Source organism: Thermobia domestica, chromosome 1 (genome assembly GCF_964235325.1).
Source record: "Thermobia domestica chromosome 1, izTheDome1.hap1.1, whole genome shotgun sequence".
NCBI classification, from domain to species: Eukaryota; Metazoa; Arthropoda; class Insecta; order Zygentoma; family Lepismatidae; genus Thermobia; species Thermobia domestica.
The window spans coordinates 123,088,478-123,160,566 of NC_137454.1; the positions used below are offsets into that span (position 1 = coordinate 123,088,478).

The 72,089-nt window shown below is 34.0% G+C and overlaps 1 protein-coding gene across 2 annotated transcripts; it reads right to left on the reverse strand.

The window, feature by feature from the left end:
• Nucleotides 1-13,347: 13,347 nt before the first annotated feature.
• LOC145666569 (uncharacterized) lies at nucleotides 13,348-56,692 on the reverse strand. Of its 2 annotated transcripts, none has more exons than XM_081733923.1 (27): nucleotides 56,568-56,692; nucleotides 46,451-46,541; nucleotides 42,699-42,865; nucleotides 37,574-37,734; nucleotides 36,543-36,702; nucleotides 35,270-35,486; nucleotides 34,542-34,765; nucleotides 34,142-34,244; nucleotides 33,049-33,176; nucleotides 31,048-31,176; nucleotides 29,817-29,990; nucleotides 29,216-29,381; nucleotides 28,447-28,562; nucleotides 26,494-26,619; nucleotides 25,531-25,735; nucleotides 24,368-24,557; nucleotides 23,065-23,248; nucleotides 21,683-21,878; nucleotides 21,099-21,331; nucleotides 20,200-20,358; nucleotides 19,747-19,875; nucleotides 19,389-19,519; nucleotides 17,290-17,386; nucleotides 15,946-16,107; nucleotides 15,449-15,545; nucleotides 14,735-14,842; nucleotides 13,348-13,776 (listed from the first exon to the last, which is right to left on the reverse strand). In XM_081733923.1, exons 2-27 carry the CDS (start codon nucleotides 46,497-46,499, stop codon nucleotides 13,709-13,711), a joined length of 3,879 nt encoding a protein of 1,292 aa, XP_081590049.1. In that variant the 5' UTR covers nucleotides 46,500-46,541; nucleotides 56,568-56,692; the 3' UTR covers nucleotides 13,348-13,708. The 2 variants fall into 2 exon arrangements, with proteins under 2 accessions (XP_081590049.1, XP_081590059.1); XM_081733933.1 differs by lacking the exon at nucleotides 56,568-56,692 and adding an exon at nucleotides 51,393-51,479.
• Nucleotides 56,693-72,089: the final 15,397 nt, after the last annotated feature.

The following is a 72,089-nucleotide window of genomic DNA, read 5'->3' on the forward strand; positions in this document are numbered from 1 at the left end:
ATGCCTTACCTCAATACACATAAATATGATATGACATCTCTAATAAATAAGGGATTTATTAATTCAGTAAATCTACTGACAATAACTATGTATATAGCTCCTCCATGGCTAAGCAATTAGCGTTCGCGCCTTTCACCTGGGAGACCCGGGTTCGATTCCCGGAGAGAGCTCATGTGATTTGGATTCCACGTTAATCAGTAGGTCCCGTCTCGGTAATTATTTAGTAATGGAGGGCCAACACTAACGAAGACAAAAAACAACAACATGCCTACTAGGGATTGACGAGATTCTACACCTGAATAGGGCTATTGTTTGTTAATTACTTTATTGCTTTGTGTAAATTTTTGTCAGTGGGGCCGGACAGGTCCCTGCGGGAGGAAGATTTATTACCTGGGCAATAGAAGGGGTTGAGGTGGTCCCGGAAAGTGGAATATCCTTTTTTCCTGTTTGAAACATGATCGTACACGATTCTTTAATCGAAATTTTAAAAATTATGATTAAATTAAAATTAAAATTTGTTTCAGATTATTAGAAATCCGCTATAAGCCTTGAAACGCGATTCCTAGCTCCCTCAAGCTTTTCCCCCTTAATTTGATCGAAAAATATTTTTAAAATTATGATCCTACTAAAATAGCTCGTAACTAATCGAACACAATGTCTTTTCCCGTCTCTTTTCCATAGGAAACTCAAGCTTATGTAATAGTTAATATACCAGAGCATACTCCTTGTAAAAATGTTCCGAAATATTTTTTAAAAAGTATGATTATATTAAATATAATCAATATGATTACAACATTGAAGGACCCTCTGAAACATTACCCTTCAAGCTCGCGCATTATTCATGAATTTCCTATGTTCAGCAATGATTTTTAATGGATTGCTTTTTGGTTCATTTTACTACGTAGTCCTGAGACAAGCTACGCTATGAACTCAGAAAAAATCCAATGAAACTTATAAGAAGTGCTACGCGATGATTCTAAAAATAATTTGACTGTTAAAATGTGAACTTTGAATTTTTTCTGAAAGATGAACACTATATATCTTTTGCCGTCTTCTTTCCTATCTTTTAAACTTCGTTTGCTGTGCAAACTCCGAGTAACTATGTTTTGAAAATACTAAAATGTTTAGACAGGAACATGATATGTAGGAAAGGAATGAATATTTATTTAATTATTTTTCATCTTTTTCGTTGTGACTGCAAGTTGTGAAAAACTTCCTTCTGCAGAAACGAAGATACATCTATCCGCCGTTCAGCTCGGCTTTCTCCCAACTGAAAGGTTTTCTTTCCAATCCTTCACTGCCTCCGCTACAGAAACCAACGCTGGTATCTGATTGGTATGGCAAATACTGTATAGCCAAAACTCAACCAAGGGAGATGGTCATCTGTCAATCACTTTCCCCTTAATGCTCACAGTTTCTTTAGTTGTGAGTGGACAGGTAAATCTCACCCTCTCCCCTCTTTTCCGCTGCGTGACGAACTGCATTTCTTGTTGCAAATGGATGAATGCATTTTTTCCACTATTTGACCATGTTTCTGTCTGCCGAATTGGTCCCCTTTGCTTTTCTCATGCCAATAACTTGGATAAATGCTTGGGTTCTTTGCACCTTCCTTCCGAGGCGACCAATTGGCGCTCATTGAACAGTGTTTCAGACCGCTTCTTCTTTACTGATTGTTTTATTTGCCATAGGTTATTGGTCTTTGTGTATTCAGATGCATGATTTTGTTTTCGGCAAAAATCCATTTATTGAGATATACTTCGAAATGAAGGCAATAAATTTAGAGTATAAAAATGACAACGATTTTCACTTTTCATTGAAATGTATGGGTTATTAAATTTAAATAAGTCGCTGTATACTAAAAGAAAATTGGGAGTAACACTCCTCCTTAACGAATTTTCTAGTCCATTGTACTTATCAGCTTGGATGTTTCGTGAGCCGACATATACAGTATTATGAACAGCGACAAAATGTCTCTGGTTAACAGACTTGGATGCTAAGATTCCAGACATGCTGGAACTTAGCAAATAAATCTGGCAACCAGAGTTTTTAAGCACACTGTAAAACTGTCTAATAAATGGTTAATACTTTGAAGAAATTAAAATTTAATGAGCATCTGCCACCATAAGTATTTTGCGAAACTTTCTGTGAAAGTATAGAAAAGAAAGAAAATTGATTATTTCTGAATGTATTCTTTGAACTGGTCATTATAGATCCGATAAAATGTCTGGAAACGAAATATCCCTTCTTTCCCTCTTTGTAAACTGAGAGAATTGAACCCAAGCGGCATTTAGAGAAGGACAAACGAAAATTCATTTACCTTATTTCTCTTCCCCCCTATGTCCTTAATACGTATATTATATATAAATGCGGTGCACATCCATTTTTTCTATAACTAACTTTACTCTTGCGAGGCGATTAACTGGTGGCTATCTTTAGTAGTGTATAAGAACTTGTGTGTGAGTTTTTCAGCGTGTCTCTCGTGTGATTTTGAGTGTTCATCAAAAGAAGATATTAAATCCAAGAAAGTTTTTACAATCTTATTATTATTATTATCATTATTATTATTATTATTATTATTATTATTATTATTATTATTATTGCTTTGATCTATTTGTGTTGAGTGGAGGGAACCGTAGGAAATTTACAAACATTTTATTTCTCTACCACAAACTTGTTTTCACAAGGATCGAAGCGGGAACCTTCTAGAAAATTGAGACACATTGTCTTTATTATGAAAATAATTAACACAGTGTGCAGTGTGAAACGAAATATGAACTACCAAACGTCATAGATATGTACTCTGCCACTGAGCCACTATGTTTTTAAACCGGGGGAAACTACCCCTGAACCAGCGCCGCACGAACGAGAGATTTTTGAAAAGATTAGTTGAGAGTGTTACCGGGCACCCCCGGAATGCCCCCTGAATTTTGTTAATATTTATTTGTTCATGAATTGTTTCATCTCTAACCAAATCATTGTTTGAACACTATGTCTTAGTCTCGTCTCGTCTCACATAGGCAATCCAAAACTCCATATTGTTTGAACACTACGTTTTGTATCGACAAGTCAATGGACAAGAAAGAATGAGGCTTTTCATTTATAATAGACAGCATATGTTTATAAATAGCCTGATATTTACGTTTAATTTTCATGCACTCTTCACAATCGTTAATTTAATTCTTAATTTAGGACCGGAGTGACTTTCAGTAAAAAAATTACTAATTAGTGAATATACTTGCAAATATCCATAATGACCAAAGTCATCGTTGATAAGCCTTCAATATATGAGGCACCAGAGATGGCGGTATGCATATTTTCTTTCTATCTTTGTATTTAAGGTCGTCAATTAAGATTACATCATTTGTCATATGATATATTGACCTCCAAGTACGAGAATAATCACAACACGTAGGGCAAGATGTTAAGTGTATTAAGATTTTCGAATATTCCTCGTAATTTCGCTGATGTTTCTTTAATTCTTTCAAAGATATTTTAGCCATTTCGTCTTAAGAAATTTTGAATGAATTTACTGATAGAATTTGTTGCTCTGAATTTGGAAATAACTCTGACAATGTATCTATAATACCGTTATGGACACCTTTAACATTCTGCACTTCAAAATCAAACTAATTCTAATGACCATCCCAACAAACAATTATTGTATCCCTGTACTCTTTTGAGATGTTATAACGAATTATATGTTAGCATTATAAAATGACGAACAATGACGTATGGTGCGAATTTCTTTAGTGCAAAACAAACAGCAAGCAATTCCATCTCTGTTATTGTATACTCTTTTTCTGCACTTTTTATCGTACGGCTAACACATGGATCACGACAGGTTGATCTACTGAAGGATTGGACTGCCAAAATATGTCACAAATTACCTTTAAAGTGTCACTATTGAAATCGGGATGGTTCAACTGGATGTTTTCTATAATACAGGCTTTTAATTGATGGAAGCTTCCTTCTTGTGCTTCTCCCCATTGCTATGGTATCCCCTTTTTCATAATGTGAAATAAATGCTGGACAATTTCTGCAAATCTTGGTACTGATCTTCGGAATCAATTGAATAAGCCAAAGAATTTACTTGTCTCTTTGAGATTATCTGGAAACGGTAAATATTTGATAGCCTAAATCTTTGATTCACTGAAACACATCTCTTGTGAATTTATATGATAGTCAAAAAATTCTACGGATTTCCTAAAAAACTGATTTTTCTAAATTAACTGGAAGATTAGCATCTTCTAACCGTTCCAGAACTGTATCCAACTTTTTAGATTATCTTCAGGTGTTTTTCAAATAAATAATATATCGTCAACATAAGAACATTAGAATGTAGATTCTGTCCTAATACGAGATTTAAACAACCTGCTAGAGTAGTGCTACCACTACTCAAAATAAAGGGCTACTCGATTGTACTCATACAATTGACCTTCAAATGTAAAAGCTGTATAAGGCCTAGAACTTTCTTCCAACAGTATCTGATTGTACGATAAAACTAGATCGAGATTTCCAAATATAGCATTGCCTTTTAAAGTACTAAGGATCTCATCAACATGAGGGTATCTAACTTGTTGTAGTTGTATGAGCTTATTTAATTTTCTCAGATCGAATACGATTCTCAGTTGTTTCCGATCTTTTTTCGGAACGACATGAATTGGATTTAAATGAATATTTTGTGAAGGACGAATAATATCATTTCGCAACATTTTATTAATCTGTCTCCTCACTTCAACTCGAAATTTGTATTTATACGGCTTTGTGACAATCGGCTGTTGTGTATCCAACTTAATTGCATATGTGAAATGTTTACCCGGGAACTTTCCTAAACAACTTCGAATGCTTATATATAATATCCTTAAGTTCTGATACATATTTTCCATTTTCGTCACCAAAAGAATCAACTACTTCCTTTATCTTCAAACGAAGAATTTCGGTTATTAACACTTACACTTTCATTTTTAGATTGCATAACATCAGTTTTATAATTGGGTTGATTTTTCACATGCAATTTAATGTTGTCAAGAAAAGGTTGCTATTGTGAAGCAAAGTTATCAGTTGCAGAGAACAAATCTAGAATGTTATCGCTGAAGGTATGAATAGAAAATGCTTTATTTTTGAAATCGGATAAGGCGCGTAAGAATGTAAGGAAGTCTATGCCAATGAGGGTATTTTCATTTAGTTCACTCAAAACTGAAATATCATAATTTTGTAGCGACATCCCAACTTGTGTCATTCCCATAACTCTTTTCTTATGCTTACCTTTATTGTCGATTAAAAATAAGTTCTACCTTTTGCAATTTGGGATTTGAAATGTCTTTATAAGACTCCGCCAGAAAAAATATGATGTAAGGGACACATTTGCTCCTGTACCAATAAGTGCTTTGAAGGGGATGACATTTACTTTAATACGTGTTCGGGCTGTACAATAAGTTTTCAAGTAAACAAAATATCATTGGGTACATAATTAGCAATTTATGTTATCATCCGACCTCCAAAAACAATTACATACAGTAATATACTGATAACAATCAGTGCTATTAAAAACCGGGATGGTTCCACTGTCAGTATCAGTTATTTAATCCTGAGAAGAATCATTATGATACATTGAAGTATTAATCTTATAATTTTGTAGTTCATTTACGAATGCAATTTCGTTTGCTGATGCACTTTCATTTCGTACATCAGATCACACTCCACAGCGCAATCTCGTGCAGTATTACAAGGAAAATTCGACTCATTATTTCTTGTCTGCTACCGTAAAAATTCCTGCCATCTATCCCACTTCGATTATTAGCAAACATATTACGATTAACTGTATTATAGCCTATTGACAGTACTTATTATTCCTATACCGATGCTGAAAGGAATGTAATTATTTGCATCGTTTCTAGTTGTATCACCGTTGTGTCTGGAATTACGATTCTGAAATTGGTGCATTTCTTCCAATTTCCGCCATCCTTTGATGGGTGTTAATCAATCTGTGGTTACGTAATAACATTAAAACTATTTTGAAAAATCTCACTATTCTTGAAATTAAACAAATTTTCCTGGAGTGGATACCACTATTAATATATATTACAACAGTCCATATAAGTGTTCATGTATTTCAATTATTACGTATATTAGCAACAGTTACAATGAAACATACACCAATCTCTACTTCTAAAACACTATATTTGATGAGAAATTACTTATTTTACATCACAGTTCAAAATCAGACATCTAACTGTAATGATCCTCTCAATTATATATAAAACATCTCCTTGACAACCGTTTACATCACTATAGCAATATACAAACAGAAATATATACAAACAAACGCGAGGCAGTTCTCGTTGTGAAAATAAGGAATGGAGGTAGCTTACGACCATTGTCTGTAAATCCCATTATTATAGTGAAGCATGTTTATTCCCAGTCGTGTGCAACCTTTGAAGCGTCTTTTCTGCTACCATCGTGTTGCGTGGCATATCGAAAAAACGGCATCTGATTGGTGCTTCTAATCTGTGATGGGAGATAAGATTTAGATCGTCGAATTCGGATAAACACATTTATGAAAGTCTATCAATTTATCTCTGTAATCATACCAATCTCTGACAGAGACATGTTCTTCGCCGGATTACCAGATCATTGCAGAGCAAAAATCTTGCTAATCACCCTCGACTTACTTTGGATTCTATGTGTGGAATATCTCTCGTTCTTGGGATTTTGTGTGCTTTTGCTTGCAGCATTTTACTTGCAATTGCACATCACATACATAAGAAAGAAGTTCCTTTTCCACCTCTGAAAAATTCCACGCCTTGGTCCTCTGAATGCACGCCTGCTTACACTAGTGTCTTCTTGCCGATGTTTCGCATTTCTACAGTCCCTGATTAACATTTCATTCACACCCAATTCTCTGTCTCCAGCTCTATTACAGTTCTTTTCTGCATATTCAATCACTTTCAGTTTATCACTTTCAGTATAACTTTTGTTGTTTCTGAACTCTCCCATTTTTCTCCGAGCAAAAGTACGCAAGAAATAATTTTAGAAAACCGAAGTTTCCGCTTTCATAGTCGCGGACTAATACTAATAGCCAGGCCACGCTCTCGTCCAACTACCGTAATAATGGAAAATCAATGAATTGAAAATCGCGTAGCAACGAAGGTGGTTTGTGTCGCTTTGGCCCCAGAGGCTGTCTTCCAGCCAGGAAGTGATTTTTGGAACCACAACCAGATGTTTGAAACCCTCGAGGCAATACGATGGGATACCAAAGCAGACGAGGGAGTTGTAAACAGGTGCCCTACAGGGAAGAGTCACTTGGAAGGAGGCGCGCAGAATGGAGGGTAGAAATAGGTTGCCTGATCTCTGTTGACAGATAGCTCACCGTGTTACTTGCCAGTAAACACGAAAAGTTCTTTTACTCGGACTCGCGCAAGATAAGCTATTTCGAAGAAAGTCTCGTTCACAAACACAAAAATCACATAAACTGTGACTTTTATGCGGGGAATTTTTTGACGAATATTTTTACTCAAACTTAAGGTACGACTACTATGTGAGGGCGACAATTAAGCGAATAAACATGGTATCCAAATTGTAGATCAAATGAGCTAAAATAATAATATTTCCTAATGACAGCTATCGTAGAGTCAGCGTGTGAATTAGAACATCCAGTTATTTTGTTAATTTCCAAATAATTAACTACTGACCTTTGGATCAGTTTGGAGTCGTTACTCAAAACTGACGGTTATCTTAATGAACTAATAAATTGATCATAAATAACCTATAGTTGAATATACGATATTGCAGGGTGCTTGTTGGAAACCATGCGCTCAAGGAGTATTTTTATACATCAAATTCTTAACAAAAAAGATATCTCGCTCAAAAGTTAATCTAGGTAGAAGTAAGGTAATGATCAAATAATGTATTGTTTCAAAATTGGAATCCCGTAATTTCAAACAAAATATAATTTATTATGAATAAAATATCTCAATTTTCAACAAATATTAATAACAAATTCAAAATGAAGCTGATTCTAATAATAAAAGTAATTACCAATAACAGTAATATTATGGACAACAAATAGGTCAAGTAGATACCAAACTATTCAAATTAAATACGTAATTGATTTTTATACAACCAGTCTTACGAAATTGACCTTGATTTCCAATAGTATCAAAATTTTAATTTAACTGGAAATACTGAAATTTCTACTTCAATAATGCAATAGTGCTTTGCAAAATCAACCCATCAAATACTAAATTGGCCCGATTCAATTAACAAAGTATTTCCCAGCATTAACCTACGAGTCAAACTCACGGACTTTTAACGACAGGCTAGGAAGATAAGTAAGACTCCAGAAAGCCCTATCCAAACCTATCACAGAATAAAAATAACAGAACAAAACTAATTAATATAATTTATAGATTGAATCTCAAATAGATAATTGAAAACTAATAGGACCATGCAAACTATATGGAACGTATTTCAATTAGACCAACTACAAAGTAATTCATGACCCTATGGACACCTATGATAAGAAGGTGAAGCGAAATAAATAAGGAATCTAAGAATAATCCATTAAATTTAATTAACTACTTTGTACTTATACAAATACTTTCAGCTAGGCTCTTGGATCCGCTACTAACTGGACTTACCACCTCTTATTAATAATCAATTAGCTCCTAAACCTACAACTACTGTCGATCCATGAAGAATCCAGAAAAGAATCGAAGAATAGACAAAACCATTTGTTTAAAATCTTCGTAGTAATCGTTAATATTCTAAAGCATAATGACGAACAAGAAAAAACGAAAAACATCTGCGAGTATTTTTACAACTTAATCCTCTATCGATTTCGAAAGTAACTTCACTATTCCATCATTTCCACTCCAATACGATCTTTTCGAGGCAAATCTTAAGCTCCAACTCAACTCCGCAATCGGCCATCACTCGCCACGTAAGCACAGTTGTCGCTGCTGTATACATCACGCTTCCGCGCTATTAGAAACAGAAAGACTCTTCGTTTTTTACCAAAGCTAGTTGAAAGAAAGAAAAAATATTTTTAACATTCAGCAATTGTAATACTACACATAATGCTTTTTAAATTTACGTTCTTTCTTTTTTGCAGTGTCCTATTCGTGTTTAATTTTATTAGTACATTTTAACAGTTCTTTTTTATTTTTATTTTTATTTTAATCATTTTTTTCACCAAATTCAGTCTTCAGTCAGACAATTTACAATATATACCGTCCGTCCAAAAATTCAGTGGCGTATCCAGTAATTGCGCCACAGTAGTCATAAAACAAGGAGAAATGTATGCTGAGCTTTGGATTTCCTCAAGATCCCCTTTATCAACTAAAAAATCTATGAAAACATCCATTTCTTTCAACTTGTACTTGGACACCGGATAGTGTTGCGCAATATAAGGGCTAGAATCAGTTAAAATTATTTTTTGTTCATACCTCTTAAGGACGCATAAATCTTTGGTACTTACATAATTAAGTTCTTAAAAATATGTATTTTCTACATAAAGTATTAAAGAGGGTAAAATAATGTCAGGTGTTAAATAAATATTCCTTTAAATGTATTCTCCATGTCGTCAGCAAAATACTGGAATTCTTGTCTCGTGGGATTCTTCGTGCTGATCCATGACGGTACCTCTTCAAAGTTCTAGAGACTCTGCGCAGAAGTAGTCGTCTCCTGAAGACTAGAAACTGGACGTCTTCCAATGCTCACCTCCATTTCCTGACTTTCTGGGTTGAAGATAACCCCCTTTCTCGTCAAGATCTGGACCGTTATCCTTTAGCCGGTATCGGTGCCCTCTGGTCACCACCAGTTGAATGCAGTGCATTGAATGGTCAATCTTCTCCTAAGATGTGGTTTTCAACTAAGTTGACCCATCTGCCAAGAGGATATCTGCCTAGTCGATATTGTTTGATATCGACTCAAAGTAACTTTGTCACTGCTACTTTACCCTTGGACACTGCTAAACCTGCTACTGAACTAGCTGGATGAACCATATTCCCCTAACATCTGCTCCTTCACGAACAATGTTCCGCTCGGAACGAAGCTAGTACAACGTTAACTCTAGATCTGTAACTTTTATTCTTTGTTGAATAACTCCAATCCATGCGATGAATCACACACTATTTATAAATAATCTCAGTTCAACCACCTCGTGTGTATTCACACTTTTATTATCGAGGACAGTAATTGAAAAGTTCACTAATTTAGTTCGTGGACGACATTTTTGACGTATTTTCTCTAATAAGTGAGTTTCGCATAAATTCAACGTTTAACGGGTGTTATTTACTGCACCAAATACATTGAACTACCCTCTAAATAAGTTACCCTGTATGAACACCTTTGCTAAGTATGTGTGCTTAAGAAACATGAATTCCATCCTGCCTTTACTGATTATAATTTCAATCTTCCTTAGGGATCGTTCGGTTGGTATTACTATTACTGTATTAAACTAATAATTTTATTATAATCTGGAGTATATTGGAGATTCATTTCGTAACTTTCAGCAGTTACCATGAATTCTTTCATAGTAAATTTGTTTAAAGTAAAAGATCCCGTATCTCAGGTGTCACTAAATTATCAATTATATGACAAAATTCATGACTTGGCATATGTAACAAATGTAAAACTGCTTCCTTTTCACGAAGAAAGTTTACGAGAGATTTATTTTCTCCCATTACCCTATATATTCTCCCATTATAAAATTCCATACTAACTAACGGTGTGATAAATTTATCCAAAAATGTTTTAACAGCATATTACCAATCTGAAGTAATAGTTAAAACATGCTGGAATTCTTCATGAATCCTACCTTTCCACTTACTTATACATTCTACCAGCATTACATTAAAGAACGCTAGCTTCTGTTCTATGTATTTTTATCAAAATATAACGTAATAATAAACCACTATTTTTACTCACTTAGGGTAATTCGCTACACTATAACTCCAATGACTTAAAATTGCATTGAGAAATTATCTTTGTAAAATTACCAGGTAATGGTAGGTTTATTGAAACCAAATGAAGGATCAGCTTGTGGTACCACAGTACCGGCGAAGTCAAACAAATTCGTAATATCAGGATTCTGCTTGGCTCCACCGTCCCCAGTGTTGGGCACGTCATCAAACTGTATCCTAAAAGCAACAAGAACTTGACTGCTTCCCCATATGTTACGCACAGGTGACCGACTTGCAGTCCTTCATTACCGTTGTTGCTGAATATGTACGTTACAATGCGAAGAGCCTATTGCTGTGTTACTCCTGGTCAGGCCATAAAGATCATACTCTATTACATGAAAGTTTTCCGCACAAAGATGTTACCCTCAAGATATTGCCACCAAAGACAACAAAATATTCCCAACCTCTTGATGTATACTTCTTTAGGCAATATATGCGCTATGTGATATGAATTGTCAAGTTTATAAGACTACATTGTGAAAAGCCACAAGTAGAAATACACGATCATCATTTTATATTCAGATTTCATTCTGAGCTATACAATCAACTTTCTGCACCGAAGTACAAGCCTGTTACTGTACGCTTGTAAAAAGGGAGGTTTACATCTTGACATAAGAATATCATTGTTTAAAACTGTAATTAGTATAGTGTTTCATATTGGACTGCTTAGATGAAGAAGTGCTGTTGAATGTTATAAAGGGAGTTACGTCACGTGTGCATTTTGTTCTGTTCCACTTTGCTTTGACCATTTCATTGAAATCCCACACCTGAACTTTGAGGACTGAGTAGTGGTGTAACACGAGCAAGTCAGTGGAAAAATTTGTTATTCAGATAGCGTAATTATTTTAAGCAAAGTGAAATATATATATAACAATCGGTACTGGCATTGCAATTTTTTGTTTCCTTGCGTTACCAAAGTTCCTCTCTTAGACCTTGCGTAGATGATCATCCAAATAACTATCGAGGTAAGACGCACAGGTTTGTATGAAAATGGCTCATGCCATTCTGTTTGAGATGAGTAGGTTATATTCAAAGCACATTTACCTGCGGTTCTGAGTGTTCGAGGACATGCAAATCCCTTGTGAGATAACTTCTCAAGAAAATATGGCCAAACACATAGGGTTACTTCCATATTACAAACTCTGTAAACCATAGCTAGAACTACCTTCTATCACTACTTCTTTATATTCAAGGTATTGTTTTCCGCAATTATTGTTCTATAGTACACAACAGTAACAACGGCTTGGGTAGGGGGATAATACGAGGGGAGATCAAATATAAACAAGCTTTGTGTTGAAACAAAATATATATTGTAGGAAACAGAGACATGGCCACAACTTATTTTTCTACATAGCCTCCGCCTTTACAGATGCTTTTTTCCAAACGTTTGGCTATTCTTTTGATGTCGTTTTCGTAGAATGAAGCTGGGCAAGTAGCCAACCATTGTGCACAAAGGTTTCCACTTGATTGTTGGTCGCAAATCGCAAATTACTGGGGTGTAATGATGCACCCATGTCTCGTCAAAGGCAGCGATGCAATGCGAAAACGCTTCCTCTTCCACGTCAAAACGAGTGTAAAGCACTCTAGCAATGCGAACTGGTTCAGCTTTTGATCGTCATTCAGCAGCTTGGGAACCCACCGAGCTGTAATATTGCGTAAGCCCAACTGCTTTTTGATGATTAATTGGACAATTCCATAGCTCACACTAAGTTCTGCTGCAATTTGACCCACAGTGACGCGTCGTTCCCGTTCCATAAGCTCACGAACACTTGCAATGATGTCATTAGTCACACTAGTACGAGGACGACAGGGCTGAACTTCATTTGTAACACGTTCACGGCCTTGCGCTGAATTCGCTGCACCACACCTTCACTATTGTACATGAAAGGGTATCATTCCAGAACTGGGTCTGCAGTCTGCTGTAAATTTCGGCTGGTTTGACGTTTTCCTGGGTGAGGAACTTGATAATTATCCGTTGCGCAACAGACACTGGCACACTCTTCTCACTCACCGTGAGAGCTACTAAACGAAGCATGCGACAAGTCAGCTGTTCTTGTTCCTGACTCTCGGCAACTTTACCTACCGACCGCACCTGCCCAATCAAACCCAGGTACCCATTCCAACGCTTAGCCAATCAAGGCTCGTTCATATTTCATTCACCCTCGTACGTTAGAAGAAATATTTACAGACGTTTGTACTTACTCTATTACCATGATTTTTCCTGATTTCTTTCTTGTTTACTCTTTTCGAACATTTATATCTCGCTACTTATTCTCTTCGTTTTATATTTCCGTAAATAAATGTCTATAACATTGGTAGTAATGCTGTTAGGAAACTCTTATGTCTAGCAATAATAATTCAAATGTTTGTTGAAATTTTCAATTTATTTATGCTTCAACTTAAATTTATTACAGTCAACCATCACCAAAAAATCACTTTTGTTACATGAATGTTTAAATTAAAAATTGTTCAAAATTCAACATAGTCAAGTGTATATTTTAGTTGACCATTACGAATTTCAGTTAACAATCACCAAAAAATAATATTGCTTAATGAATCCTATAGATAACTATCACAAAAACATTCTAGATAAATGAACATTATAGTTAACAGTCATCGATATATGAATTTACGGAATGAATTTTATCGTCTACCGACACCAAATAAGTAAATTATCATTTTTCGCTTTGAAATACTCTTTTTTCTCTTCATGATACTTTCCAGCCTCTTTAGCAGCACAAATCTTAAATTAAGAATTGGCTTCTGTCAGTTAAACTGGAGAGGAAGGTCCTTTCAGGAGTAGCTGGAGCCTCTGTAAAATTTAAAATTAGAATTAGTATATTTTTGCAACATCATTCGTGTGATTTAAGGCGAGTTTTAAGATTTTCTTGTAAGTTCCTACGTTTTCGATAATTTCTCCGTTAAATGAAAAAATACAGCATTTTTGTAATATTTAACTTCACGATATTCAGAAATTATCTAATGTGAAGTCTTGCTTAAGTGGGGTGTGCAAAAGTTGGTATATAAGCTATTTATCGAAGATGAACGAAAATATATTGCAGCACTTCCATAAAATTATGCTTCAAAAGGAGGAAATGTTGATAATTTCTACAATATTCAAAATGGCGGTTCTATATTTATTAAGTCATATCTTTTCCTTGCAAAGAACTGGCATATCTGCAGGTAATAATAATAATAATAATTTACAAGAGTACGACTAAGGAAAGAAACTATTTTTCCGTAATGTTATATCTCAATTAATCGAATTTTATGATATATCTTATTAGAAGATGAATACTTCTAATTTGTTAAACATTATTTGCCAGGATAAATTAAATCTTAAATCGTTCTATACTTCTCACACAAAATGTAATCAATTACGCACAATAACATACAAAAACTATTACAATAACAAATTATCAGCAATTTTATTGAAAAGGATACACATGAGTTTAACTTATTACTAAATTATCAGTGATCTGAGCCTTTCATAAAACAATAGCGACTAGAAACAATATGTTGGTGTTGTACAATATTCAATATCCCTTTTTGCTATTCTGTATGCTATTAATCTGAATAGAAATGTATATTAAACTCTCTCGTTAAGCTCATGCATCTTCTCCGTGGAAGACCCGGCAGAAGGTCACGTACTTTGGCTTTCTCATTAAGCAGCAGGTCCAAGTCTCATATAGAGTTGGTGTTCAGAGGACCCAACTAAATATATATTACAAAAATTAATCAGTGAGATATACCATTAATGCAATACTTACTCATTGCAAACCAACCAGGAGTTCCAGCATCTTTTCTTGCAGCATACAAAGCATTCTTGACAGCTAGGAATGCCACAATTGCCATACAAAGTGAAGGTTCTCCAGTTGCTATGTACACAAAATAATAACATATAGAAATAAATGAACAACTTTTTTTGTGAATTACAAATAGTTTTACTTTCACATAAGTACACTTTGTTTCAATTATGACATACATTTTTGAACAGCACACAGAAGGAAGACGAAATATAAGCAACTAAATGATATAAATAACACATATTTCTCACAAACATTATTGTAAAGTTTATATGGTACTCAAATTTAAAGTGATAAGGAGATTTCAAATTTAAAGTGAAAACAAAACACGCCTGTTTTACTGTTGAAATTCTGTACTATTGGGAAAATGACAATGCAAAACCGAAAACTAAAATGAAAGTTTCAACTTTCCGAAATGTTTTAAATGAGTTCTAATTTATAAATATCCTACATTTTTTCAGTCACCAAGAAAATATCAAAACTTTAAACTTTCATGCGGAAAGATTTCTAAACGCAAACCTTAACTCAGATTTTTCTGCCATTAGTATGATTTTAGAAAAATAGGTAATAAATTTAAGGAATAGGTTACAAGTGTGGGATTTATACTCATTGTTACCCAGTAAACTTGGCAATGTATTACCAATGTTCATACTTACTCTTCTAGAAATAAGTGCTCACCTTTAGATCCAAGAACACCATACGGATTTATAGTATTTTGCGAGAAAGACACTCTATAATCTAGTGGAATGTCCTTGGCGGTAAATGGTTTGTATTCCTAAATAAAAGGAAAATAATCAACTCTGTCATTTTCTACAATTGTTTAGAAATGTTTTACAATGATATTATTCTAAAACAAACATATTTCTAAATATATCAAGTTTCCCAAAACAATGCAAGTAATAGTCAATGCTATTGTAATTTATAACAAATGTCACTACAGCTTCTTTATGAATGAAATATCATTTTGTAGTTAGTGAGTAAACATACTGAATATTTTATAAATAATTACATATTTCTAAGCAGGCAAATTTGCTCCATCAATACATTGAAACTTAACAAATTTTTAATACGATATTATATACATTTATAAATTCGATATGATGTATGTAAATTGGAATACCATTAACATATTGGGCATATATCAATAATACTTATAAGCTTTCCATATAACATACCCATGATCTATTTGTGAGTAATCTTCCAGTATCTGGATCGAAAATCAGTTCCTCATTAAGCCAATAGCTCATTCCCATTATAAATCCTCCTTCAACTTGACCGACATCAATAAGTGGACTCAAGCTTCTTCCAACATCCTCCAACAAGTCCGCACGAATAAGCTACAAAGTAATTAATTAGCATGTTAATTTGAATTTCCAAGAAAACGTACGTAAAAATACTTTTATACTTCCAAGTTAAAAATTGTTGTAACTAAATTACCTCAACAATAAGTAAAAGAAAAAATCAATATGAAATGACAAAATACGGAGCCTAGTGTGGTTGTATTGGATATCATTGTTAACTTTATATAGATAATTATAAACAATATTTACAGTTCGTTAATTATCCACAAATTACTAAACAAATCTGGTACATCTGAGAATAGTTTCAAGCAAGACATAACAGACTTTTCTGGAAACCTTAGTCATAAGAGATATATCTTAATATAGATAATCTTTAAATTTACCTAATAGAAAACAACATTGCTTTATGTTTAGTAATAAGATAGAAGAAAACGGATTATAAAAAGTTATTATAAATTCAGTTCGAGACATCTATTTAGTCTGATAATGGAAACCATTATTTATTTAGAACTTTCGACTATGTGGTTCCTTCAATCTCAATGGTACGCATAGTCTCCAGAATTGTTTCCGTAGGAATTCTGTCTCCACTGGTTTAAAAAAACGCAATAAGATGTAAGTCAAAAATTTGTTGGGTGAGACTGTGTTGGTATATACCAATCTTCTCACGTTGCCCCTTAGTAGCCTCATGGATAATGTGTCTATACAGGTGGTCCAGATTTCGGTTCCTGTTGTGAGTCTAGCATCGAATTTAAACCTGAGTACTAGTATGGCGAGCGTTGACCTCTTGGGCGAATAGTCCCTGATTCGATTGGAAGCCATGTGGGTTTGTGATGGAAAATACAGTGTTTGTAAATATTCTAGGGTTCTCCCGTTTCTTCCCACATTCTAATTAAACCAATTCTTTCATAATCATTCACTTTCATTAATCATCCGTCTCTTTCAGCGTACACACCGTAATCGTGGGACGTAATACAGAAAATTTTCATTTTTCCATCAAGTGATTCACATCTCACTTTAAATACTAACGCTTTGTTCAGAGTGACGTGCGTGCTCTAACCTCTCCCACTTGAGCAAAAGAGTATGCAAAACTAAACATTTACCTAATTATGACGTATACAAATACAAATACTTGAAATGATAAATTAATAAACCGAGTACAAATGATAACTGTAAAATACAAATTTCAAATTATTTTTGTTTGAGAAACGAGGCTCTTACATTGCGTTCTCCTGTTAGAATATCAACTTCTACTTCAACAACTGCTACTCCCCAGATGTCGTACGGTTTAACATCAACGTCTTTTCTTGCTGAGTACCTAAAAGTAAAATTACATGAAATTATGTAACTACTGTACTTAAACACATTGAACAGAATTCATAAACATTAACATAAATCATTTTAGATCCATTTTCCAATGATTCTCGTTACATATGTAACACTGGAAGCTTAACTATATTGTTCCTTAAATTAAATTTTCCAACGTTTTTATAAATTCATGGGGTTTCTAAATATTGTGCCCTTTTACCAACTCATTAGTAAAATTTAGATATAAGAAAAGTAATCAGTTATCTATGTCTCATCTCAAACAAAAACATTTACATTATTACTTCAAATGGAAACTACGTAACACTTGGATATATTTCTTGCGAGGTTTACAGAAGTAGAAATTTAACAAAACTCGAGATTTATTGAGCATTACAAAATTTAAAACATCAACAACAATTTTCTTTTCTCTATATTCTGAATTAAAATAATAATGGAAATTATGATTGGAATCTGAGTGGACAAAGTGAAATATCACAAATTCAACATTTTGGTGAGCTAATTTCTATAGCACCTTCTTTCCACCTGAAACACGAATCAAAGTAAGATTTGCCAGTAAGAAAGAACTTGTCACGAGAATTCACGTCTAGAATGGCCTGAATCAAGGGGCTGCGTTATTTCTATGATTATTATTGTTTTCCTCTGGAATACGCCGTAAGGAAAATTAAAGATTCAACCAGGCTATGAGTTGAATGACACTCACCAGGACGTAGCTCATGATGATTATGACAATGACGGGAATAGAATTAAATCTAGAGATTTTATTAATCGTCTACAGTAACATAGGTGTAGAGGTAACTGTAGAGAAAAGTAAGGACATGGACGTTTGCCGTAACCACAATACTGTAAATTATGAATATCTTAAAATATCAAGTAATGTATTCGACAAAGTGGCCACTGAAAGATCTGGATCAACGTTAGCAGCCAAAGCCTACAAAAGAATTAGATGTCAATTGAAAGCAGAGAATTCGTCTTTTTATTTGTCTTTGTGAGTTCTGAAAAGAATTTGAAGCTTAACATATATAAAACTATAATTTTTCCTGTTGTGCTGTATGGTTCCAAGATATAGTCGATTATTTTGAGGAAAGAAAGGAAACTAAAAGTATTTGAAAATAAAATCCCGATACTAATATTTGGACCCAAAAGGGATGGAAATGGAGAATGGTGGAAACTCCATAACAAGGAATTACATAATTTTTACTACTTACTTAGCATTGTTAGGGCCATTAAGTTTCGGAGGCTCACACGTGTCAGGTAGGCAAGTCATGTAAGCAGGATGGAGTAAAGTAGAAACGCTTTGAAAATTTTAACTGGAATCCCAATTATATAAAAAAAATAATAAAAGAAAAATTTAGGAAGACCTAGTTGCATATAGGAAGAGAATATTAGGATCGATCTAGGAGAAACAGGAAAACAAAGTAGAAACTGAATCCAGTTGGCTAAGGATAGAAGTCAACGGACAGATTTTGTAATTTCAGCATTGAATCTTCGGGTTCCGTAGACCATAGACTAGTTAGAGTACGCAAGAGTAGCACAATCATTTAAATTATGTATCATGCTATATGTAATCGCCTTCTGCAGATTTTGTTTTAATTTTCTTCTAACTCATTTGCAGGTGATATACTTTCATTTTATATGTAAACTCTAATTTGAATATCATGAAAAAGAAAATCGTAAGTTACAAATTGTATTCATAGTTTTCTAATTTGCTTTTCAAATCATAAAAGAGAGAACATATGTAAACGGTTGTATATTACTAATAAAATTTGTCCGTAAAAAACATTGAATCTCATCATCCAATTATTACAAATTGTCTTCTACGCTTGGAACAATTATAGAAAAGAAGAAAATCCAACTATACGATTTACGATGCATACGCAACTTAGTAAATACTGTACAAAATAAACTTCTTTGGTACACAAATTTAGAAATAATAGAGCATAACTTAAATTTTATCAGCGTGAATGTTAATTAAAATGTAAATAATTGCTTACGTGTATTCAGCATGGAGATCAACTCCTTGATTGAAACATTCTTGAATGAGTTCTTGCCAGGTAGGATTATCCATTTGTTCTTTTATCGGATTGATTCGGCTCAAAAGTGTTTCACAACATTTCAAAGTAGCCTGAAAAATGTTTGTTCAAGATCAAGATTTAACAAAGTATTTAGATATCTTCTTCAAGAATATCAATTACCATAGATAAGTATACGTTAAATAGTGTTCCATAATACATTTCACAAAGGAAATACTTTTAGAGCTTGATGCCACATAATTTTATTAGTTTATATTTGAAAGATTCGTAAAATTCATATTAGTTAACATTTCCAAAATAAAGTAAATTGTATACTTACATAAGAGCACAGATCACCAGTAAGGCTTCCGGATGACACAGAGCCATTTGGTGATATAAAATTGTAAGCGGGCTTGATGCTAACCATATCCAGAGGGATTCCAAGAGCATGAGCACAAACTTGAGCTACCTAAGGGAATAAAATATTTTAGGTATTTAATATGTTTTGTATATACTTTCTTTAATGAAAAAGTCTTTATTACTGGGGATAGTACAATGCATTTGAAAAGATTAGGTTTTTAAAACTGAAGTACGCCTGAGCGACCAAACTGGCAATAGAATGGGTCGGGACGGATAAAAAATTCAGATTTGTCAACTCTTGTAATTTATCAAAGTAAAATTTTAATATGACCTTCTCGTCAGTTGGATCAAACTTTGCTTTGAGTTCAAGATTTCATTTTGTTAAAGTACGTCAAACATGTTTGTGGATCTTGGAAGAAACTTAAATATTTACTTTGGTATTTGTTCCTTGTCCAAATTCAATTCCTCCATGAGATACTGCTACTGTGCCATCATCGTGAAAGATGGATACCAAAGAGCTGTAATTCCCTGAATAGTACAACGGATATCGAATTGGTACCAAGGCAATTCCTCGTTTCTTCCAGCGGTTGGCCTAGAAAAGAGAAAGATTGTTTTACTTGTTGAGATTTTTGAGGTATCCATACTAAGATACTACTGAAATAGCGAAATATATAGCCAGCTTAATTGACTTGTTGATTTATATATAAACAGTAGAATCAAACTAGGAGGAAAAGTTTCTTATCCAAACTGAAGGAACGTTTCGAACGGTTTCATTTCTTTCTTGTGAAAAATCAATTAAATGGATCAAATATATCACATCACATTTATTTTCAACATCTAACACAATGCCACATAAATTATTCAACTTAATTATAATCTTGTTCAACTTAATTATAATATATAACTTAATTGTAATCTTCAACTCTATGAACATAAACAACAGCTTTTTATTTCAAGGCTCCTTAATCGCACGCATTGATATAAGATTGGTACATTTCCTTTTACAAAAACGAAAAAGAGGACTGAATACTATGTATACATATTTGTTTAATTCAAACACATCATAAAAGGTTAAGTCCTTCTCTATTTAACACTAAAATAACGCAAGTAAAAGTATTTGATGTACTAGGAAAATTACAAATAATGTAATTGAAAGTTAAGGAACTTTTGTTTTTGAATATTCGATGTCAATCTATTTGAATTCAACATCACAATGAAAAATGAACGAGAAAATAAATAATTGTCAAAGCAGATGGATTTTCATCTGAGTCTTAGACCTGTATGTTGCCTCTAACAAGCAAATAACACAACTAAGTGTCTGTAGATACGTACAGCATTGAATGCTTCAACACTCTCCTTTCTTGCGTCATAATTTGATGACGTTTTTATTTGTTCAATCATTTGTGGGATGGGACTTTCATCTCGGAGGGAGTATCTAGGCCCAGCAACTATCTCAGATGTTGTAGTCAGTATATTAGCAAGCCTCACATCAGTTGGGTCTAGATTTAGAGCAACTGCGACGTGGTCCATGATGACCTCTATGTTGGCAATACCTTCTGTCGTACCTGGAAGATATATCAGCAACAGAGCATAAAATAATTAGAAGATTGAAGTTTCGGCAAACAGATAATTATTATTATTATTATTATTGTTATAAGAAAATATTAAGTAATTCCAAAATGTTACTAAATATGAATACGATGTATTAAACACAAATGTTTGATGAAAATTTCAACTTGAGCTAATTAGTTTAGTTACTGTCTTGACACCATTATAGAAGGTCCTAATAATATCATTCTAGAAAAGTACCACTAAACACATCATTGTTTTTTTTTATCTATATAAAACAAATGTATTTTTTTAAAAAAAAAAACTTTCATCAAAGGAGTAACTACAATTTCGGGAAATGAACATACCAGGTGATCTGCATGGTGTGTTTTGAGGTTTGTCTGTAAGGACAGTAGAACCAGTAATTTCCCAACTTGTGGCATCATAGACATTTTGAAATAACCTCCTGGCTGTGCCTATTGTAGGTTCGTTGTCAGTCCATCCTACTTCATCATACAACTTGGCTGATACATACTCAAGTTTACCAGTTTCAGAGACTCCTACCTAATAAAAAAATCAAGCAAGTATTTTTGATATATGAGCGCCTCGAGAGAACACAATGGTATGTAACATCTTCTAACTTACGAGTAAACTAGAAAACAGAATTATTCATTTCCATGCAATCCAAATGCAATGGCATATACCAAACAAGTCTATAGGTACATTTGCGAAATAAAGCTACAAATGTACTGTTGTTTGGTTTGATTTCAATCCATTTCACCTAATAACTCATTTCGTCGGAAGTGGCGCTTACCGCCGTGTTCGCACGAGCCACTTGTATATATTACTATCAATTTGTAGTAGAATGTACAATATAAATTCAAGAGAAAATACTAGATACACATTTATACAGAGAAACCGCTTACTTTTGATTTGAAAATTTCGAAACCATAGTAAAATGCCAAAGAAACATGTACAGTAAGTTAAATAGCAATAAATAAATACATTAATTAAGATATTTAAACAAGTGGTTGAGGCTTGAGACAGCGATCGAACCGAACTAAGAAGCTCCCGTTGTTCAAAGCTTTGGCCGAGCCGAGCCAAGAATAGTCTGAACCTGACTGAGCTAGGCCACCAAATAATCTTTATACGATCTTTATTCTTTACACATGGATTAGAAGCTCACCAGATTTTATTTACAACCAGCCAATAGTTACCGGAAAATAAAGTACCATATACAAGTCGAGGCGAGCATATCCTTGCCCGAATTCCACCATCAAATATATCGATTCTTATTCCTTGAACGTTGGGTTACTTGCCCACCAAATTCCATTCAGATTCGGACAATAGCTACTCAGAAACAAAGTACTACATGCACGCCAAACCGAGTTTGTGCCAGACCGAACCCGATCATTAAATATAGCGATCTTTATGTTTCAGACAATGGGCTAACTGCCTACTAAATTTGGTTTATATCTGACCAGTAGTTTCCGACAAATAAAGTACCACATATACATATACATATACCTGGAATGAAAGTATAAGCTTCCATATGCTTACGCAGAGAGCTAATAAGTATTCTTTTACGAAATGAATTGTAATGACATGTTATGTATTTCCCATGTGTACTGTAATCTAACAACTTATTATACTATATTTTTTGTGTGTCTAAAATCGCAACAAAAGTATCAATGATTATTAAACTTTAATACACATAAACTTTTAAAAAATACAATAAATAAATGCTCACTTCATATTGATTGTAGTACGGATGACGTTTTCCAATTGCTTGCATATTTATGGTCTGTGGTAGAGCAAGCCGAACAGGTCGATTTAATGCTGAGGCAGCAACGGCTGATGCACAAGCAACCAAACTGGCTCTACTAATCTTAGATCCGAAAGCAGCTCCCAGTCGCTTCACACTCATATTAATCCTGCAAAAGTATAACAATAAATATTAGAATTAGAAATACTAAATATGCATTATTATTTAGTTAGTTATTTCCTTTTTCTAAGATATATGATATAGTGGTACAAAGTACCAGAAATTAGGACTTTCACCTGTTTTATTTTACTACAATTTTGTCTCTATTTGTCTCAAATATAGCTACATTCGACATTTTATACAAAATCGTAGATGGAATCCTATTTAAAATTATAAATAAACGTTGTTGTTGCTAGAGTGTCAGAACAACTGATAGAAAGTAGGAAAGGTTATACCAAAATACGAGTATTATGTTATAATGAGGTATTGATACCTAACTTTATTTAAGTCAAAGACAATTACATCAATTTCAATTATGCTTTCTGAAATAACTTCATTTTAGTCTCAGAATGATTATAAGCTTCATTTCAGCTTCGTTTTATGAAGTATGATTACACGAACTTATCAATATTGTAAGGAACAGAATAATATATGAACAATGGGTTAATTTGTATTCGTTTCCATTTATTGTTTAAAGATTTCCATTCAATCAAGTGCGTTTTCCGTTTCCAAGTACGAAAAAGTGATTTTGCTACGTCCCTGCTTTTGAAAAATTCATATAAAAGACAACCTGGGCGAGAGACAACATAATTCTCGCTCAGAGTTTCTCGAGGTAGAAGCCAGAGTATTACAATGCTTTCAAATATCTTTAATTAATTTTTATTTCATTTCCATTTGTAAAACTAGTATAGGAGATAAATTCAGTAAATAGTGCATATTATCGTCCTCCTAGTAAAGGTCATAAAGTAAAAAAAAATGCTTGTTTCAAGTTATAGCTATTTGAAAATTATTGAATCATTGCTAAAATCGCTTTGACAATATTAATTAAGGTCAAAGTGCGTTATATGTTTTTTCTAATTCTATATTATATTCTTATTCCTACACTTTCTTTCACTCTTCTTGTCCTGTTAATGCAACGTACAACTCCTTAACATACAAAAATTCAGGTTATGGGATTTATTGACTTGTTCCAGAACGACGTCGATGTAATATAGATAGAAAAATGTAACTCTCTATAAATAAATATACAAGTAGATTTTATTTTTTTAAAAAAAATCAAGTCTCTTACGAATTCTCTTTGATATTCAGACATCTCGCCACAGCATTTTGAACTTCATCCATCCACTGAGTGGAACTATGAAGCTCTATTCCATCTTCAATTGGCACAGCAATACAATTTTGTGTTTCAGTGTTAAAGTGAAATTGACTTCCTATTTCAAACTCTCCACTTAGGACTTGAGTGGCTTTAGTTTTTGCAGCTTAAAAGAAAAGAGAAAAATATATAACACATATATATCTTCTAAATCATTAACTCTTCATACAAATTAAAACTCGCTGATTCTCAAAAGATAGGATTACTCAAATTTCCATTATTAAATTGTATTAAGTTTGGAATCTAAATGTTTGTTGTTATACACTAGACAATAACGAACAATCTGATATTTCATAAATTTTATGCATTTCTTACTCCACACTTCTCTATGTTCTACCTACTTTCATGCTATTTTATTTGTATAATATTTTAATATTTATAAACATTAACACGTTTATAAATTTACTAAATAGTTTGGTTTCAATATTTAAGAGTAATTCATCAAACTTGTATTTTATTTTCCTCCTTTTCAAACTACTGGGTTACAATGAGAAAAATAATCAAAGGTAATGAAAGGAAATATCGACTGTTATTTATCTTCTTGCAATGGACTAAGCAATATTCTATTGTATGTAAATGGAGCTTATAATGTTAAAAACAAATGAAGACGATAAATATGAAAAGGAGAACAAGAAACAATTTACCATTTATCTTTTGTACTAAATATCTCGTAAAAGCACTTCTGTTTAAAATGCGTATGTTAATCTGTAGTTTTCAAACTTCATTTAAAATCGTGCTATTTCTTTTATATAATAGCAGCACTCAATCTACAGATTTGAAAACAATTTTCTAAGAAAACTACGGTATTGTCATTCTGATTTAATAAATAAAATTAATTTATTAATTTATCATCGTTCAATTCATAGAAGGAAAATGACATTTCATACTGGAATTATATATCCAGAATACACATAATTCATTCAAATGTTTAGTATCTTATTCCTAAATAATAAAGAAATATATGTCTTATTGCTTTTAGGTAACTTTCTACATGCTCTCAAATAACCCTGACATCAATATTTAAGAACCTACTTTTCTCGTCTACTAATCAGGTAACCTAATGATTTATTTTAATTTACCTTTCATATTTCCAACGATTTGATGAAATCTCGTTTTTACTCTGCTTTCTTCGGCAATTGCATCTTTAATATTCAATACAGGCGTTTGAATGTTGGTGTATTCAACTTTCACAGCAGCTGCTGCTTTTTTAGCAGCATCTAAGGTTTCTGCAACTATTAAGCCTAAAGGTTGACCAGCATAGACTACATTTCCACTACAGAAAACCTGAAAGAGATTGTTATCCTCACTATTAGAGTTATCTTGGTTTTGTTACTCTTTAGTAATTACCCAAGTTACCAGAATGATCGGCTCAACATTGTTTTCTATTTCAATTGATTTTTTGTGCATAAAACAACTTTGGGACACAAGCATTTTAATGTAGTCAAAACCGTTGATTTCAACCAACGAGTTCCTCTTTTAATTCAACTACAATTTGTAGTTGCTAATTTCGTTGGATTCTACCGAACAGTTTTCACAGTATGACCAATGTTTATATTTCTTGGTTAAGTCGAAAACTGGTTAAAAATTTGGTTATTTTTTCTGTTGGTTAGTTGAAAATTGGTTGGCTGAAAATTAATGATACAAAGTGGACATTATCAACCTGAAAAAGTGGACATTATCAGCCTCGCTGAAAAATAGTGATCAACACAAAAAATCAACCATTGGCCAATGCATTTGATTACTTGGGTATATTTATATTTGTGAGGAAAGTTTACACAAATTTGTAAACACAAGTACATCGATTTCTAAGTATTAAGTTTCATCTGGTGTTATACAAAGTCACGAAGACAAGTTAGTTCTAAAGTAGTAATGAAATGATTTTTAGTGAATAATAAATAATTTAAAACTAGTATACATAATTCACTAAGTAGGTTTACAATATCGAGATTGAAGGAAAAAATAAAATAAAATAAGTATAGAAGTTGACTAGAAATATCTGAAAGACAAGTAGTTTTTTTTTTCACTAAAATCAAGTCTATTACCTCTTCGTTTCCTTGATATTCTGCTGTAAATCCCAATGGACTATGAATGCTCAACGACTTTGGAGTAAATGAGTTGAATCCAGGGATATCATTGGCAGTGAAAAAAGCCACAACGCCGGGCATAGCCTGAAAAGAAATTATATTATTATTATTATTATTATTATTATTATTATTATTATTATTATTATTATTATTATTATTATTATTATTATTAGTAGTAGTAGTAGTAGTAGTAGTAGTAGTAGTAGTAGAAGAAGAAGAAGAAGAGAAGAATAGTTTCTAATGCTTTTTAATATCAAAAAAGTTTCACTATTACAGTAAAAAGGGAGTTTAATTTCATAAAACATTGTAAGCTGCAGGAAGCTTCTTTCAATCGAATGTGGTATCATTGTTCTAATGATACCCATTCCGTGTATAAAAACAGAAGATATATATACTGGTTTTGAATAACACCCAATAAAAATATTTCTCTTTTTTTCCTGAAAGTTGCAAAGGAAAATATCCATAATCACTTGTAGATACAGGTATTTGCTCGTAGATACTGTTAATTTTTCTTATTTCATACTATAATATCAAAAGATATTACAATATTCTTACAAACTATTGCCAAAATACACGTTTCCAAATAAGTAGAAATAGTACAGTGTAACATATGAATGAACGCGTCTTTCTCTTTTTGAGATATTATTTCCCATCCTCCTAATCTCCCTTTTAAATTTATTTAAAGTTATTAGCAATAACTTTCATTATAGCTGTAGGTAATAAAATAGTATAACAGAGTAGTATGTAAGACAGCATGATCCTTCTTCAATAACTTGCGAACTTAGGCTACTATTATTATATACTTTAATTTAATCACTAATCTGTATTCATTTATTATGAAATATATTTACTTTCCTGCGACGAAAGGAGAGAAGAAACTATGATGGAAGTGAAAAAATCGAATTCTAGGTTTTAACGGATTTACACGTTTCGTGGCCCATAGAAACCAAACAAGTGACATCTGAACAAGAAGTAGATTTTTTTTATATTTGTCCGCCTGTTCGTAGGATGTGCATTCACATGGATACATATCGTACAATGTATCGAGACAAAGTTTTAAAGTTTCTATGTGGTTCTCCAAGTTTTTTTCCCTAATTTTCTTCTTACCCCTAAAATAAGGGTAATTTATTAAAGGGTGAAAATAAAGATATGATCTCAGAAACGGTTAGAACGATGTAATTTATATTTCAGAAGTCAATTTTTCAATGACAATCCGATACTGTAATAATAATTCCTATACGAGAAATCGAGAAGGAGTCGTTTACCCTTAGTCTGAATTTTTCGGACTATTTTCTCGAAATCGCCTTAGGCAATTTTGTTCATATTTTACAAATAAATATCTCATTAAAAACATGTCAATACAACTCCCGAAAAAATGTACAATTGGTAATTTATTTTGACGAGAGAGCCTTTTAGGGCTACATCTCCAAAACCAACTCAGGCGATTTTGATCATATTTCATAAATAAATATTTCATTAATATTCGTATAATGTTGCATAAATAATTCCATCAGAATATTCATAAGGGTAAGTTTAAACTTTGAAATGAGTTTATTCGAGTTTTGTAAAATACGACTCATGTTATTTTGATTTTATTTTATAAACATTTATTACTCTAATAACTCTAATATATGGCTTAAGTTTTTTTCTTACGGAAAAATCTACAATACTGGATAATCTACTTTTGGGTGTGATTTTACTTGGGCGAAGTTTTCTAAAACAGTCTTATAATTTAGTACGTATTTTACCTAGAAAGAGTTTCATTAATAACCACAATATTTAGTTTAAGGAACTAGAGCGAGAAAGTTTAGTGTGATAGCACATTTTTTAAAACACTGAGTACAAGTAAGGAAAGAGTTGCACGTAATTTTTTTAAACACTGATTACAATTAAAAGAAGAGTTGCACTTACCAACGCTTCGGACGCATCCATACTAGCAAGAGTTGCTCTTGCCACTGTGGACACTACAAACGCACCTTGTAGTTCATTCAAAAATTTTGGAGTGTCAATAGTATACAAAGCTTCACCTACCAAACAAAACAATACAATAGTGAATATTCTAGAAACAACTCTGTTATAAATGAATTTTGGGAACAAGTAATAACAAAATTACTTACAGTCATTTTTTTCTCATTTAGCATTTTTTACAATTCAAATTTTATTGTTATAAACCAAATAATTGTTTAACAAAACAAATACGTACATATGTGTGTCGAAGTGTTACAGTGTTTGTTGAACAGAAATGCAACACACAAACGTTTGATAATAAAATTTCTTTTAATGTGTTAATACAATTGCATTTATGTCAACAGAATTGTCAAAATGAAAAATTTTATAAAGTATTTTCATACTTTACACAAATATACTAATAAATTTAAACGTGTGTAGAGAAGTATATAATTATTAAAGACTGCACAAATTGTAGCAAAATCTGAGATATAATCTTAAATTCTCAATTAAGTTTTCATTGATGACCTTATTATAAACATTAGCAATATCATCAAAGCTAAAGAAGAGCCTTAAAATCGAAACATATAAAGTACCCTAGAATAAAGCATCACCTGACTAAAGGGTGAATGGGCAATCATTCTCCGAGATATTGTTACTCACTCTGCTTTAGTAATATATTTTTTAAACTTCATTCTCATATAGGAATGCTACTTGTACGTTGTTTTCTTACCTGCTGTTTGAGCTATTGCCTCAAGTTTTTGTACAGGTTCGTTCAGAGGATACAGTGATTCGTCTGTCTCGAAACTTTGCACTCCTGAGGACAGAGGACGCTCTAACACAGTAGCTCCACTTTTATATTGGTCTGCTACCACATCTTGCAGAACGTATAAGAAGAACTTGAAAAGAAAAAATGGAAGTTCACTAACCACAATAGTAACAATAATAATACATTTTAAATAATTTAATTTTAAGTTGTTTTCAAATTTCAAAGCTAGATCTTAGTATTTTTAACTTTAGATGGAAACAGACTGCTTGACAGTTATTTTTTTAACTTTGACAGTCGTATTTATTTACGTTATTTTACGCAATGAAGTATTTATTATTTTCTGATTTTTTTTAAAAAAATAGAAAAATTGTGATATTACTACTATTAATTGTTAACAAGAGTGTCGAAGTTTAATGACAATACATAGTTTCTGTTAGTCTGATTGAGGCCAATTACAGTTAGCTTACATCTTTACTCGAAGTAAATTTTTAGTTTTCTTTAAATATATTTAAAATATTTTTACCATTGGAATAATTTAAAATTTTCATACAAACTTGTAACTTACTTTGTATAATAGACCTTCAGCCAATCCTATTCGATATTCAGGAGATGATTCGGGCAAGGTTTGCGTTGCCGAAGCAGTCAACTCAGAATGAAGAGTGTCTAGTGCGGTTGTCACTGTCTCTTGGTTATTTAGAACTTTGTCTGTGAGGTATGTTTCAGTTTCTGTTGCATGAATCTGAGAATAGAATTGTAAATAAAACGTAAGGAAATTAATAGCAATAATATATTCTTTTCGTGGACAAAACTATATATGCGCTCAAATTTTAATGATCCTAATGTCAAGGACGTCATGTATTAAAATAATCAATGTTTATTTGCAACTCTAAGAATTTGACATTAAATTTATATAGTACAAGTAACTAATTTAAATTGTGCTAAGTTTTAAAAATAATGTTATTTTCTTGCATTTGCATTCTATTACACTTTTAATTAAATGTATATATACAATATATATTGTGACGTATATTAGAAAACTAATACTACTTATTTTTTCTTAACGATTAATGTTTATACAAATCAAGGTTTATCACGTTCAAAATTGTGCTCTTCGATACTTACACTGCGATAAAGGCGTTGCTTCTATTCTTCGTAGTAGTACTAAAAGATTTTTGCTGGAATACCTTTTAGCTTGATACGCTTTGTAGGCTATCATTGACACTACCAAAATCGCGCACTTTCAAGTGGTTTTTGAGCAAGACAAATCATAAGAGCCGCAAGGACTGAGATCTGATTAACGAAAAGGGCTGAGAAATCACTGAGAAAATATTTTTTGCCGAAAAATTCATTGATAAAGACTGCCGTGTGATATGGTACTTCGGAAATACTTTGACGCAAACTTTTCTCATGTGCAAGATGATCTGATGCACGGTAAACACGTTTAAACTTTACTCACTACTGATCATCCACGCATTCAATCTACGATCTTTTCCACATTATCATCCGTGCTTTTCGTAAATTACAGTAGCGTATTGGATAATCTTTACACATAATTTGACGTCAAAATGCTGCTCTATCTTTTGACGGTGATTGTCGTAATCTGACAAACACAATTTAACTTCAGACACTTTAACAAAAGTTTGTAGGAACTTAAGCGAGTTCAAACTTGTACCGAGTCAACGGCAAAAGGTGGAGGCTGGAAGGTTGCTGGTTCGTGTACAATATAGCCAGTCTCGTTAGTTTTCTAACATACATCTTTAAGAAGAATAAATTATTAAATAGCAGTATCTACTTACAAAATCACCACTGATACCTCCATACACAATGGTAGGTTTTCCTGCGATGGTATAATTGTTTTCTTTATCCACTGTTGCTAGAAATCCTGCCGTAACGTAAGCGTAGGTATTATGATACATTCTGGATACCTATGAAACAGAGAGTATACTGTAATGTAATTTGATATAAAAACATAAATCAAATTCAAAGTTTCTAAAATGAGAACATTAGTAGTTTCCAATGCAAACAAGATAACGTCAAACTAGCAAATAACATGTATTATATACATATATTCATTTTATATACTTTATTTTCCATATATATTCATTTAATTTTAATACTTGTTAAATATTATTGCATTTTCCCTTCATAATTTCTAAAACTCAAGATGCTTATGTTCTCCTGCAAGACGAACTCTATTACAGTGGACTCTTTTTAACTCTAAGTCCAAGGGGACACGAAAAAACTTCGAATTATCCAAAATTCGAATTATCCAACAACATTCATTTTCACATATATAACAACAAACAAACCAAAGTACTGTGCATCAAAACCATATTCATATGGTGTAGATTTTATATTTAAAGCAGCTTATTAATTGCGTGATCGAATACCGCAAACTAACAAACGACATTGACTCCACATAATACAAACTACGTGTATAATGGAAAATATGTTTACGTACAATACTACAACATACATTGAATAGCCCAAACAATTAAACACCAGTAACAATTTGAATATTTTGTTCTCACTTTTAAGAAGTCGTAAACCTCATTTGCTTAAATTTAATTGTTTTTGTACGGTCAATAAATCTTGAATTTCATGTATTGCGTGGAATACGATATTAATAACATTTGGTTGACTTTATCAACAATTCATCTTAAATTTTCAACCAATTGTGAAACAAGATGAGATTGGCACACGTTCTCTATCTTTACTTCTTCCCCAACTCACCTTCATCTTTATTATTACATAGATTTTCTATTTATCTTTTGTATTACTCTTCCCTATGGCTGCATCTGGATAACTGAAAACACGTTAAAACTGTATTTCTCTGTTTACATCTGTCCAACATTAAAGAATTTCAACTGTATTTATTTCGAATTATCCAAAACATAGGTTCAAAAGTTCGATTTATCCACGATTTTTTACTATTGTTTTCAATACATTTTTCAAGGGGTATGGACTTCTGTTCAAATTATCCAATATTTCGAATTATCCAAGTTCGAATTAACGAGACTCTACTGTATAACAATAGGAAAAAAGCAATAAATATGCCAAACAACAGGTAGAAACGTAAAAACAAAGCTTGGAAACTAAACACAGTAATAACAATAGTTAACAATTTTCCAATGTTTTTAAAAAAATGATAATAAATATATTCAAGATGACATTGAACTTTCGTTATACAAATGCAGAATCTGATAACTACAATAAATTTTGGAAAATAATTAGAAAATCTCTGTGTACTTTCTGCTAAGTCGAAAATTATTTAGATAAACTTTGCCTTTTGGTTGCGGCAGAGCCTTCGAAAAAGCTAGAAAGCCTAGCATTCCTGTTCACAAGAAAATCCATTCGTGTTGCATGTAAATTGTGCCTGGCTCCAATTAACTGTCGCAGGACTTTCACGGTAATAGCCCCTGCACAACACAAAGCTTTGACTTTTCTCTTGTGTGTAAATAGGATCATAAATAGTAAATTTGTCAATTTGTTCAGAGATGTTTCTTTGTGCATGTTACTGTTAATTATACCTTTTTTTTATTCTTTGTTATATATAAACGCTGTTCCCACTGCCCTAGTGTTTTGTCTTATGTTGTCATAGGTTCTTTCTTTTGACATCCTATATACACAAGTTTGAACATGGTCATGTTTCTTTCCCCTTAATCCTCATTTCGACCATTTGTTTATCTAGTTAAAATGGACTGCTTGATGTTTATTTGAATGAGAAGAGCAATATTAGTATAGTAAGTAGCTTATTAGTAACTGTCAAAGCAACAGAAGAAAGTATGATAACTTACCTTAAATGTTCTTACGTAAGTATTCTCTCCTAGCGCTGGTAGTACTATACTGACAATCACTTTCTTGTTCATGTCAGTGGACAAGAAATCCACAAGGTTTATATTTGTTGTAGCTCCTGTTGCATCAGCTGAAAGATTAGGTAGAACTGTTAATACCCGAAATATAGTTTTTCATATCTAAACTAAAGTCGATATTTATTAACGAAGAAAAGGTTTTCTGTATACGTGGGTCAACCATGGTTGAACATAGACTTGAACCACATGGGGAATGTCACTATTTATCTCACTGACCCCTAAAACTATAGAGTCGGCACTAATATTATTTTTACCTTACCTCTTCCCAACCCACCTTAAGTGTGTCTTACACCCATAGTGTTTTTTCCTAAATTGTAAATGAATCGTTTACCAAGTTTGGTTGCATTCTTCGAAGCGTTCTATACATACATTCACCCACCTACACACACACACACACACACACACACACACAGAAATACGTATATATATTAATATACGTATACGAGAGTATAAACATATATATTCATTAAGAAATTTTGAATCTGTATGTATGTATAACATAAAATCTAACCTATATTCCTAGTCAGTGATGAAGTTAGCAATTAAGTTGATAGAAGAAATTACGATGTTAAGACGAACAATCAGTAATCTCAGATCAACACTTAAATACATTAGGAAATATTGACATAACTACACAATATACGAACATATTCATAAATTAAAATAATCTTCAAATAAATTCACCACCTTTAAGTAACATGCTTGCCAAATTCGCAATTGTTTCAAGACTGTGATCAATGGCTTCTGTAAATAGCTGCTCTACAACCGTGATATTTAGCTACTTTGTTCTGTTCAGTACCTTAGAAGTGATATTCTCGGATTTTTCTTTCGTCTCAATGTGATAAAATTTAATCATCATTAGTTCATAAAGGAGTAGATATAGAAAACTTGAAAGACAACGCCAACTTTTGTTTCATTCTTCTCTGAGGTTGACAGCTTTGACTTAATTAAATACCTATATGAACGACTCGAACTTTTAATTATATCGAACTTCCCAATCACAGAAACTTTGACTTACAGATGTTGACTGTGGCTCCTACAGTCTCCAACATTGCGTATATATCTGATTGAAATGTGTGGTGATCATGTTTCATCATTAGGTTTCCAGCTAAGCTACCTCTCTATACGAAAGAACAAAAAGAGCATTAATGATCTATTCCATTGAAGACTGATTCAAGCGGAACATTTTCTTAATTATACTTATATTACCTTTATGAAAATTTAAATACATTTATCTTGATTATATTATATTAATACAATAACCACAATTTCAAGCTCTATTTGTATAAAATTTATAATGTAGTGACAAGACATTAATATTAGAAAACAAAATATTAGCATCCCATTTTTCTTTATCAAGATATACTAGGGACTAATAAGTCACTAAATTGTAAATAGCAAAGGACGAATGTACTTACATTTCTTACATGTACATGGGCTACTCTCTCGAGGTGAGGTATGAAATCGCTTGTGTAAGAAAATCCTGCATTATCTGCCGATACACCTTTGAAAATGTCTATAGCTTCTGAGAGTGTGACATTTCCACCAATTGTCAATGACGTGTCCAACTTCCACTGTTTAAGTTCTGCTACGTTGTTTACGTCAATATATACATCATACGGGCCGTCATCTGGGAACACTCCTACGAAAGAATAACTCACAGTTGAAGGATAATAGTAGTCTAAAAGAAGTGGTGAAATCTATAGTATGTTATATGAGATCAAAACAATACTGAGAATACTTGCTTTAATATTGTCAATCTAATTAATAATTACGTACACACAATATTACATTTTTCTTAGGAAGACTGGTAAGACATTTCGTTGTCCTTTCCTCTGCAGAGGAGTAGGACCGAGCATCACAGGAGAGCAGTGATGTCTTAATACACAAGTCATCACAAAATAAATTATTTAACTATTTTTTAATTTTCTTTTCATATAACATCCAAGAAAGACAAAAAACTGAAAATATTTTGTCTAAAAATCTATAATTTAGTGGAACACTACACACATTAATGTTATATTAACATTTCACAGAATGCTCTTATAAAACTAAAATAGTACTGTTAGAGACTTGTTTTGTATTTAAATTCTAGTAAATTTGAATTTAATTTTTCGCACCTCTTTGCATGATATCCAACGGTTACCTTTAGCAGTGTTTCCAGATGTAAGCATGTAAGTACTATCTCCTATACTGCTGAAGACTTCGTTGAGCTCATTTAATGTTGTCACACGGTAATATTCGGTTTCGCCTTGTTTCAGGTAATATTTAACAGGTTTGCGTCGTAACACGCCATTTTCACGGGAGCATATTCCTTTGCATGGTATGCCGTTACGCTGACTAAAATTCAATTTCCAAAGCTCCTGTTACGATTAAAAAGAAAACAAGTGCATTATTGTTTTAATTTTTATTTACATGCAAAATAAAGGTATTCAGATATAGTTCTTTATTTTGACTTGCACGTATAGATCATGTGTATTATACAGCAAAGTAAGTAATTCATATTTATTCATCACACTTACGTTGTGTTTCTTAACACGTTCGCTGCGGCAGTGTAAAATTGAGTTTGGATCTTAGTGCTATATAAGTTACCGTGTGTCTCGTTGAAGGTTTGTCTGTTGATGCCAGTAATATTAAAAATCTGTACAAACGAAATAACCACAAACGCACAGGGGTAATACAATGCATAGAACAGCGCCGCACAGAAATGAAGAATCGCACGAGCCACCGATGACTCGTAACTCAGCGAACGTGTTAAGAAAATCTATTTAGAAGATTCTTTCTCTAAAAAATTAGTAAATTTAACTATGGTACTATTCATTCCTTTAATGTAAATTTCTAGTTTCCTCGTTCGAATTTTTAAGACGAAGTAGAAGTGATATGACTTGCTAATTAAAGAATAAGGTGAACGTGGACAGAGAACTTTAATATTCTTCCACGCTTTGTATTAATGTATTTTAAAAGTAGTATTGGATATTTCATAATTATGGATATCAATGTATAGGTTACATGTATATATTTTTTTAAAAAATGTGAACGAATTTTATATATCTTCTATTTCATGTGAGAAATAAGAGATTTATATGTATTTGAATTCAAAATTAGAATTACTATTTTTCTCTTTTTCAGGATAGCACAGGTCTAATCACCTCGTATTTGCGCAGAGACATCTAATAATACTAACATACAAGATTTTGGTTCAAAGCAAGAAGGCGTGAGAGTCTATTTCTTCATTACTATTTACATTGTCATTCTGAAGATGCAAAGTGAGACCAACAACGTAGGAATAAGATAATAATAAAATACGAGCGTAACATTATATGTTTATTAAATGGAAAATGTTTCTTCTTTTTTGAGAGGTTAAATATACTTTAAGGGTATGATTGTTGAACTTGATATTTGAGTGGAAACGAACTAACCTGCATGTCCTTAACTTTCTTCTTTAGTTGAGGAGGTGCATCAGAACTAAAGCTTTTGAATGTGTCTAATATTGGACGGTAGCCTGTGCAACGGCAGATGTTTCCCCCAAAATGTTTCTCCACCTCTTCCATAGTTACACTTGGATTTTGTTCCAGCAAGCTAAATAAAAAATATATATATACAAATAACTAGTGCCCTGAGCTTCTGTAACTTTCAAAGTGGAACTTAGTAAGGAATAAGTTAGTTTTCTATATTATTATTATTATTATTATTATTATTATTATTATTATTATTATTATTAGTAGTAGTAGTAGTAGTAGTAGTAGTAGTAGTAGTAGTAGTAGTAGTAGTAGTAGTAGTAGTAGTAGTAGTAGTAGTAGTAGTAGTAGTAGTAGTAGTATATCATTGGTAAATCACTCATTTTAAAACCTTTTTGGTACGTCGATATCCTTTCATTTTTAACGTTAGAATCATTTATACTATGGTTTTGCAGTGATGATCATTAACTAAAGGGTATTTAACCATTTATATATGATATATCTTAGAAGTCCCTTACTATAATCTCTCCTTCTTAACATATTAAACATAAAATACAATTAATATAATGTATTTCCAGTGTGAGTTCTCTCAATCACATCAATGAAAACAATATTTATAGAAGTCTAGTATAAAAAATATTGACATAAATAGGAAGTCATAAAACACAATTGCATCAATAAGATACATGAAACGCAAGAACTTAGATAAAATATGTTTTATATGATACCGACACTATTTCCATTACATTACGTGTAAACTTGGAAAGAAAATTTATATAGAATAATCAAGTTTGAAAGATACATACACAAAAAAAGCGTTTTATTACAAATTTATCTCTGTGATAAAAATTTGAGTTTACTTTGGATTCTTTATACTCATATTGTTCAAATTAGTTCTTACAGACAGAGATCTTAAGACACAAGCGTTCTTCTCTCTTTTAGTTTGATATTCTTACAAATGTATCGCGGAACGATATAGAGATAAAGCTCACCTGTACATATTCATAATAAATCCTGGAGTGCATGCACCACATTGTGTGCCATTCATTTGAGCAAGTCTTGTTTGTAGTTCATGGTATCCGTCAGCTTTGTTTCCAACACCCTCAATAGTGGTGATATTCCATCCTTCGCACACTAAAAGCGGAGTGAGACACTGAAAACAATAACTCAAATTACTAATGATGTACTTTAAACATTGGATATGGTTTTATGACCAATTGCAGGTCAAGCAAGATCAATATTTTATAGCGTGATGTAAGGTTTACTTGGTCCAATGAAATTGAATAATGTATAAGTTATGACATTTGCCACAAATTGCTTTTAGTATTAAGAGAATATAAACGCATGCAGTGAAATTGCACTCACTATGATTTTACGAGAAATAACAATTTATACGTTCAGGGAGAACTTCTACATCCGAAGCATCTTAGTGACTTCAAAACTTTAAAAAACTTAGTTTATCAAAAAAGTTTTTCTGTTCAACTAGGAACTCTTCAGCAATATATTGCAAGCATAATTATTTTTACAACATAACTTTCTTATTAATGGGAACAATTTTTCCTAAGTGTTTGCTCAATAATGTTTTCTAATTCAATGTGATATTATTTATATTCAAAGGCAACATAATTACTTTTTTTCCTTCACTAGTTCATATCATGCCAGTACACCTATCAGCGGCGTATTGAAGGGTCTGGCACAGCATTAACAAATCTTCATCAAGACTTTAATGTGAGGCATCATCGTTACTCAGAATAAGGAGAATAATGTCAACATAATAATCTTGAAAAGGGAATTATTATAACCCCAGGCCACCAACTAGCAAGAACTAAATTCCTGACTCCCGTTTTCATCTTATTATTATTATTATTATTATTATTAGTAGTAGTAGTAGTAGTAGTAGTAGTAGTAGTAGTAGTTGTTGTTGTTGTTGTGTTATACGATATTGACTTTTATCCCATGCCTTTGTTTTCGGTACTTTATTATGTACAGTATTTGCGTAATTGACGCTAATTAGCTTAACAAATACCGTACAATTTTCTGTGATCCATTGATGGTAAATACAGAAATTATTGAATTGATGTAATAAGTTCAATAAATACAAGACTGAACTTCGAAATTTCCCGTTTCATAGTCAGATGCCTTCATGAAAATGAAATACGAGCATTTTAGGTCATATTGATCAAAACAAATGAGAATTAATGCAATGTTTCTATGATAGAGAAAAAGAACAGTATAATTGCCCATAAACTTAGCCAACCAGAATAGGGTTGGGTGGAAAAGTTGAGGTCATAAGTTGTAAAAGGAACAACGAAGTGGATAGGGAAAATATATCGTAATGTCAAACAGCTACCACTAAATGAGTAGAATTGTTTTTTTTTTTTTTTTATTGCCTACTGATCATTGAGAGGAAGAAACAAGAGGCGAATACTTTTGACTTTAAGTACGGTAAACACAGTGTTGGGTAAGTTACTCGTAAAAATGTAACGCGTTACAAGTTACTTTACTTTCTCTTAAAATGTAACGCGTTAGTAACGCGTTACTTGCCTCAAAAAAGTAACTGTTACTTTACTTCGAAAGTAACGCGTTACTAACGCGTTACTTTTAGGTCCGAAATTTTGGATATGTGGAAAAAATCTTATTACTTCAGTTTTCCGTACTGCTATTACTACCGCTATTATTATTATTATTATTATTATTATTATTATTATTATTATTATTATTATTATTATTATTATTATTATTATTATTATTATTATTATTATTATTATTATTGCACGTTCTGAATCGATTTATTTAAATGCAAGGACAAATTTTTACTTGACAACTATATGAACATTTTAATGTAATGTAACATTGACTAAAATGCCATACTGCGTTACTCGTAGGGATGGGCACGAGTGAATTCGAGCAAGTTTTCTTTGAAACTAGATTCGAGTAGAAACTGACATCTTTGAGCTCGACCCGAGAACTTGGCTTGAAAAATTTCCTTCAACTCGACTCGAATTCGGGTCGAGTTTCGAGTCGAGTCGAGTCAAATCTGGTGTATAGTTTCGAGTACTCTCTTCAAGTATCTTACATAGACAATATAATTATTATCAATGGTACTACTACTACTACAACTTCTTTTCCTTTTTCTTCTATTATTATTATTATTATTATTATTATTATTATTATTATTATTATAACAACACTGTGTATAAACATGAAAGATAGGTAATTTATATATGAATACTAAAACAGTAGTTGATTGCCAACCTCGGTAGTCGTGAAGTCTAGGAGTAAAGGACATTGTTCACGAGCTTCTGAATTTGGGTTGAGGGTCTAGGTTGAGTATTCGGGCTCGAGCCAAACGTTGTTAAAAGTTATAGGGTACTGGCCAAATATCTTCAAAACTGCTCGGCCCGGGTTTAGAATTGTCAACGACTCGAGCAGATCGGCTCACAGCTCATTCACTATCGACTCAAACCGAGATCTGAGCTGAGCCAACAACTCACCCAACCGAGTCGGCTAGACCCCTTCGCTCAGTTGAGTCGAACCGAGCAGATGGCTTATCCCAACCAAGCCAGCTCGAGCCGATGGTTCACCCCAAGCCGAGTAGTTAAGCCGAGCCGAGCTAAGCTTGTTATAAAAAATCTCTTGTAGTCTCGCTATCGAAACTAGACGAGATGCGAGCAGTGTCCCCTCTCGTGAGCAACACTAAAAGTATTCCATATTACTGCTTTGCTTACATTTCTCATGGCTTTCGCTTTCCAATGTAATCAGCCTATGATTTCAAAACGAGTTAAAACGAGCGAGCCACTTATCAAACTCGACTCGACTCGAAACTCGACGCCAAAAACAGTGAATCGGTTCGGAACTCGACTTGAGAATATTACTTTTGACTCGACTCGAAACTCGACTTGGATTCGAGTCGAGTTTTAGCTTGACTCGTGCCCATCCCTATGCGTTACAAAAAATGGTTGCTTATTAGCCTATTATTCTGCTAAACTAATTATATAATAATAACAATGTTGCTATTAAAATTAAAAATACAGAATATTGAGAAACATTGCACTAGAACTGACGAAATGAGAACACATGAACTGGGGGTGAATCAAAATTGCCAATAACTCTAAAATCGATACATGCTTTTTAAAGCTAGTTGTTCCAAACTCTATAATAAACGGGACTTTAGGATATGCAAACTGATCTAAAAGAACGCTAATATTACATACCACCAACATTACATCAATAAAGTAGGCCTGCTCATCAGAACACCGTATATTCATATTAAACCCTTACTGAATGTCGTTCATTATGGCACCCTAATTGTTGATAAATATTTCCCGCCGGGGCACCACTTTACTTTTAAATTCTGTTCAGCAGTGGCGTACTTACTATTTTGTTTCGGTGGGGCTTTGCCTGAAAATGTGAAAATTCTGCAAGATATTTTATATACTTTACTATAGTAAGATTTCGGGGGGGGGCTTAAGCTCGGAAGCCCCACCCCTAAATGCGCCACTGCTGTTCACCATCATCTTCAGCTTTTAAGAAAAAGTATTCTTTCAAATGTTCGAACGATAAAATATTTTCGTTCTCCATCTTTATAAAAACACCATTCAAAGTAAAATAGACTACCAGTACCATTGCACTCCTAGTTTACTCACTGAATGTATTGATTTGGAGCTGTCAAAATCTAAGACAAAATCTTCCAGGTGCTTGCAATCAATACACGTGATTTCCCTGAGGCTGTCCTCATCTTCCAAAAGCAGCAAGTGGCACTATATTTTGTTATGTAAATAAACAAATCAAATTGTATCTATGCATGTATTTGCAAGCCTAGCAACGTAAAGTTCGTAAGGCGAAACGGGAAAAAATGCACATCGAGATTCCCGTTCCGCTTTGCATTAAGATGAAAAGTGATAACAGGTTTTACATGCTAATTTCATTGCTAGAGATCATAAGGCGAAATGGGAAAAGGCGAACAGTGCAGGAATTGTCGGTCACTGACATCGCTCATGCTCCATTGTTCCATTCTGAGAAATTCACTTACAGGAAATAACATTTGTTTCCGAAAAAAAGAATATACATATATTGTAGTTACTTATCCGAAATGTAACGCGGAAAAATAACGCAAACTAGGTACGTTACTTAAAAATTTGTAACGCGTTACCGTTACAGTTACTTTGGGAAAATTGTAACGCGTTACTAGGAAACGTTACTTAAAAAGTAACGCGTTACAAGTAACGCGTTACTTGCGTTACGTTACTTCCCAAGACTGGGTAAACATACGTACTATCATTTAAATCACTGTGCCGAAATGGTAAATGGCTACAGAAGAAGTTAATAAAGAACGAATTTTTGAGTAAAAAAATATGTATATGCCTATATTTGGTCTGAAAAAACTCAAGTAGTGTAAGGAAGAATGTACAAAGATTATCAGAAAACTATCTTGGAAACACCAGTGAAAGATGGAAATATATAGTTTTAGTTATTAAACTTGATTATTGTTACGGAGCTGCTTTAAAGGTATAAATGTAAATGAAGGACTTGAATTGCAATTGGACATTACACAGCAAAATAGATGTATGTAATAATATTCTTGATCCTTCGCACAGAGGATGAATTTGTATAAAAACAGTAAAAAGAAACAAATACAATCATTACATTAGGATTTGTTAATGGTTATAATTACAGACGATATAGCATAAGTTTATTTTACAATGAGGAATGTATATTTATTATAATGAAACACTTTCGAGTTTAGATTATTATGTTTGTTTACAAATCAAATAATAAGATCACACGACAATCGCATATTTAGGGCTCCTTTATGGGGAAATTGTTAGTGTGCGTGCCTTCGGCGTGGGAGAATCTGGTTCAATTTCCGATAGAAGATAATGTAATTCGGATTCCAATTTAAGCTGTAAGGATATAAGCTTCAACACACGGATATTTGGAGATGAATTATAGTGTTCTTATTTCAGGAAGTATGTTCATATATATATATATATATATATATATATATATATATATATATATATATATATATATATATATATATATATATATATATATATATATATATATATATATATATATTTCAGTACAGTTTTCTATGAGCATGATAATACTTACAGAGTTGATTGATTGGACCTTTTCATCTCCAGACACAGGATCTTGATATCTAACAGATACTGTACAAAATCCACATCCTCCTTCCTCACAAAGTTGTTTCGTTCCCGTCAAATTAGCTTCATCGCGGAGGTATCTCAGCAAGGGTGTCTCAAGTGGAATATTTCTGACTGTCAAGTAAAAAAATAATATACCAGTATTTTAAGATAATATAAGATGTTCTTGTAAGGTTAGAATAAAAATAAACTCTCGTGAAGACAGTAAAGAAGACTGCGCAAAAGACGTACGTATTAACATTAAGACCTACTAGAGTGATGCTAATAAAAAGGTTAATGAACTTTTTGCAGTAAGAAAAGTTGCATAGCCTTTAATTATGGACAGCAACAACTATTTCATAGTGTATAGCTTGCATAGAAGCAAGGGAATATTATGAATTTTAACAGAGACAACACATTAAAGTCACCGTTTCCTTAATATGTTAACCTATTGCTTTAACTGTCTACTGCAAAAAACAAAATTCAAAATTTTCCTTTCGCTAAAGAGTTATCGTGTGGACTAATGAACGGACGGAAGTACTAACACTACATTCTTAATAAGGCCCGTGCAGCGTGATTCTAATAAAATGAGTCCATAATACGGATAAACTGCAAGAAATATGAATGGTAGCATTGATAACATAAAACAAATTTTCAATCTAAACTACCCTATCCTATTTCTTTTGTTACATACTGTCATGGATGAAAGACATGTTGTAACTACTAATGTCAGAAGGTTAACAATTTGATTTTTGGTGAAGCCAGTGAACATTAGCGTAGACAGTATCTACTCAAGACGTAAAACTATTCAAAGAAAATTAGAAATATCAGATATTTTCTATCAAACCAAATTCACTTATTTAAAAAATACTAGAATAAAAATATTAAAAATTCAATAAATAATTTAATAAAAATTATGTGTAAGGGGGTTGTCGGCGATAAAATCGTACAGTTGATTCTAGGATTTAAAAGAAAAAGAAATCTAAATCCTAAAAATCTAACTTTCCTGAAATACATAATTTCCTGAAAATAATTTCCATGATAAAAGTTGTCATTTACAGAAGCAAACATCATTATATACTTAAACGAACCACATTAATGATTTAAAAGTCCCAATACTGCTGTCAATGTTTATGGCTAAATGGTGGTAAATATCATATTACTTAATGAAGAATCATCCAGGAATATTTTAAATTTTTCTTTTGTTCTCATTTATTTAAATATCTTTTTGTTATTTTTACCGACACACATCATACTTTTGAACGGTATATTTCTACCGACAAGAGAGTTCTTCCGTATTTTGTAAACGCCATTTCTACTTTCATACATAATGTGCAAAAGAGTTATATTTCGTTCTTTTAAATAAATCATTCAAAAAGGCAGTGTATCTCGTACACAATCTACAGAAACCAACCTAGTTTGAAGAAGCTTGGCAAGAAGGTAGAGGTCTGCACGGGCTCGGGCCTACAAAGCATGTATCACTTCGGGCCCGGGCCGGGCTCGGGTAGTAAATTTTTAAATATACAACCATATTTCTAGGGCCCTTTCGGGCTTAACTTTGTAAATATACTGTACAACGATATGTATCGAACCGTTCTTTCTGGAGAACTTTTAAAGCGCAACTGCAAAATTAAACTTCTAATTGCTGTAAATAAAAATTCAATTTTGCGTTAATTACTAAGTTTCTGTAATTCGGGCTTATTCCGTGCTCATTTGATTATCATACGAGCTCAGGTCTAAATGCTATAACATATTTCGGACTCGGGTCGGGTCTCACATTATAAATTCACGGGCCGGCTAAAATTTCCTGCCCGTGCAGACCTCTGCAAGGAGGTAGACCTTCATATGGATATCAAACATTTTCCTGTACAAGCCATTGATTCACGAGTTACAAAAAATCAATCTTGGGATTTGAACTTAGTAAAGTTTATGCAATAAAAGAAATCAGTGTTTGCTATTTGGAATAAATACACATGGAAAAAATATGTTAATTTGAGCGATACGAAGGTAAATGATGAGACAATTTCACAAATAATTCTTGTTTATGTGTCCTCAGAACAACGTTCAGTAGGAAACGTTTTCCCCAGAAATTAATTAATTTTGACAATAAGGAAACGTAATAAAAAACAAAACTTATGGATTCTTTCTACTTATGATTTGCTGAAACCAACGAAGCACATTTTTCTTGCTTGATGAAAACTCACTAGTTTCGAAGTATATTTAGTATTAGTATATAAGAAATTAACTTAAGAGTTTCAGTATTCAAATTAGCCTACAACAATTAAATTTTATAGAAAGAGGAAAATTCCTATCTACTCTTTCCATTCAAGTTTTCATTACCAAATTGTAATTTTACAACTTTCCAGAAGTATATTTTACAATATAAGCTAAAGATTTCCTACAATGTAATAAGAGATAAACAGTGATTTTCGTCTAGAAAAGCAAACAACAATAATTTAAATTCTTTAATTAAATGGCTCCGCCGAACAACGTTGCAAGTGACAATAATCTAATTTTGCAGAAATCGAAAAGGCAAACGATATGTTGATTATGTATAGGCTTCAAATTTACTTTTTCAGTTTCAAACTATGCTTTTTTATATATATCAAAAAGACGTAACCCACGTGGTGGGGAATGTCGTTTGCCATGTTTTTTTTTTTTTTTTTTTTTTTTTTTTTTTTAAATCTCAATATGACAGAAATTGTTGCTTGCAACGTTGTATGGCGGAGCTATTGAATTCATCCAAACTAAATATGCTTTCGGCTAGTTGTTGTTCTAAAACATAAGAAACATAATTGTATATTAATCATTAATTATTTAATTGGAGCTTAACATTTTTCTCAACACCATGGCTGTAAAACGGAACCTAAAGTTTAAAGTGGGATCCAAAAGACTACTCTGGTATTGTATCAGGGATCACTCGCATTAGCCAGTGAGCCATGGAGGGGCACGAAATCATTGTTTGTGTAATAAACTGTTAAGAAGAGTATTTTAAGTTGTTAATATAATTAATATCTGATACAGTAACAAACAGCACATTTAACTAGTACCAATTGACTATATATATATATATATATATATATATATATATATATATATATATATATATATATATATATATATATATATATATATATATATATATATATATATATATATATACCGTAAATACGGGCATAATTTTCGCCCTCGCATAATTTTCACACCCCAATTTTGAAGGGCATTTTCTGTATATTTTATTTTCCTTGCGTAATTTGCGCACGCTAGGATTTGACAGTGATTTGTAAGGTAAGAAACCACACGACTTCATCAATTTTTTAATGTTATTTTTCTACAAATTTAGAATTAATTGTTTGTTGTCAATTCTTGCTACAAAGAAAATGTGTACCGGTATTTTCGTGTTATTTGGACTGGGGAAAAATTAAACGATGTTCACTGATGTGGCTAATTTTTTCCCCCGCATAATTTACGCACCCTTGTTTCAAAACAAATTTTTTCGTCTAAAAAAGTGCGAAAATTACGCGAGTAAATACGGTATATATATATATATATATATATATATATATATATATATATATATATATATATATATATATATATATATATACTTTACTTCTGTTTGTGTTATCAGAAAGTACTCGAACATTAACCTTATTTTGGGATTAATAGGTACTTAAGATTTTATGAACAAGCAAGGATCAAAACGAAAAGTTACTTTACCTTCATGCGTTTTTCCGTTCACAGTAAACGTAACTGCGTCCGTCACCATGATTAACTCCTTCTTGTGTTACCCTCGAAGCTGGCGTTAACTCTAAAATGAAGAGAACTATATACATATGCGAGATGAATACCAAAAGTATTTGTAGTTTTTTCTAACTTCCAAAAACAAGGAAATAAAGATAACTAACTTAGGTCTCTTTTTCAGTAAACTCTCTCTCTTTATCAATACACCATTGCTTTTCTTCCGTCCACTTTGTGTAGTATGTCGCATAGTCATTTTGGGGGTATGTTTCAGACACTGGAGAATAGCACTTCCAAGGGTTGATTTGCTGGCAAAATGGTGTCCGCAAAGAGAATACCTGAAGTTTGAGTATAACCATAAGTCACTCGGGGACAAATCTGGTAAGTAGGATGGGTGTGACATAATTCCGATACTGTGGTCAGCCAAGAGTGAGATCAGAACATGAGCTCAGTGTGGAAGTGCATTGTCCATGGAGTGAATGAAATTGCCATTCGCCATCTGTAGTCGTTTCTCAGTCAATTTTGGCAAAATCTCTATATCCAAAAGTATACAAAAATACTCATTCAAAATTCTATGACCTTTCGGAACAAGGTGGGACAATATCACTCCCTGGGAATCCCAGATTATACCATACAACACCTTTTCATTGGATGCCATCTGACAAAATTTTTGGCACGTGGTGATTCTGTGTTTCCACTGAATAGACTTTTCGTTTTTAGGTTGAATAATGGAATTTGTAATTCATTCATTGTTACAACACTTTCCAAGAAATTGTGTCCATCTCTTCTGAGGCGTGTCAAATTCACATCACTTGATCGAATCCTTGCCTCTTCTTGATCGTCATTAAGCAATCGTGGAACCCAGCAAAACGAACCTTTTCTTAGGCTCAGCTCGTTTGTAATTATTCGATCTACTGCTCCTATTGTTAGCCCCATTGTATCAGAAATCTCTTTTGCATGGTGACATGCCAATCTTCCATGATGACATTTTTAACATGGGTAATATTACCGTCAGATGATGCTGTTTTAAGACGTCCAGACCTCTGCTCATCTTTCACACTCGATTGCATTTTTTTTTAACTCACGCACCCACTTCCTAACAGTGTTTTCTGGAAAAGTACTATCACCACCCCACCCACCAAATTTTGATAAGTATCAGCTGCACAACGTCCAGATATGTAGGAGATTTCACAATTAAATGTTGCTCTTCAACCGAAAATTCTATGTCCCCGGGAAGTGTCACAAACACGTCTTAATGATTCACGCACTGCGACTGAACTATCGCCACCTTGTAAACGAAGGCTGCACTGCTTAGAGACGAAGAATGGAGGTCTCCGACTCTGCAGTTGCATTCGTGACAAAAATTGTGAACTATAGAACGAATTGAAAATTGAAGACTTACTCTTTACCAGAAGTCCTACATTACTGTACAAAAATTATATAGAAAAAACACACAAATGTATATAGCCATATTAATTGAAATAATTTTACATTTCATAAAACTTAGTGTACTCACAGTCATATTTATTACAGACACTTGTAGTCTATAGGAATCTTTTCCACGAGAAATACATCTATATAAAAAGATACTTTCAAGAATGCAGGATATTTTGTCCTGATTTATGAATTCAACAAAAAATAGATCTCCTGTTGGAGATAACAAATGTTCAAAAACTGTCCTATAGGCATAGTAGAGATGTCTTTTAGATACGCACTGTGGTATAACTTATTATTTCAAGTGTGTTTAGAAATTGATTTTCAACTACTGGACACTTCTAATACGTAATTATTTCCAATAACGACTTACAAACGAGAGTGTGATTTGTTTGAACTCTACTAAAATAACTGAAATAAAATTCCTTAACCAAAAAAAAAAAAAAAAAAAAAGTATTGTTTCAAGATGGTTGATTCATTTAACATTTTATGTCGCACTCCTAATACAAATATATTTGCAATGAATTTTCTTCCAGCTTCAGAAATTCAATTTGTGTATTTATTTTATCAATATGTTTGCGTAACTTGTTAATGAATTTCATATCTGTATATCATCTTTATATGATCAGAAAATTTCATAACATTGACATATTTAGAAAAATGTCTGATAGATAATTTATCTGTATGATATATTTTTTCTTATCAGTTCCTGAACTGTTTTTAGCAGAAAGTGATTAGGGTACGCGGTTTTGGAGTGAAGGTTCAATTCCTGGCTGAGCTCATGTGGTTTGGATCACACATTAAGCTGTAGGTGCACGTTTCATATAGCCTTGCTGCTGAAAGGGACGCTAACAGGGTGGAAACAAATCATGATTTTTTAAAATCATTTTTGTTGATATTTTTATTTAAATTTATTATTTGTTTAAATCAAATCTTTTTGTATAATACAAGTCGCGAACTGAAGAAAAAACATTAAAAACTGGTATTAAATGTTAATTATGCCTTTTAAATTCGGCTATAGTTATAAAATTAAAATTTTTAAGTTTCGGAGAGGGGATCGGACCCCTCTAAATACGCCCCTATTATTTGGGAACAAACAAACAGACGCACATACAGAAAATAATTTTCGTCTTAAATGATAAATGGTGATTTCCCTGGTGAAATAGTTAATGATTTACATACCCTACGTTACAAACAGAAGAAAGCACGATTGCCCCGTTACCTGTTCAAAACGGAATGATTCCTAATCATTCTCTGCATGCAACACTCCTTTTCGTACTGTAATATACATACATTTGCGTCTCATTGTATTATGATTACTATCTTCTATAATCAAAATAACAAAACAGAAATGGGATTTTATTTATTTTCACTTTAAATTGATTTATTTCGGGATTTGATTTAAATCAACGATTTTTATTTTTAAAAATCAAATGATTTAAATTTTGATTTAAATCCTGATTTAAATCAGGCTGATTTAAATTAATCCACCATGGACGCTAAACTCAAAAATCAAATCAAATGAAATCAGTGGAAGATTATTAGTATTTTATTCTCTCTTTGTTTCCTTTTGTGTGTGAATAAAAGAGAGAGGGGGAGAGAAAAGTAACAATCATTTTTTTCTATTACAATAACATTTGTCAAAGTATGAACTTTCACTATATTGTATGGTAAATAAATAAAGAACTGGACGTATACTATTAACTTTTCTAAAGAAAAAGAGGTAAAACAAAGCATGCTATTGTGTCAGTTTGTTGAAGTTGTATTTTGTAAAGCAAGAGAAATGAATTACGGCTAAACGAAGTTCGATACTACAGTGATATGCGTTGGCTACACTGCTATTACAATGTTACAAGAAAGTGTTTTTTAATAATAATAATAATAATAATAATAATAATAATAATAATAATAATAATAATAATAATAATAATAATAATAATAATAATAAATCTTCATAAGGTAAAAGCTAACCAACACATTCTACGGTCTAAGATGATCAAAAGTTTCATGTCACAGAAGGAAAGTATTAATATTGTATGCAGGGGCGTAAATAAGGGCCCCGCATACCCCGGATTGTGGGGGAGTCTCAAGCTATCAGGAGGCCCCCAAATCGTGAAGTGGGACGTAGAGAAGGGGTCCCGCTCGAGGCTGTCTGCGGGAGGGCCCCCAAGCCTTTAGTTACGCCACTGATTGTATGCTCTCCTTCCCGAACCAAACCCGTTTGTATTGCTCATAAGCCCCTTCACTAAGATCCTTCTTGGTATTTTCCTCATATCTTTTCAGTCTAGTCGAGAATCATTTCTCAGAAACTTTCCAATTAACATTCTATTATACAGCATGTATTTTTCTAACTTCGCGACATTATTATCCGTCTCAGATGTTTCAATTTAATTACCCGCACTGTATTTGGCAAGAAATACATATTATGGTTTATAAAATAATGACGACTGAAATTATCATTTATACGGTAAAAATAATATTTCTCTGAAGAGTTTGTATTAAAATTTAAATTATAGTGATAGTTTCATATGCTGAAATATTCTCTGTTTCAAAACTAAACGAACAGTTAATACGCATGTGAGTATTCTCTATGAAGCATATACGATTCAACTATAGGACATTAATCTAAAAGAATACAGGTTTTAATTCATTGAACATGCAGTATCTACAAGAAAGTCCTCTTACAATAAACGAACAATAACGAAGTGATTAGGTGCTGAGAACTAATCGATTTGGTTTCGAAACATGCTAATGGAAAAGGTCTAAATCCATCTATCGTAAGAAATTGGTTCCGTCTAAAGGTATCATGTGGAAAGTTATTTCCTGCTATTGAATTTACAAGCATTATATAAAAAAATACCCTATATTCAATATATGATTGAATCATTCTATTACTATTAACTGTTAATAACTCAAGATCTTATTATTCAAAATATTAAAATATTAATTTACATATTAATCCTAAAATATTCCTGGAATTAAATCATATATATATATATATATATATATATATATATATATATATATATATATATATATATATATATATATATATATATATATATATATAATTAATTATTATTAATAATTATTAATAATATTCTTTCCAAGTTACTTTCTAGTCTTCGTGTAAAATTGAATAAGCCACGGTAGACGAGAAACTGTGAGTAACAAAAAGTAAGAAAAAGGGAGAAATTAGAGTAACAAGAAAACGAATATTTTATCTTTTCTTCAGAAAGAAAGACAAGTTGTGATGTCTCTTTCAAAATTTAGAGGCCAATTCAATTCTAAATATTTTAGTAAGGAAATAGAAAGAAAATATAACGTAATAATGTTGAAAAAGAGACTCATTACAAAACTACACAATAACAATATCTGAGTAGTATAACATCCAAAAGCAAGGAGAATGTCATAAGCTGACGCATTTCACATCGTACGCACTAGAAGCAAAAAATTTTACACACTGGTTTCATTGCTTGAACATTACCTCTTATGTATCACTCAATAACTAGAAATAGCCCAGCACTGTTGAAAGAACAAATTCAAAAGCAAACTGAGATGCATGTACCCTCTAAACATCAATATTTATACTATTTTGTTCAATTGTTAGTTTTTCTTTAAATGAATTAGTAATCATTAAACAATACTTATGTCAACAAGATAATACAAGTTAAATTGATCGTAGATGGTGTCATTGTCTTGTATATCAACTACCAAAATTAAGGAGATGATAAAGATAAGGGTAAAAGAAACTAAATTGTTTGCAAGATGAATATACTGATAAGGAGATTTCATGAGCATTACAGACAATAAACAGACAAATATATTAGATACAATAAAGAAAATTACTCATAAGATTTTTTCATATTATTTGTCAATCACTTAACTATGATGACGGTTGTTAGTTAATTCCATTCAAGAAAAGAGAAAAAAATACACTGCAACAGACATGAAGAAAACTTCCGTTATGTTCCCGGGCACATTTTTTACAATAAATTAGTTAACCTCGCAGTACTCTTCGAAAATTTCATGGAGTAATTCAAAAATTGAATTAAAGCAGTTTTACAAATCTCGGGTTGTTCGTTATTTACTGGAATAATTCTCAGTGATGAGAACATTTTGCGTGAGATATCATTGATTTGTCAAAATGGAAAGTAATATTGAAAAAACGAAAGAAACGAAAGGAAATTACATTTGTAGATTTTCGTTCTTTGGTTATGCTTTCCGAGCTAAAAGAGACAGTGGTTAATGAAGGTGAGAAATTACGAAAGAATTGGTTAAATGAGAATATGGAGAAAATAGGAGAATCCCCAACAAACCCATGAACATGAGTTTGTTCGCTACGTACTCACAGGTTTTGAGGTTGATCTATCGAAACATAAGTGAGCACTGTACTACGAAGCCACCGTGCCCCTACTAGGATTAAAAGTTTGATATAGCAAAAATAACATACTTAAGGTCACATATAGCCATAAAAAAACTAAATTTTACACGGATGGTAATTGTATCCGCTTCGGTTTGATATAACATAATAGATATCTTCAAGAGCTTTGGTCGATAGGGTACAAATAAATGTAATTCGCTATGCTAGTATTTATAAAACTCGTTAGATCTCTAAATGGGTTTTCTAACAGTCACCCTATATTAGTATTCATAAGCTGGGATATGACTAAATCTCTTTTCCGTATTGGGAAATATTATATTTATTGTTTTTAATGAAGTTCAATATTAGTTTTCTCCATTCGTTTTTCTAGAGTTGCTCGTCAATGACTTTTCCAAAGTTGAGACTTAACAAAATCGATTTCTCACTGCTTTAAATAGTAAACTTAACAAGTTTACTGAAAATCATTAGATGCCTGTGATATAGCTAAGTCCTCCTAAATGAATTTTCACAAAGTTGATACTTAACCTAATCGCTTTTTAGCAGCCAAAAAGAATTCATTTATATATTTCAATCATTAGACTCTCAAATTTATTTTACTTCTGAGTTATTTTTAAATAAATGTTCAATAACTGAAACTTATAATTAAATCTCTCCCCTCTCCCCAGTTTATAAAGCTTGATCTATCTAATTTCATGAAAAGACTGAGAAAGGTATTTTTATTCTATCACATATACTACAAGTTGGAAAGAAAACTGCATATAAAGAAAATAATATTTGGAATCCAAATTTGCTATTAAATGTTTTCGAAAGAAGAGAAACATTCCAAACGTCAGCTGAACAACGTTATCGCAACATTATTTCAACTATTTGGCACAAAATTCTTGGAAATTACGAATGACAGTATATTATGTTTTTTGCATTTTATACGAATATCATAAACATATACAACCCTTCGTGATAAATAGCTAACACTTGTACTTGCGCTACTGGTGGTTCCGGGTTTGATACCCGGTGAAGGATCAAGCCTTGAGAAAAGAACAAAGCTCTGGTTCAGATCCACCCCTATGTTATATATCAATCTCACATAGCATTGGCGCAAAAAGGAAGTATCAACTTCCAATGAATCAAACCTAAACACATAGGAAATTAGGTTCCTAAACATTCCTATGTTATTTCTAAACATTTTCGTTGTGTTTTCTAGACTAGGGATGCGCACGAGACAAGATTTATGGCTGTCTCGACTCGAAAATATGCTGTAAAAGTGATGTCTCGACTCGAAAAATATATATTTTTCTATTGGAAGAGCCGTGTCTCAACTCTAATTTTGTCAGGAAAATCCTGTCTCGACTCGTCTCGTGCGCATCCCTATTCTAGACACTGTTTAATAAATGGTAAATTATTTTAGCTCTGTCACTGAAAGTATTTTTCTCTTTGAAATATGTTACCTCTGTTGTAGTGTTTAATAACAATACTAGGTATGCACTGATTGCAAATTTGGAGCGAAGGGATCGACCATGGGCGCCCACAGAGGGGGGAAAGAGGGGGCAATTGCCCCTTCCTGGATTTTCGAAAAAGGTTAACATTTATAGGCTCTTCTGGTGACAATAGTTTACTTTTAAAATCAACATTCACTAAATGATTTAGAGTAACAAAATTTAGTCAAATACATCCCTAAGACTTTAATCTACTTCTCTCCCTCATGTGATGTTTCATATTTTTTCAGTAATAATTATATTCAGCCTGATGTTGCATGCAATGCTAAGTATTTTGAATGATGGTATCCGTCAGTTGATTTGAAAAGATAATTTCGCTCTTTGTTGTTTCTTTTGCTGACGTGGTGCTGATAGCAATGAAGTTTTGTTTTGTTGGGTTTCATCCTTGCAATTGTGTGTGTGTGTCTTGCCCCCCCTTGGAAAATATCCTGCGGGCGCCCATAGGATCGACCTTTATTGATTATTCATAAAATTTTTAGTGCATCATTTATTTTCGTAAATGAGCACGCCATGCAAATAGTTGCATTTAGCATATCAGCGAAAACCATAATCGCTTTGAAAAATTGTATTCCCAGAACACATATATGAACTCATTTAGAGAGCTAACGATTTTTATAATTACAAGCATAGCAAATTACATTAAATTTCTTACCTTGTCGACCAAAACTGTTTTAGATAGCTATCATTTCATTACAAACAGTACATCTTCTGTAAAATTTACCTAAATAATAAATTTAGGTAAATTTATTATTTAGGTAAATAATAAATAATATAGACCCAATATATATTATGATTGCTATATCATACTTCTAATATTACTAGGGGTATGGTGGTTTAGTGGTACACTGCTCATCTCTGGTTCGAGGGGTCCTTGGATCGATTGATATCAGTACATGTCAGCTTGTGGTGGACAACATCATATCCGTGGGCTTGCTCGGATTTCTACTATTTCCCCCACATTCTCATTCAACTGTTTCTTTCACAATCTATCACCTTCATATATATTATACCGTACTCAGGGTCAGGGAGGGGCAATTACCCCCCTGAATTTGAGATTTACATAGATTTTATCAATAAAATAGTAGTAAATCAGTGAAAAACGCGAAAATTTACTTATATCAAGGGGTCTTCCCCCTTCCCCCCCAAGCAAATCTAAAATGACGCTCCTGATTATACTGTTACGAAGGACGTTTGTTTCAATCTCCGTTAAATCACCAGAGAAGAACTCTGTGGAATAACAAAACGAAAACTAGTCTAAAGTATATGCATGGAATATCTCAGTTTCTCTATACGAAAGACAGACTGGTATTCAATCATTGTGGAATATGAACATATCGAGTAAAATTGAAATGTTCGCCAATTGTGAACTGTATGATGTAATTTGATTTCTCCAAGCGGCGCGGCTGCTAATTTTTCTGAAATTTCAAGATCATACAGTCCAGGAAACACATTTTACCCCTCAAATGAGGCATATGATTCATAAGTTCACCAAGGTCATCTACCACTAATGGTATCCACCGTTTGCTTCTCTTGTTGTTTAAACCTTTAAACTTTATGTAGAACTTATACAGGGCGTTTCAAAACAACACCGACAACGTTTGGGAGGTGATTCCTGACACCAAGATAAGACGAAAAGTATAGACCATCCTGGGTGCACAAATGCTTCCTTTCGGAGTTATAGGCTGTCGAAAACATGAAAAAAAAATGAACTTTAAAGGTCCATAGCTCTAAAATTATGAGACCTACCGTAGTCGGGTCAAGACTTCATTTAAGAACTAGTATGTGCTCTATCGAAATACCCATGTTTCAGAATGCTGTTGTTCTTCCGCAACGATTTTTATAGAGGTAGTTTGTGAGTACTTCACATTATATGCCCGTAGTCAAACTGCATTAACATTCATTTCCTTGGAAATAAACTATATGAAGATTAAAAAAAAAAAAAAAAATCAAAGATTGATATCTGAAACCTGTACCGTACATTTATGGGACCCAATCAAAAAGAATAGTTAAATCTGTGTTCTAATGCTAAGAGAAAAATAAAGGTAAAGGAAACCTACAGCATCAAATAATTCAAGGCAGGTAGATCACTATTATCTCGACTACTTCTTGTAAGCACATCAAAGCGTGATATCGACTTACATGAAACTATGGGAATGTATCCCGCTGCTGCCCAAAGGTAAAAGGAAATATCTACGTTTTGCTCGTTTTGAGAAAAGCAGTAAAAAAGGTAATGTTTGATCATTTACGCTAACGTTAAAAACTTTTGTTTTCTTTTATATTCCCTTTTTGATAGGCATAATAGGGCAACAATGACATAACCAGGACATGCACAAGCTTAAAATAATACATGTAGTACAAAAACACGAAAATGGCGCGAAATGCAGTTACTTCCGTTTACCTTTGGGCGGAGTTGTCAGCTGACTTGATATCACTTTTAACTCTGAGGGTACAATAATTCTATGTTCCAGAAAAAGTACGCTGATTGAGATTTTGAAATCTATCACATCAAATAGCAGTTTCAAAGCAAAATCAACTCCATTCGGAAGCAGATTCGGCTGATAAAAGATCATTTTCAGTTGCAGTCGTAGATGGTATGTGCTAGAACTTCAATCTGACATAAGTAAAGGCAAAGGTATCAAAAACTGCGAATATCTGGCAGAAGTATTCATGAAGAAAATGGAAACGAAGTACAGGAGCTACGATAAGGTTAACATTGTTTTCGACACTTATCAAGAAAACTCCATAACGAATACTACAAGGTAAAAAAGAAGTAACACAACTATACCTTCGCAATACAAAATCATAGACAGCACAAACTTAGTAAATGTCACTTTCGCATATTGGTACAAAAGATGAACTAACAGAATACTTGGTCCAGAAAACGCTTTACTGTGCGAAGGCGAAAAAGAAAAATTTTGTAGTTTCATGGCGTTCAGAAGTTTCTTCTACGCACTGTTCATTGGACCATATACGTAGCACTCAAGAGTCAGATACAAAGATCATTCTCCATTCTGTCAACGAAAAAAACAGAGGCGACTAAATTGTTTATTTTTGCACAAGATAAACAGATTTTGGTTCTTAGAATATGAAAATATCGTGTACTTTCAGTGCTGTTATATTTTGTGCCCAATTCAAAAGATATAATTTCGACTGGAGATATATTCAGTGCTCTAGGTATATACCAAGATACTTAAACTGATCCGTTTGGTCGAATGTATAATTCAGCATATTTTTGTTCTTTAGTTCTCTTGCATGTCCTCTCGTTGTTAACATATACTCGGTTTTCCCTTCGTTTATGCGTAGCCCAAGGTGTTTCGCTTCTCTTTGAAACTCTTCAAACGCTCCTGTTAGGGCCGGTTCCGTCCGTGCTGATATTACCACGTCGTCTGCATACGCCATGTGCTGTGTTAGTCTGTTATTTATGCATCCTCCTGGGTTTGTTTTGATTCCTCTTGCCGCTTGTTCTAGTGCAATGTTAAAGAGCACCGGAGATAAGGGGTCTCCCTGCCTTAGTCCACTATTTATTTCAAACTCTTCAGATCTGATATTCTGTACCTTAACTTTCTCTTTTGTGTCTTTCAAAGTCATTCCTATCAATTTTCTCAGTTTGTGTGGTAATCTCATCCTTTTTAGGCTCATCTAGGGTGACGTAGGCTTGTCTAAAGTCTATGAACAGATTATATAAATTTATATTGTATTCGTATGTTTTCTCTATCATTTGTCTAATGGACAATATGTGATCTAGAGTTGATCTTCCCGGTCTGAATCCTACCTGGTATTCACACAGTATTTCTTCTGCCTATTTTGAGATTCTTCTATTGAGCATTACTGCAAGTAGCTTATATACCGTTTCCAAAAGAGCTATGCCTCTGTAGTCGTTGCATTCCATTTTGCTACCTTGTGTATAAGGACCATTTCTGCTGTATACCATTCTTTGGTCATTTCTTCCTTTATCCAGATTTCAGATATCAGATTATGAATTAGTTTGTGAAATTGCACCCCTGCCTTCTCTATCAGTTCCACCGGTATCCCGTCTGTCCCAGTTGCTTTATTATTCTGTAAGCATCTTATAACCTATCTTATTTCTTCTTCATTTGGCCCTTTTGTTACTTTCTGCTCTTCTGACTCCCATTCACATTCTTCTGTTTCCATATCGTCCATTCTAGGTCTTGCTTCGTTGTCTGTTTCATCGTTCGTCTTAGGGTTTAACAATTCCTGAAAATATTCTCTCCATCGGTTCGTGATCTCCTCTTGTCCTGTGGCGATTGATCCATCCTCCCTCCTACATATTTCTACTCTTGGCTGATATCCTATCCTAAAATCTTCAATCCCTTTGTAAAATTTCCTGTTTTCTCTAGCTTCGTAACTCTCCTGAAGGCCAAGCATTTTTCTTCTTTCCCATTCTCTCTCTCTCTTTTTTTTTTTACTTTTTATCAGTTTGCTGGCTAATGTTCGCTTTTCCTGGTATTTCTCTTGGCTCGCATTGGTTTTCATCTGTAGCCACTTTCGCCTTGCTTCGTTCCTTTCTTGGATCACCTTATCACACTCTTCGTCATACCATTCCGTTCTTTTATTTCTCTTTTTCATTCCGATCGCTTCTTGTGTTGTATCTTTCAATATTCTTTTTATAGCTTCCCATTTTTCTTCGATGCTTCCTTCTTCCTTCCAATAAAGTTCGGTTCTTTTACTTGCCTCTTCTTCGTATTTTTGTGTAACCCCTTTCTCCTTAAATGTACTAAAGTTGTAACTCTTGTTTTTTTTTTCCTCGTGGATATTCTTTGTTTGTATTTGATTCCGACTAGAAAATGATTGGTGTTGCAGTCCGCACCCCGATAGCTTCTTACATCCTCAATGTCTGACGCGTGTTTCCCATCAATCATCACATGATCTATCTGATTTTTTGTTCGTCCATCAGGAGAGATCCAAGTTTCTTTATGAATTTCTTTATGCGGAAAAAATGTGCTGCTTATATTCATGTTTCTTGTTGCTGCAAAATCTATCATTCTTAATCCATTTTCACTTGTTTCTTCATGTTTACTATGTTTTCCTATTGTTGGTTTCCAAATGTCTCCCTTTCCAATCTTTGCGTTCTAATCCCCCAGAATTATTTTCACACCATGCCTTGGAGAGTTCTCATATACTTTTCCTAGTTGATCATAGAAGTCCTTTTCCATTTCCTCTTTCTCTTCCGTCGGAGCGTGGATACTAATCAGAGTAATAATAAAGAATTTTCATTTTATTCTTATCTTGCATATTTTTGGATCTATTGTCTGGTAGTCTATTAGTGAATGCATAACTCTCTTGTATATAGCAAAGCCAGTCCCGAACACATTGTTTTTCTCCAATGTTTATTATGATTATATATTCTTTTAGAGGTATCCATTCTACATCTTTCCATCTTATTTCTTGTAAGGCAGCTATTTGTATGATATATCTTTGTAGCTCATTTTCCAGATTTCTCGTAGCTCCAGGTTGGCCTAGGCTTCTCACATTCCATGTAGCCAGTTTCGTCTCCAATCCGCACCAAGGTCGTCGTCCTCTATTGTCCGTCCGGCTTATTCTTCGTTGAGGTTTCTGAATATCTATTTTTTTTTTTTTACAGGGTCGGGTTGTTGGCCCTACGCCTAACCCCCAAACCTGGGGGATCGGGAGTTTTCTGTCGGGGTTATCTTCCCCTAGCCTTTGTAGGTTCCCCTACTAACTTCAAGGCAGCAGTGCTGATTTGGTCCATCCCGGGGTGTATCCCGGTACCCATCATATCTGATGGGCGTTCCCCTATCCGCCACCTTGGGAGGCGCCTGGTGGGAGTCCAGCATCTTCCCCAGGATTTATTTGCCCTTTCTTTTACGAAATCATTTGAAAGTATTTTAGTAACTCTTTATGGGTGAGCCTTCATTTGTTTCTGAAAGTGTACGAAACTCTTCAGTGCGAACATTAAGAATACTTCCAGTGCAGTAAAACCAAACAAGTTAAATGCCTTGAGCATCACTTACACCATAACTCGGTAAAGGGTCGTTTTCAGTAATTGTAGCTTAAAGCACCTTTCCAAGTAAATTTATTCAGTAATTGTTTCAAATCAGGGGTGTGGCCAACAGGTTTAAATAGGAGGGGCCCATCGTTTTTGAACAAAACAAAAAAAATGTGTTGCAGCTATTGTTTTTGAGGCTTGAAAAACCGGAAAATTTTGATTTCCTTCCGGAAAACTAAAAACACTGTTTTTAGCTTATTATTATTATTATTATTATTATTATTATTATTATTATTATTATTATTATTATTATTATATTGATTTGCTGTTTCTCCATAACTTATGTTCCACGTATTTTTTATTGTTTAACCAAGAACTACTACCCCGGGCCAAACATTATACCTTTGTACATAACTATTTCAATTTAAGCCCTTGTACACAGAACCCATCTATAAAGGTAACCAAGAAAGTTATATCGCTTTTTTACCCACCACCTTCGAACATCGATATGTCACCTGGGGCTAAGACTATGGAAGATCAAAAGTAGTCCCCATCAGCATTGACGATGCCAGCGTTCTGGGAGGCCAAGGATTCCATCGTGGTAGAACTTCGTGGGCCGTGAAGGGAAGAAGGTATCAAGTGCACTTTGCATCTCTAGTAGGGATTTGAACTGGTGTCCTCTGAGGTGATTGTCCAAGGGATGGAACAGGTGATATGACGGTGCAATGTTCGGAGAGTATGGCAGATACAATAGTGTTTCTCGTTTAAAGCGTAGAACGGTGTCTCGGGTCATCCTCCCACGTGGGGTTTGCGTTGTCCTATAACAGGAGGGCAGCTTTGCGATTCAGAAGTGCCTACTCCAGAGTTTTGAGTTTTTCTTGAATACTGCTCAACAGCTGACAGCACACAGTCGCATTAATGCTCTGACCACTGTAATCGTGAGATCAATGATGTAAATTAAATGAATTTTGAATATTGTAATGTATTTAAATATTAAAATGAGTCTGAATATCAATGAGTTTAATTTGAATAGTATACAAAATAATTTAGCAAAGTTGGTAGAGCAAAGTTTAAAGTCGGTAGAGCAAATGTTAATTAAATTGATAAATTTATTAAGTGAATAAAATGAATATTAATGAATTTAAATTTTGATATGAGACTACTTTTTAAGGTTTTCCTGTGGTTTTATTTCAGCTAGAAAGAGATAATACTATCGCTCACTCACACAACAACATGAGTGTTCTGTTTAAGCATATTTTACTGGATTAGAACAACTCCAAGGCAGCTGAAAGAGACACATGACATTGAAAATTTTTACATACCTTCACAGACTTTCTGGAGTAGAAATGATGCACTTGGAATTTATTAGTATGGACAGCTTTAATTTACATAAGCACACGTTAATAATAAATACACTTTTGTACACGAGAGAGAAAAACATTTTAATTTTGAGTGAAATTTTGATTGTTTTGCCGAAATTATATATTAATTTATAGGCCTTTTTTTAATACTTTAAAAATTTGTGCACGTTATTTTACACTGATGGATACTGGTTTTTGGTTACTCCTGCTGGATTTCCTATCCTTGGTTCCCGCGGAGGTCTTATTATTTTCCCTTTTAGTGAGATGTATGTCCAACGATGGCCTCGCTTTTTCTCCATTAAAGCGAGACTTTCTGGAACTCTGGAGTTTCGCCACGTTGACTTTTTTGAATTGACTATAGCTTTCTCACTGCTATGACTAGTCCTTCTTGCAGTAAGAAGCTAATCTTTAGGGAACAATTTTACTTTTCCCATTCTCACGGTGCACATGTTTTGGTTTACTTGTGTAGTCAAACAGCTTGTTTCGCCTAACTAACGCGATCCAGCCCGTTAAGTGGCTTATAAGCGTATAACTAGTTTTCATCACCCTAATACAAAAGGGAAGATGACACTGACTCTATGTTAGTCCACATCACTTTGTCGAACGATAAATTGCAGTTTCGTTTTTAAATGTTTTAGGTTCTTGCACCCGTGACAAAATGTAAACACATCTTAAAAGTTTCTAAAATTGTATTAAAACTATTAAAGTTCTGTACTGCTGTACATTCTAGTCTTTGATGAGTCTCTTTTAACTGATAGCGGTAAATATTTCAGAGCACGGTGAAGACTACTATGCTCTTCAAAGAATGAACCGCAAATCTCTTTTCTTAAAATGCAAAACAATAACGAAGCACCGAGAGCTACTTCTCGTCTCGAATTCAAAACACGAATCTTTTGTATACTTTCGGAGCACGACGAGCGCTACTTCTCTTCTCGAAGTACTAACACCGAATCTCCCTGTCTCTCTGCTGCTATTCTCTTTTAACAACGCACCTGTTGTTGCAAAAGTTTGGGCTCGCCTCTCACCTACCAATTTCCTTATGGCGGGGGTGTTTCGGCGAGAGGGGTTTACACCACAGGTCATTGTCTTTCCTGACCCGATTATTATTATTATTATTATTATTATTATTATTATTATTATTATTATTATTATTATTATTATTATTATTATTATTTACGGATACGGGAATAGGTAATATTGAAATCTTTATTCATCAAAATTAGTTTTATCATTATAAAATAAGTTCCTACTCCCAGCCATTAGAGGGTTACGACCTCTCTTTGGCATGACCCGATTACCACACCTTTGTCGCTTTTCTCTTTAATTGCACAAAACTGTTATTTGATATTTGAATTCTAGCACTTGCACTGTAGTCTACAAGGATTAAACTTTCAAACGATATGCAATACTTATTAATACTTTCAAAAATAAACACACATATTAACTATAAATACTATTTACACATCTTGAGGTTGAGTTCTTCACATTCTTCCTCTAGGTTTTGGTGGTGCTGCCACCTGTCGGATTTTCTCATAGGCATTTCACCTGCATGAGGGGCTATTGTAAACTGATGTAGCCACCAAATTTTCATTGCTTTTAGGTGAATTAACAATTTGTCGATATGTAACATATTAAAACAAACAACTATATACATAGATACACATTCTGTAAACATACGACATGCTGTCAGTGCGTGGTTACTGATTTTGTTGATGTTGGTGCTGGTTTTCTACCCAGGACGTCTTCTGCTTCGACGTGATCATCGTCGCTCTTCCGGGTACCATGTATCTTCCCCAGATTTAGACTGCTGGACTTATTATCCCGAATCGAAATAAGCCTTTCTTTTGTCAATTCATAATACATACAAGAATACGGCTAATCTATGCTGCATGCTACAATTACGAAAACTTCAAGAAAACTTTTACATCAATAAATAATTATTTGCGGAACCATATTTACAAACGGGGGTGAAGGTTTCTACTATAAGTGAAAAAGTTTGTAAACAGAACGCTGCAGCCTAGTTGTTGCGCACCTAATTCTACATTTCCCCACTCCCTTCTCCGCGACGATGATGTTTTGCAGTGTTGCAATCTGGAGGGAGCGGAATGGTCTGAGGATTTTCTACGACATTTGAGTGTAAATGCTGTATATTGACTGCACTAAATTTTTAATGCATTTTAATATTTTCTCTTTGAATATTAAATGAATTAAGTATGATTAGGGGTATTCCTTACCAACGTAATATATGAATTAAAAGGTGGAAAAGTTCGCAATGAATCTTAATGAAAAATAAATAAATAAATGATAACAGAAATCACCTTCTAAATGTTTTCCATTTCTCCTTCAGTTTCACTCTCCCACTCATCTGAGTCTGTATCGGCCGATGAATCTGAGTCTGTATCGGTTTCACCAAATCTAATTATCAGTTCATCTACACGCTCACCCATAAGTCCGTCTCTTTCAAAGTAAGAATCTTCAATTTTTTTCACGTGTTCAGAACATTTTACCCATTTCTGTGGTGAATATTCATTAAATAACTTTCCCAGTAATTCTTTCTTTTCATCCAGTGAATCGGAAGTGCATTGCCTTGCTTTGCTCTTGATCCCCCCCACCACCACAAATTCAATAGGATTTAAGTCTGCGTGGTAAGATGGAAGTCTTATTATAGTGTGCCTCGTGTTTATAAATTTCTTGTCAATCGCGTATTGTTTCACATAAGGTATATTTTGAATTCTTAAGAAAAATTGTCTTTTGTTCATTCTCCACAATGTATTTACTCTATTCTCCGCTTCAATTTCGGTTTCGTTTATAGGTTTGTTTGTCGCTGATAGCCACTGTATCATGTCGCTTTTAAGTGAAGACATAGATAGTCTTTTATTGATTTGAACATTGTGATAACTGGCATTATCAACGACAACAACGCTGTTTTCGGGAAGATTAGGAAGTAGTTTTTCACCGATCCATTTTGAAAAATTTCTACTGTTCATGTCATCATGATAATCTCCACTTTTTTGCTTAGATTTGAAGAATAATAGAGCATTATCAACAAACCCAAATTCCCCTCCTGCATGGACAATAATAAGACGTGGCCCTTTTCCAACAGTTTCTGTTGCACCTATTTCACTCTTACTTTGCCAACACGCCGGTACTGAATGTGATGCGTGAATGTAGGTTTCATCTCAGGCCGGGAACGTGAATTAATAATGTGAGGCCCGACTCGAGGTAGAAATATGTGAGACCCGACTCGAGTTAGCATTTAGGCCCGACCCAAGGGCGCCGATTTCTCTGTAAAGTTGGGGGGGGGTGGCATTCAGATGCAGAAGGTATATACATGAGGATTTTAAGACAAATTGCATTCAAATTATGCCAAATAATGTATATTCATAAATACAATAGGGGGCCCACATGACCTTTGGGACCTCGAACGTATAACTAGGGTGATAATTAAATCAAATATTTTAATTGCAACTATGCCAAATATTTTGATCCGCACTTCTGGAAGAGGAACTAGCTGAAATAAAAGAAATCGTTGAACAAAGTTTTCTCTACTAGTTATCAGTTGTTATAGTTTTTTTTTTTTTTTAACACAAGTTGTATCTTCGGCCTTGAAAGTTGAATAATTATTCATTCTTACACAGAAGGATGGGGGGCGCAAAATGTTAAACATTATAACACTTGAGACATAGTTTGTACTAACAATAGACTGAAAGCAGGTTATTTGTTGTCTTATATTGACAAAAATACTTTTGTCAACTCGTCTCATTGAAGTAAGACAGAAATATTTCCCTTTCAGAAAGATGCGCCCCCCGTTCTGTATTTACCCCTGGTTCAGTATCGTAATGTTCTAGTAGGCTCGGCTGTCAGTTCAGTCTTTAATGTGGAATCCAGAAAATTAAGTCATTCGCCTTTTGGTTTCTCTTCGTTATAAAGCTTAATAACGAACATACGCAGAATATACTACCGTAGAATACGAAGAGCTACCACCGCAACGCATTTTCAAAAGCGGGATTAAATGAAATGGACCACTGATATGAGAATTACGAGTCGATACTGTAGATATAAGGCTACACGGTAATATTTGTCATTTATTTTAGCAGGCGATATTTGTTGAAGCATAAGTTTGCTGAGTTAGTATCACTGGTACTTTCAAGGCCAGATCAGTGGATGGGAGAGTAGTGGGGAGGGTGGTGGAATACGAAGTGCTCCGCAGCGATCTGCGCATCTTGGTTTGAAAATTGTCGAGTTATAGGAATGCTCTCTCTCTACTTTTCTCCTTCTAAGCGGCCGAGAAGTTCAAAATTCTAGATCGGCTCTGGCTGGCGGAAAAGTTCGTTGCAAATCCAAGCCATCGCAGAAATAGGTGTGAGAACTGGACAGATTCGTATTTCTTCACACTTCTTTGTATTGCGGATTTTCACATGTATACACGAACTCCAGCGAACATTTCCAACAATATCTGTTCTCGACATTGTGTCTCCTGGTTACAATGTCTCCTACCGTAGTAATATTATCAATCATACCTTTTGTATTACTTTAGGTATATGAGATCCAGCCATATGTACATACACTTTGGTTGATATGGTTAGCAACAATGCACCATATGCTTCAAACTAGTGCTGTTGAATTTTTGACATTTGCGGTTTTCGGTTTTTGAGAAAACCGGTTTTCTGAAAACCGAAAACCGCAAATGCGGTTTTCAAAACCGAAACCGCAAAAGCGGTTTTCAAAACCGAAACCGCAAATGCGTTTTTCTAAACCGAAACCACAAATGCGTTTTTCAAAACCGAAACCAATGTTTTTAATTACACCTTTCAACAATTGAGAAAGCATCTATCGATCGAGACAATTGTATTGATTTATGTCTGTGTTTCAACTTTTTGTATTTGCTCCCGTTTCCTCCCACTTTCTTACGGTTTAGAACTCCGTAAGTACTGATCTGAACTTGTGTGTTACAAATACTGACCTGGGATCATTTGCTCTTTTTTTTTTTTTTTTTAGTTACTTCTTTGATGACACTTCCAAGGTACTTTTCGGTTGCAGGGAAGTAAACTGGACCCCACCTGATTTTTATATATTTTGTAAAGTAGAGCACGAGGAACACAATCTTAAGGAATTTTGACATTCCGACTTCCCGAACTCGAGATACTAGAACTTATACAGTAGTTTTACATAGTATGTATAAAATTAACGAAGAAAGTTCTGTCGCTTTTTGACCTATCACCTTAGAACATCGATATGTCACCTAAAATCAGGGGTGTAGCCAGCAGGTTTCTGTAGGAGGGGCCAGGGGCGTCATTTCAGACTTCGCTTGGGGGGGGGCAAGAGCACCACCGACATAAGACTTTCACGTTTTGTACTAGTATATTAGTAGGCAATCTATTAAAGTATATGTATTCCTCAAACTCTTGGGGGGGGCAATTGCCCCCTCCTGCCCCCCCTAAATGACGCCCCTGGGAGGGGCCCGTCGTTTTTGAAAGGGGGCAGCTACAATCTAAAAAAAATGTGTTACAGCTAGTGTTTTTGAAGCCTGAAAAAAACTGGAAAATTTTGGTTTCCTTCCGGAAAACTAAAAACACTGTTTTAGCTTATTATTATTATTATTATTATTATTATTATTATTATTATTATTATTATTATTATTATTATTATTATTAATAATAATAATAATAATAATAATAATAATAATAATAATAATAATAATAATAATAATTTCATAAATTATATTACAGATAGTTTGTATTATGTTTAACCAAGAACTACTGCCCCCGACCAAACATTATACCTTTGTGCATAACTATTTCAATACACAGAACCGATCTATATAGGTAAACAAGAAAGTTCTATCGCTTTCTCACCCACCACCTCCGGACATTCATATGTCACCTAACACGTATCTGGAAGATCAAGAATAGATCGACAACCTTCTGCAAACGTTCTGGAAGGCCATTTATTCCATCGCGGTAGAGGTTGGTGTTCCGTGAAGTGAAGAAGTTATCAAGTGCATTTTGCACCTCTACTTGGGATTTGAGCTGGCATCCTTTAAAGTGATTGTCCAAGGAAGGGAACAGATGATAATCGGACGGTGCAATGTCCAGGGAGTATGGCGGATGCAATAGTGTTTCCTATCCAAGGCGTAAAATGGTGTCCCGGGTCATCCTAGCCACGAGGGGTTTAGCGTTGTCCTGTAACATAAGGACCCCTTTGGGATTCAGAAGTGCTGGCTCCAGAGTTTTGAGTTTCTCTTGAACACGGCTCAACTGCTGACAGTACACAGTTGGATTGATGCGATGACCAGCTGGTAGCAGTTCCCGATGCACGATGCCACGAGCAGTTCATCAACACACAGGAGGACTTTCTTCTGGTGTAGTACTGGTTTCGGCTGTCTTGGAACCGTTTATGGGATGCTAACCAATTATGACGACGCCGTGGAACTTCGTACAGGACCCATTTCTCATCACATGGCAAAACCTTGTCCAGAAATGGCTCCTTCCTCAGACGAGACAGCAAAGAAACACAGGTGTCTGCTTGCGTTGCCTTTTGACCCGGAATCAAGTTATGTAGGACCCATCGACCCAACTTCTTGTGTTTCCTCAGTTGATGAAGGTGCTGCTGAATGGTTTCGCCACTCACACTGAATTGTCCCCATGCCGTAAGCGTCAGCGGACCACAAATGGGCAATTAGCGACATCACGCCAAACATTGGCGGCGCCGCAGCGACGATCCCCGGTGGCCCCTCTACCGTTTTGAAAATTATGCCACCAGCGGCAGAGATGCGACAAAACGCCAATGAACCACAAAATTACTCCCCCAAAATGTTAAATCGGCTATATGTGTGATTTAGTTACATTAAGGTGAGTCTAAAAAACACTTTTAAAAAGTACCAAAAAATTACCCCGAAGGGGACTCAAACCACCAACCTTACGATTACTAGGCAAGTGTTCTTCCTACTTCGCTACGATGGCGATGAAGGAAACGTCGCTTGTAAAGGGATAAATCGTTAATATCTTTTTAATTTGGTCAATCACAGTGCTCCTTTAACCGTGTATATTCGACGATAACTGTTTGGAATTAGATAAAATGTGTTCACCATGTAACTTTTTAACAAAATGACGCGTGTCTATTTACTTTATTTCATAGTTCTCGCATACTCACTGTCTAATGATCGACGACAGTTGTCATCTAAATTCATACAATTATCGCACTTATCTCAAGATTTTTCACGTCATGATGTTGAGGCAGAGGTTATTCTTGACCCTCGGAGCTCACTTTAGGAACAATTCGTCAGCAAAAAATAAAATATAATAACCGCATGCACTTGACTGGCGACAGTTCGTGTTGGTCCCTTCACGATTCTCCGCGAAGAATCTAAGAAGTGCGGACCAAGACGAAGTTCTCGCTGGTCGCTGCTACGCGGTGGTAACTTCAACACCCCGACGCGAGATATATGTTTCGACTCGACGAAACCCGGCCGCCAGTGAGGGCCAATTATCGCAGACCTCCACAAAAAGCGACAGAACTTTCGTGGTTACTTTTATACATAAGACTGATTTTCTTTGAAATTGCACTTAATTTATTTTAAGATTTTCTGAAAAAAAAAAATGTTTATTTATTATTCGTGACTAAAAAGACATAATTATTTTATCAACAACTATATCTCACTTCCTGTTTTACACGAAATAGCATTTTAAAAAGCGAATGAAATCCAAACTGAAAAACTGAATAAAAACGTTGCTTTTCACCAAATTTTCCATCTGATAAAAAGTTTTCTTGAAACACTAATTACAGCATATAAATAATATAATGTATTTTACTTACGATTTAGTATAGTACCATTGTTTTATGATAGAATTTATAGTGGGGGCGCGGTGGCTCAGTGGTAGAGCGTTCACCTCCGGTGCTTGGGGTCCCTGGTTCGATCCAAGCTCGCGCCGTGTGGACTTTGTGGTGGACAAACACCGTGCTCATGGGTTTTCTCGGGGTTCCGTTTCCTCCCACTTTCTTCACTCCACCATTTCATTCATTTCTCATAATCACCGTCTCCTTTGGCCTAACCGGCATAGGCGTGGGACGTTAAACTCAAAGATTTCATTCATTTCATAGAATTTATAGTACCTTGTCAAAACGTTTGTCTTCAAACTGTCAAATACAAATCGCCGTAAATTATGTAATCTATTGTCACAAAAAGTATACCATATTATTTTCGGATCGCTATAAGGAAGAAATACCATACTATTTTGTGATCGGTATGGTAAAATACTATTTTTCCATACTATTTTACCGTAAATTATTAATTATATGTAAACATTGTTATTTTTAAATGACTGAAGCGAAGTAATCTCACGATGATGTTTTAACATCTGGTCATTAGGGGGGCCAGGAAATCATTTGGGGAGCCTTGCCCCGATGGGCCCCCCGTGGCTACACCCCTGCCTAAGACGTACCTGGAAGATCAAAAATAGTACCCATCAGTATCAACGACCTTCTGAAAACGTTCGGGATGGGCATGGATTCCTTCGCGGTAGAACTTGGTTTGCCGTGAAGCAAAGAAGGTATCAACTGCATTTTGCACCTTTACTACGGAGTTGAACTTTAGTTCTCTAATGTGAGTGTCCAAGAAATGGTTCAGGGATAATCGGACGGTGCATTGTCCAGGGAGTATGGATGGTGTTCCGGGTCACTCTAATCATGTGGGGCTTAGCGTTGTCCCGTAACGGGAGAACCCCTTAGCGATTGAGAAGTGCTGGCTCCAGGGTTTTGAGTTTTTCTTGAACACGGCTCAACTGCTGACAGTAGGCAGTTGCATTAATGTTCTGCTCTGACCAGCCGGTAGCAGTTAACGATGCACGATGTCGCGAGCAGTCCACCAAACACACAGCAGGACTTTCTGCTGCATTACTGGTTTCAGCTGTTTTGGAACCAGTTCATGGGATTTTAACCAATGATGACGACGCCATGGAGCTTCTCATCACATGTCAACATCCTGTCCAGAAATGGCTCCTTCCTCAGACGAGACAGCAAAGAAACACAGGTGTCTGCACGCGTAGTCTTCTGACCCGGAGTTAATTCATGTGGGACCAATAGACTCAAATTGTAGTATTTCCCAAGTTGATGGAGGTGCTGCCGGATGGTTTCTCCACTCACATTGAATGTTAGCCCCAGTTACTCACAGGTCTCTCCACTGTTCGCCTCAATTGCTACCTAAAGATCTTCATTTTGCACATGTATTGGTCTTCCGGCACGTGGTGCGTCTTTCGTGAGTGTTTTGTCACCGTCCTTAAATTTTCTAAACCACCCTTGCACTGTCTGCGTAATCACGACACCCTCACGAAAGGCCTGAGATATCTTCCGCCCCACTGCAGTGGCGTTTGATCCAAGTTTGAATTCGTACAGCATACACGCCCTTATGACGCTCTGTGGAGGTTCCATATTCACTATGTCCTTACACAAGTTCATGTTGTAACTGAACTGCCACAAGCAGGTAGAATGTTGGATATACCCACACCAACATTTGACCTTCGCCTTTTCTCCATTCGCATTCAACTCACGGTGTGAGGATCAATTGAACACAGACCTCCACAAAAAGAGACAGGACTTTCTTGGTTACCTTTATATATCTCACAGGACATAATATGTTTCGTATAGAGAATTATTAAACTTAGTTTTAATATCTCGAGCTCCGGAAGTCGGAATGTCAAAACTCCAGATTCGCGTTCCTCGTGATCTAGTTTACAAAATATATAAAAATCAGGTGGGGTCCACTTTGCTTCCCTGCAGCCTACTTTTCAAACGGAACTCAGTTTTCCAGAGTGTACATTTTGTTTCAAACTGAGTTCTGCCCTGGCTAACATACATAAATTCGCTTCTATAAGTGTCGTTAAAGTTACACTTGAAATTGTCGTTCGGCATTCTTGTAGCTTATGAAGGCATGAATAATTCAAGTATGTTTGTCACAACATCTACAAAAGAATATTCATTCGTATAGAACCTCCAATACATTACATTAAAAACACATGAACTACACAAAGAAAACTATTGTGCATTAGAGCAGATCTCTTATTAGCGAATGGCCCTACACTCGCGCACTGCTCAGATAGCTCACAGCCTGAGCCTGAGCGCGAGTCCAAATTTAACTCAATCGCGATTAAGATTGTCAAAGGTGTAGCGGTTTACGTTGAATATACCAACACTTTATTCACTAAGTCGTCTTAGATTTTTCTCCAATCCCAAAAAGCGGGTGGATTTTCGTGATTAAGATAGCGAGGGACGAATATAGAACCTGACAATCGGGTGGTACCCGCAAAAATCGGGTAATATGACAACACTAAGCTAAATAGAAAATAAGGTAGGCCTATATCCCTATTTAAGATCACTACATCTGCAACTCATGAAATCCAATTTGAAATCTCATCCACTTAGACTGAGATCTTTTATATTATCATTACTCTTTCACCTTGTTTCTAAATAGTACTGCCATTCTTTCTTTTGTTAAAAAAACACCACCTCCCTTTCTTAAAAAAAAAGAAAAAAAATTAAGATCGCAATACACAATTTTATTGTTGATTTGTTGCGACTCCGATAAATGTGAATGTTGTGGTTTTGCATGTGTTGACTGGTTTCTTATCGCACGTCCCAGACACCTGCAAAAGTTCATACGTGAAGGGAACACCGATCATATTTTATTCTATATCTTTTTACTTCCCAATAACGATAGCCGTACCTCTTTGTGAGAAACTGCAACTTATGTTCTTTTTTTATTCTGCCAATTGTAAAAGAATACTAAACAAGAATTTCCCTACACGTTAAGACATTTTAAGAAAAAATATCTTCTTTCACCTCTACAAATTTTGAGCATTTTTTCCCTACGCCGGGGGAATTTCCCTCCATCTGGCAACTGTGAGCCGAAGATGGGAAAGATTCTTTGCTGTTTCCTCGTCGTTACTTGATATTAGTGCTGTCGAATTTTTGTGACTTCTGCAGT

Excerpts from the sequence above, each read along its gene's own strand:
- LOC145666569 (XM_081733923.1), bottom strand. The coding sequence starts at position 46,499 with ATGGTGACGGACGCAGTTACGTTTACTGTGAACGGAAAAACGCATGAA. Across the intron at positions 37,735-42,698 it reads AGGTCCAATCAATCAACTCT|TGTCTCACTCCGCTTTTAGT; the intron begins GTAAGTATTATC and ends TATTGTTTTCAG. Across the intron at positions 19,876-20,199 it reads GACAAGGAACAAATACCAAA|GTAGCTCAAGTTTGTGCTCA; the intron begins GTAAATATTTAA and ends TTATTCCCTTAG.